General features: G+C 42.8%; 1 long non-coding RNA gene across 1 annotated transcript; it reads left to right on the top strand.

The window, feature by feature from the left end:
- Nucleotides 1–26,708: 26,708 nt before the first annotated feature.
- LOC124711648 lies at nt 26,709–55,169 on the top strand. Its single transcript, XR_007005495.1, has 3 exons — nt 26,709–26,859; nt 47,327–47,478; nt 54,961–55,169. It is a non-coding gene; the product is annotated as an uncharacterized LOC124711648 (long non-coding RNA).
- The last annotated feature ends 16,920 nt before the right edge of the window (nt 55,170–72,089 follow it).

Below are 72,089 nucleotides of genomic sequence, written 5' to 3'. Positions count from 1 at the left end.
AGTTATTTTGCTCCCCAAATAGCAAAACTCCTTTACTGCTTTAAGTGTCTCATTTCCTAATCTAATCCCCTCAGCATCACCCGACTTAATTTGACTACATTCCATTACGATCGTTTTGCTTTTGTTGATGTTCATCTTATACCCTCCCTTCAAGACACTGTCCATTCCGTTCCACTTCTCTTCCAAGTCCTTTGCTATCTCTGACAGAATTACAATGTCATCGGCGAACGTCAAAGTTTTTATTTCTTCTCCATGGATTTGAATACCTACTCCGAACTTTTCTTTTGTTTCCTTTATTGCTTGCTCAATTTACAGACTGAATAACATCGGGAATAGGCAACAACCCTGCCTCATTCCCTTCCCAACCACTGCTTCCCTTTCATACCCCTCGACTCTTATAACTGCCATCTGCTTTCTGTACAAATTGTAAATAGCCTTTCCCTCCCTGTATTTTACCCCTGCCATCTTTAGAATTTGAAAGAGAGTATTCCAGTCAACATTGTCAAAAGCTTTCTCTAAGTCTACAAATGCTAAAAACGTAGGTTTGCCTTTCTTTAATCTATGTTCTAAGGTAAGTCGTAGGGTCAGTATTGTCTCACGTGTTCCAACATTTCTACGGAATCCAAACTGATCTTCCCCGAGGTCGGCTTCTATCAGTTTTTCCAATCCTCTGTAAAGAATTCGCGTTAGTATTTTGCAGCTGTGACTTATTAAACTGATAGTTCGGTAATGTTCGCATCTGTCAACACCTGCTTTCTTTGGTATTGGAATTATCATATTCTTCTCGAAGTCTGAGGGTATTTCGCCTGTCTCATACATCTTGCTCACCAGATCGTAGAGTTTTGTCAGGAGTGGCTCTCCCAAGGCCGTCAGTAGTTCTAATGGAATGTTGTCTACTCCGGGGGCCTTGTTTCGACTCAGGTCTTTCAGTGCTCTGTCAAACTCTTCTCGCAGTATCATATCTCCCATTTCATCTTCATCTACATCCTCTTCCATTTTCATAATATTGTCCTTAAGTACATAGCCCTTGTATAGACCCTCTATATACTCCTTCCACGTTTCTGATTTCCCTTCTTTGCTTAGAACTGGGTTTCCATCTGAGCTCTTGATATTCATACTAGTGGTTCTCTGTTCTCCAAAGGTCTCTTTAACTTTCCTGTAGGCAGTATCTATCTTACCCCTGGTGATATACGCCTCTACATCCTTACATTTGTCCTCTAGCCATCCCTGCTTAGCCATTTTGCAGTGCCTGTCGATCTCATTTTGAGACGTTTGTATTCCTTTTTGCCTCCTTCATTTTCTGCATTTTTATATTTCTCCTTTCATCAATTAAATTCAATATTTATTCTGTTACCCAAGGGTTTCTACTAGCCCTCGTCTTTTTACCTATTTGATCCTCTGCTGCCTTCACTATTTCATCCCTCAAAGCTACCCATTCTTCTTCTGCTGTATTTCTTTCCCCCATTCCTGTCAATTGTTCCCTTATGCTCTCCCCGAAACTCTGTACAACCTCTGGTTCTTTCAGTTTATCCAGGTCCCATCTCCTTAAACTCCCACCTTTTTGCAGTTTCTTCAGTTTTAATCTACAGTTCATAGCCAATAGTTTATGGTCAGAGTCCACATCTGCCCCTGGAAATGTCTTACAATTTAAAACCTGGTTCCTAAATCTCTGTCTTACCATTATATAATTTATCTGATACCTTCTAGTATCTCCAGGGTTCTTCCATGTATACAACCTTCTTTCATGATTCTTAAACCAAGTGTTAGCTATGATTAAGTAATGCTCTGTGCAAAATTCTACCAGGCGGCTTCCTCTTTCATTTCTTAGCCCTAATCCATATTCACCTACGATGTTTCCTTCTCTCCCTTTTCCTACTCTTGAATTCCGGTCTCCCACGACTATTAAATTTTCGTCTCCCTTCACTACCTGAATAATTTCTTTTATCTCATCATACATTTCACCAATTTCTTCGTCATCTGCAGAGCTAGTTGGCATATAAACTTGTACTACTGTAGTAGGCGTGGGCTTCGTGTCTATCTTGGCCACAATAATGCGTTCACTAGGCTGTTTGTAATAGCTTACCCGCTCTCTTATTTTTTTATTCATTATTAAACCTACTCTTGCATTACCCCTATCTGAATTTGTATTTATAACCCTGTAATCACCTGACCAATAGTCTTGTTCCTCCTGCCACCGAACTTCACTCATTCCCATTATACCTGGCTTTAACCTATCCATTTCCCTTTTTAAATTTTCTAGCCTACTACTTAACACTCAAAATGGAGACAGACGAATGTTACGATGAACATTTTTTGTACATGAAATAAAAGGGCACTAATTTTATAGGACAGCAGCAGACGCGGTAACAAATTGTCTACATAAGAGCTTATAAATACAGTTTAAAGGCTGAATACGCCGTTTTAGAATACAAGGGGAGCTGAATAAGTGAACGAGCAGAAAAGAATGGTATAATATGAAATGCAGTTAATATAAACTTTTAAAAAACAAAGAAATTGTGAGTCGACTTAGATAGAAAAAATATTTTGGTAACTGCACGAGGGAACACGAAATCAAATATCAAGTAACAGCTTTATACCACTGAAGAAGCTTTTATTACGTAGTTGTAGCTGCCCATTAAGAATGAGACCATCATTACGAGAAAGATGCTTAAAAATTTGTAATTCTTCGAGATCATCTAATTTACGGCCTTTCTTCTCAGTGTGCAAAAAGTTGATATCGTGAACAGTTTTGGGTGCGGGACTTGTAATCAGACGGTGGTCGCCGAAAGACGAATTCTGGGTGCTAGTGCCATTTTTTCTTAAGAGATGTCCTTTTTGTCTGACTGTAAAGGCACGCCCTGTTTGTCCTATGCAGTAAGAAGAGCAAGTGTCGCAAAAAATCTTATAGACACCAGAATTTAACAAAGTGGAACAGGTCGATTTTAAATTGTGAATAAATTTTTTTCGTACTCTTATTGGTTAAAAAGGCGACATTACAGTTATATTTATTACGAAGAAGGCGTTGAATGTGATAGGAGATGCGCCCCAAGAAAGGAATAGAAAAGAACTTATTTTGGTTGGACTCAACGATAGAGGTGCCGAACGTAGCAACTCTTTTAACAGTTTTCTTTTTAAGGATGTCGACAACAATCATATTCGTCGTAAACTGATATAGTTTTGATCAAATTAATTTCTTCCCTGAATTTTTTTTTCTGTGAACAGCAGAGTGAAAGAAAGCGTTTTTATGTGACTGAGGGTGTATAGAAGAAGCAGGTACGATCTGATCGGTGAATGTTTCTTTACGAAAAACATTAAATGACATTTTATTTTCTTCTACTGTTAGCGTCAAGTCAAGAAACTTCAATTGGCGGGCCTCGTTTTCGGGTTCACAGGTGAAAAATGTTTTCTCGTAAAGTTCATTAAAGAGATTGAAAATACGGTCACTAACATCAACAGGTCCTTTGTAGATGACTAAAATATCATCGAGATATCTGAAATAGGAGCGAATGTACAGTGCTGTAGGTGAGAAACAGTTGAGGAACTTTTCTTCCAGAAAGTTAATGAAAATGCCTGGAAGTAAACCGGCCAACGGATTTCCCATAGCGCGACCATCGTGCTGCTGATACAGTTGTTTATTACATTCAAAGTAGTTATATTTGACTACGACTACGATTAGATTCGTGAAATCAGTGATACGTTCATCTGAAAGTTCTTTTTCGAAATGGCGTAGATTTCTTTCTACGATCCTCAGCTTTCTTGCACGCGAACATTTGTATAAAGATTTTTTATGTCTAGTGAAAATAGCTTGGTATCTGGGCGGCATTCTAAATCTTTCATTTTATGAACTAAGGCGTGACTACTGGGGATGGAATAGCTGCTCTGGAAGACGAAAGATTTTTTTTGGAAATTCATGCAGAAATGTGACTAAATCATGGTACGTGCTGTTCATACTGTTAGAAATCAGGCCCAGTTGCTAACGCGGGCGCCTCAATCTGATGCTACCATAGCTCGACGCAGGTGAGCAGCCCGTAGTGGCTTATCTTTTATGTATTGTGTTTCATAAATTTCGTGACTAAAGTTTATCGATTGGTTTTCAGTTTAATACGTGACATGTAAGTACTGTTCCTTTTTTGTACTGCTACCTAGTACTTACACGTAACATTTTTTTCTTTCTTGTAATTTTGTAATTAAGTTATAGGCCAATTTGAGAGTTTTATTTCTGATGAAGGTACTCATAGTAGTTCCGAAACCTAGGTCAAAATACTGCAATGAGACGCTGGTCTTAGAGATAATCACAAAAAAACTGGACCTTCAGCTTCCCAAAAACACCGCCAACATGACTTTTCCTGCTGATGCTTGGGTTTAAATTTTTGTTTGACAAGTGGTGGTGTGCTTCCACTCCATGCTTTCCATTTTTGATACTACCTCATAGTAGTGAACCCTAGTTTCATCACAAGTTACAATTTTGTTGAGGTAGTGCTCACCTTCTCTTTCACAACGTTCCTTTACCTCTATGCACACACCCAACCTTGTTTCCTTGTGTAGCCGCGCCAACTCCTTTGGTACCCACCTTGCCCATGTTTTGCGGTACTTCAGCTTGTTGCAGATAATGTTATGAACTGCACGAATACTATCTTGAACCATATCAACCATCATTTTCACAGTCACACGGCAGTCGGCACGACTAATGTCACCAATTCAACTTTCAAGTGAGGGAGTTGAAACTGCCACTGGTCGGCCAGAACGGTATTCGTCAGTCACTGTGCGGCGACTATTTTTGAACTGCTCTACCCACCTGTAAAAATTTGCACAATTCATACAACCTTCATCATAAACTTTAGACATTCTACAGTATATATTCACTGGTTTCTCGTCTTCAGCAAATAAAAATCGAATAACAGAACGTTGTTCAGCTAAGGTGAACGTTTCAAGCGGACTTGCCATCTTGAAATTTATTTTTGAGGCTATAAACAAAACAATGTTGATACATCAGCTGGTCTGGGCTCATCCCATTGATGACAACTTAAAACAATAAAAGTATCAAACTTGCCCCATTAACAGTTTTTTCCCCAGACAAATTTGTCTCTTTAACTACTGAATGACCTTCGTACAAGTGCAATCGTGGTTAAACAATAGCTTTCACTTGTGGTGTAATTCAGTGAGACATTAATGTTCGGTGTTTGTTAACAACACTTACTAAGTTGCCAGGAGAGCATTCCATGTCGGCTGCTTCTTCCCGCTAGGGCCTGGCTTGCTTGCGGCCGTGTGGACGGCTCTCGGACGTTTCCTAGCGCTGCTTGCTCTTTGTTTGCAGTCGCGCGTCCTGACTGTCTGTGCTCAAGTCGAGTATCTTACGTTATCTGACTTGCACTGTACATGAAATTTTGCTGTCGGCCAAGAGGCTTTTATCTGATTAATTGGCTTCACACAGAGTGTTTTCCATTTAAAGTTATTGTTCTGTTTAATACATATTGAAATATTGAGCTAAATTTTCTTGTAAATTAGTTGGTGAAATCCTTTTGGGTAGGCCGTAAAGGTAACTGTTGTGGCTTGTTAACTAGTTAATGTTTATCTTTTTGAGGTCTACCTAATATCTTGGCTTTGAGCTCACTTGCAAACAGTTACCTAAATCTCAGTTTCAATTGTTTGTTGGTTTATTTAAATATTTTAAATTTAAATTTTTTAAAGGCCAATATTGTTCAAGTCTTTATCTTCTTGCATCTTGCTTAAAGCCACTAAAAGAGTAACTGTGTTATTCACCATCTGAACGTTTTTCAAGTGTGTAAATTTAACAGCCGGCCGGAGTGGCCGTGTGGTTCTAGGCGCTACAGTCTGGAGCCGAGCGACCGTTACGGTCGCAGGTTCGAATCCTGCCTCGGGCATGGATGTGTGTGATGTCCTTAGGTTAGTTAGGTTTAATTAGTTCTAAGTTCTAGGCGACTGATGACCTCAGAAGTTAAGTCGCATAGTGCTCAGAGCCATTTGAACCATTTTTTTGTAAATTTAACACGGCAAATTAACTTTGAATTTTCCTACGTGTGTTTCTTAAAGGGGACATGTGGTTACTTTGAAAAATAAATACTTGTTGTCGAAAAGATAAATGATGTCAGTTAAATGGGCCTAAACTCCCGATTCACTAGTACTGACATTAAAGATGTAGAGTCATCTGGTAACTAATTGATAAAATGTTCGGAGTTATGGATATAGGAATCCCAAAACCGATGATAACGATGACAATGCAGATATCAAAATTTCCCAAATTCTTTCATAACCTATTCAGATGGTTTTAAAACAGGATGATACATTGAGATATAAATGGTTTTGATCTTTCTTCATAGCAAAACCCTTATTCATAGCTGTGATCGAAATTTTGGACCATTGCCCGAAAGGACTTTGTCAATCAGACCAATTACTCCAGAAAATATTTGATAAAAGCACGAACCCTAGCCCTACTAGTGGCTTTCCTGACAGGTGTCATCGACACTTATTTTGCATTCAGTTCAATCCCTATAAGCCCTTAGCAGTTCTCAGCGGTGGACTGAATAGGTCGACTGTAGCAAGTTCCCGTAACGTTTAGGGCATAACAGCAAACAATGGAGCGGGATGACATACCATCTATAGCTTTGCCATCTGGCAAGGTTTGCATGATGCTATAACTTTACAGGTTCTCTTCCCCTTGTTAATGGAGTACTATGTATCACAAAGTTCGTGATACGACATCTTTGGTCCGAAATGTGGGTAGATCAGAAGAGTTTGCCAAACCAACTTATTAACTTGAACGGCTGCTGTACACACAATCAAATGTGAACTTCCAGTATCCTTCCTCTAAAACAAAATATTCTTAACCACGTAGTACCGCCTAATTGAAACTCTGCAGTGGTCCTCCGTCATGGATCTTTGTCCTCCTCCCTGGTGATATCTGGAACTGAACAGGCTATGAAATTCTCAAAACCAACATCGTTTATGTGTAAAACACTAAAATTATTCTCATTACGATCTTCCTCAGTCCCATTGCTCAGCTCCAGACTGCAAGACTGTGTCTGCCACAATTCTTTTCTTTCCAAGAATGTGAACAACAGTGAGAGCAGATTCTTGTAAATATAAAGCCTTTAAGGCTAAATGCCCATGACTCACCTTAGCACTCATAAAAAGTTCTAAAGCTGTGTAATCCGTCTAGACTTTGGTCACCTGACCAAATAAATAACAATAAAATTTCATCATTCCCCATACAAGAGCCAAAGATTCCAACTCTGTGACAGAAAAATTACGTTCATGTAAGCACTCAGCTCGCAAAAGCAATATCACCATCTACTCCAAATTCTTGAAAGAGCTCTTCTTCAAGACCAGTTTTAGAACCATCAGAGACAAGATAAAATTTCTTATTCAAAACATATAACTTTGACAAATTAAAAAAATGAACAAATCTGCTTTTTTGTTGAAAAGATGGCAAGATCACGAACAGCTTCAATTTTGCCTAGATAATTCCTGATGCAGACACAATGTATCCAACTTAACTCGCCTCCTACAAGTGATACTTCCAAATTAAGTCACTCAAAAGTCCTTGACAACACTCAACAATCTAACATCTCATTATGATTCTCTGAACTGTTCTTTGCAGTCAATAGAACGTTATCCTCCTCCTTAAATCAGCAAGAAAATTCTGCTGAAACCTTTAATAAAAGTAGCTGGTTTCATATTAAGTCCAGAAGGTAACTTATAGAACTGTTAAGAAGAACCATAGCATAAAAATGCTTTATATTTCCGACATGAGGAATGCAATTTGATTTGTCAGCAGCTTTTTATGCTCTCTGACTTTAAAATGGTAAGAAAAACATTTCACTAGCTAGATGCTCTGAAAATAGTAATGAATGATGTTGCAGCAAATTAAATAGATCTCCTTAAAAGGTCTGGAAATGGCTGCGTGCTCAGCGACCGTTCACAAAGTAAAATTAACAGCAATAGCAGCCTTCGGTCGACAGAGGAAGGCGTTTATCCTTTACAGATCGGAGTTCTTGACTTATTTTCTTTGTTGGTCTAAAGACCGGTCTGATGTCATGTTTCTATAAAATCTTACTGGCCTGATCCGTAGCCCTGTGAAGGATAAAAGCCCCCTTCTGTCGACATGTGGTGTATACAAAATTCCGTCTACGTGTGGTAAAGTTTATATTGTAACTACCCAGAGGAGCGTAAATACACGGCTAAAAGAGAACAAAAATCTTTGCCGACTAGGAAAAGTAGAGAAATCAGCTTTGGCAGAGCGTGCCCTTCAGTCAGGAACCCACGAAGTGGGGTTTTCTGAAACCGAAATTTTATCTTCAGCGTCAAATTATTATCCACATCTCTGTAGAGAAGCCATTGAAATTTATAAGCATCAGGATAATTTTAAAAGAAAAGAGGAGGCAATGAAACATAGCGACATATGGACAGTAGCTCTGCAGAATCTCTAGACAATTTTATCTTTGGCTAGACGACAATCGAAAGTTTTATCTTTGACAAGGATTATCTCTGCTCATCAAATGTTACTTCGACCACGCCCCCTTTCCTACAGTATATATGTCTCTCTGGGAAGCCCGACTAGTCAGTCGGCGGAGGAGCACCTCTGAGGATGTCCAGCGCAGTCCTGGACGAAACGTCAGGGACAGAAGAGTTTCTTGGACCACGACCTCACATCCCGAAAGGTTTATCAGCGGTTATGTCATCCGGTCGTGAAATCTTTCATTCTGTGAAGGTGAAACGAGCCGCCACAGCTCAATTAGTACTGAAGAATGAATGTTCATCAGGTAAGATTTGGGAGATTATTCTGTCGCCATCTTTGTCAGTGTCACGACACAATGATGTAGGTAAACATTGAGAGAGCTGCCGCAAAATGAAAAAGTTACAGTTAATTAAGAGGATACTGAGGTCATTTACTGTTGGACAGAGGGTACTACTATCATCCTCAGATACAATGAAGTAGCTTTCCCCTAGACATATGCAGTTACGTTGTATTTGATTAGTAATCAGATTAATTGTATATTTATTAATAAATGCATATTATCGCGTATTTTTTCTTGTCAATTAAAGAATGGATTTATTGATTTGCTGAAGACCTATGTGAAATGACACTATATTTTTGGTCGACAGTGTGTTCACCATAGACTGACTTACTTAATGTAGACTATAGACTGACTGTAATGTAAAGTAATGGCATTGTTAGTGAAACTGGATCCTGCGTTAGTAGTTAGACAGTTGACTGTTGAAGTACAGTCTGTTGGAAATGAGATACACATATAGTAGTAGGGAACACATATGAGCAGAGGGTTATGTGACTAGCAATGTGGATGGGATGTGGTACCATAGTGATAACTGAAAGGTGTGAATAGGATGTAATTTATTATGTGTATAACAATGTAGCCACTGATTGGAATTTAATTACTTGGAGTGTCTGATTTGTTTGCTGCCTACCGTTTATTGCACACGCTAAAGCATCATTTTTTATATGTTGGGGTTATGATGATGTATCAATCACACCATCTCTTATATAATGTTATGTGTTAAGTATAATAATTTTAAATATAATTATTCATAGTGATTATATACTTGTATGAACTGTCTGCTAATTTTCTTTGTAAGTATTTTATGCCCAGGGGGCGAGAGGAAATTAAGACACAAAGGAATTACAGATATTTTCGGTCAATGGGCTATGGTTGAAATCAATGGGGAAAGTTGATAGTTTGTGCCTCATCGAGATTTGAACCTGGCTCTCCTGCTTACTAGGCAGATGCTCTGACCACTTAGCCATCCAGACACAGTGGTCATTGCAGCTGTATGTACTGTCATAAAACAATTCCTGTCAGACCCAAATTGTCAACTTATCCACACTATTAAAAAAAATGCCCCATGCCTATTAGCCTCATTACTCATGGCATTTCGCCGATTTCCGTAAGAATTCGAGCCTGGTGTGTATCTCCATTGACAAGATCGTTGACAATCTCGCCTCGGACATGTCTGAAATAACAGACACTATTTTTGGATCCAGCAGCCATTATGAATTAAGACACATGTAAGAGAGATGGAGACAGTCACTGTGATTCGTCATGAGGACGCACATGATGGTTGGCCACACTATCCCCCTATCCAAGGCAAATATTAGCCACTCACTATGAAAGACGGTTCTACTAAACAAGAAGGAAATAAACCCACTAGTGGAGCTTCCTGAACAATATGATCACTTTGATGTACAACACAATCCGATAACATAGAAATCACATAGGACTAATACTGAATGCCTTCCAGGCAGGATGAAGTACTAGTTGGCATACGGTTGACGGAGTGCTAATGAAGTGGCTTTCTGACAAGTCACAAAGAATCGCAGTGGACCAAGAAGACATGTAATCCTGTATGTGGTCTTCATGTTTAAGCTGTCCTCGCCAACCACTACAAACTTCTGTTCCGCATCTATAATGTCACTTGAAAATCTTACAAGAGCAGAGTCAGTAACAACTTTCATTGTAATAACGCCCTCCTGCATCCCGTCTGTATGTGAGTATCTGTACTAATGTTACTGTCAAACATATGATGAATAGAATATACTTCTTCTCTCTCCCTAGTAAACTGCAAAAAGAAATTTTATATATATTACGGTATTTTGCAGTTAGGCAGCATATCCAGGAGAACAGCTGCACAAATTCTACTTCTTGTAAAATATTTGCTTGTTTGTCCATGCTTGTATTCTCTTTCAGGAAAAGTATGCAATTTTTGATGTATTCATATGCCTTCTTGTATACTAGGGTATGAGACTAGTGTGACTATTCTATGATTGGAACTATGTTCATTTTTATGTAGGTGTTACTTCATGGTAGTCAAGTTACTATTTAGGAAGTCAAAGAATTTGAGTCGTTTAGTAATATGTTTGGAGGACTACAAACTTTTCAGTGGTTGCAGGCTGAATTATGGTTGGTGGAATGAATAAATGTCCTTAACACCGGTACCATTCAGTAACAAAAATGTAACTAATCGGAAAAAGATGCTATGTAACTTTCTGCAGTATCTCAGGAACATTGTTTAGTTACAAAATTTTCATTGATGTGAAGTAATATTACAATATCATATACACTACTGGCCATTAAAATTGCTACACCAAGAAGAAACGCAGATGATAAACGAGTATTCATTGGACAAATACATTATACCACAACTGACATGTGATTACATTTTCACGCAATTTGGTTGCATAGATCCTGAGAAATCAGTACCCAGAACAACCACCTCTCGCCGTAATAACGGCATTGATACGCCTGGGAGTTGAGTCAAACAGAGCTTGGATGGCGTGTATAGGTACAGCTGCCCATGGAGCTTCAACACGATACCACAGTTCATCAAGAGTAGTGACTGGCGAATTGTGACGAGCCATTTGCTCGGCCACCATTGACCAGACGTTTCCAATTGGGGAGAGATCTGGAGAATGTGCTGGCCAGGGCAGCAGTCCAACATTTTCTGTATCCAGAAAGGCTCGTACAGGACCTGCACATGCGGTCGTGCATTATTCTGCTGAAATGTAGGTTTTCGCAAGGATCGAATGAAGGGTAGAGCCACGGGTCGTAACACATCTGAAATGTAACGTGCACTGTTCAAAGTGCCGTCAATGCGAACAAGAGATGACCGAGACGTGTAACCAAAGGCACCCCATACCATCACGCCGGGTGATACGCCAGTATGGCGATGACGAATAGACGCTTCCAATGTGCGTTCACCGCGATGTCGCCAAACACGGATGCGCCCATCATGATGCTGTAAACAGAACCTGGATTCATCCGAAAAAATGACGTTTTGTCATTCGTGCACCAAGGTTCGTCGTTGAGTGCACCGTCGCAGGCTCTCCTGTCTGTGATGCAGCGTCAAGGATAACCGCAGCCATGGTCTCCGAGCTCATAGTCGTTGCGAACACTGTTTTTTTTTTTAATTTTTTTAGCACTGCAGTTTTCAATGGCCACCCAGACATCTTACTTTTCAATCCAGAAAGAAGTCTTCCATAGGTATATTTTGACTTTTGTCTGCGAGCAAAGCAAATGAAACGGAAAATACCTTCGTTCCTTTTTCTGTGCTTTGGACGTCAACTTTTACGTTGTACAGTTGTTTGAACTGTTTCGAAATATTGTCAGTTGTCCCGTCCATAAGAACAGTTCCATTTTGTTACAGGTTTTTCCCTTTCTTCTCAACCGAACATCACCTTCAGGAACAGCCTCACCGTCAGCTTTCAAAAACTATTACCTTCGCATTATTTCAACATGTATTCACGGAATTGAATCTCCAAACTAGTGCCAGGGTTCTCTCGGTCGTCCCAACAGGTCCCCTTCTTGATTTATACAATGCAGTCATAGCGTTTCATAATTTGGCATACTTGCAAAAAAATCTAAACCTCCATCTTTCAGATCTTGAAACTCTTCTTTAAAAATTTACAAAACATGCGCTGTCTTTTCTTCATGGAATCTTATCCTGCAGTTACACATTCGTTTCTTAATCTGCATGTTTGTGCCGTCAGGTGGACAAGAATGTCGCATTTCAGCCATGATTCTGCAGTTTGCTATTCTTGAATGACTTCGGCACTTGTTCCGTTCAGAATGCAAGCACTCTTCGTATTTTCAGTGCACCCTGTAGCGATTAACGTCCTTGAGAAGACACGGCTTTCCTTTCCTTGATGTATTTATTTCCACTACTCACATGTATATCAACAAAAGCAAAACGAGGATAATGGAATGTAGTCGAATTAAGTCGGGTGATGCTGAGGGAATTAGATTAGGAAATGAGCCACTTACAGTAGTAAAGGAGTTTTGCTTTTTGGGGATCAAAATAACTGATGATGGTCGAAGTAGAGAGGATATAAAATGTAGACTGGCAATGGCAAGGAAAGCGTTCTGAAGAAGAGAAATTTGTTAACATCGAGTATATTTAAGTGTCAGGAAGTCGTTTCTGAAAGTATTTGTATGGAGTGTGGCCATGTATGGAAGTGAAACGTGGACGATAAACAGTTTCAACGAGAAGAGAATACAAGCTTTCGAAATGTGGTGCTACAGAAGAATGCTAAGATTAGATTGGTAGATCACATAACTAATGAGGAGGTATTGAATAGGATTAGGGAGAAGAGGAGTTTGTGGCACAACTTGACCAGAAGAAGGGATCGGTTGGTAGGACATGTTCTGAGGCATCAAGGGATCGCCAATTTAGTATTGGAGGGCAGCGTGGAGGATAAAAATCGTAGAAGTAGACCAAGGGATGAATACACCAAGCAGATTCAGAAGGATGTAGGTTGCAGTAGGTACTGGGAGATGAAGAAGCTTGCACAGGATAGAGTAGCATGGAAAGCTGCATCAAACCAGTCTCAGGACTGGTCTGAATCAGCAGTGGGAGAAGCTCTGATCGGAAAACCCACCGCGCAAGTCTGGTTGGTCGAAGTCCCACGGTATCTGCCGCACCTACAAAAGCATCTGAATACCACGATCGAAAAGCCCACGTAGCCACTCGCCCGGCAAAAATCACTCGCAGTAACCCTTTTTACTAGCTGCAGCCCTTATGACAGTCGGTGCACTTCATGCCCTCAGTTTCTGCAGAGGTTGGTGTGCAATCTGCTGGTCATACAGACGCCTCCACACCCTACCTGCTCGTGAGTTAAACTCGCCTGTGAGCCGTGGTAAAATTTGCTGTTTTGAAGAGCGGGCCACAGCGCGTGTTGTGAAGCAGTCGCCCTCCGTTTCTGACGGTGGCGCCACTGTGGCAATCGCAGCTTTGGTGTCTCCCTCTGGTGGGAAAGGGGAAAAGTTGCCTGTTCACGTGCATTTAAGGGGCGCTATCAGCTCGCCAGAGGTGAGTCGGTCAGTCTGGGCGAGTCTGGTCAGTCGGTCAGCCGGGTCAGTGTGGGGCAGTCAGTGTCCGTCTGTCGACAGGAGTGCTAGAATGTGTTAGGCCGTCAGTCTGCTAGAGTTTGTTTCGGCAACCGTCATTGGTGGTTGGATCGATCGGTTGGTCGGTCGCGCACTGGGACACAAGATAACTTGTCCGCCTGGAGCGTCGGTATATGTGAGGTAGCCACGTCAGTCCAGTGGACGCGCCGTATAGCAAGGCTTAGTGGCTTCTCGGCCAACACGAGATCAACAGGAGTCAACCCTCGACGTTGGTCTGGCCGGCGCGAGCTGCGACGCCGTGAGACGGGGTGATCGGCGCGCCTTCCTGCGTCCGTTGAAGCGGCTGGCAGCGGACAGTTCGGGAGAGCGTTTTGGGGGTGCTCCGCCAGGTCTTTGCCAGAAATCGCAGTTATTACAAGTTAAGTGATTCGTGATATGTTGTTTCAGTTACTTGATAAATTCTACTTGTTTTCTTGGTCAGTCTCTCGTCCCCAGCTTGCTCGTTTGTGTCTCGTCTGCATTTTTAGGCAGTTAGTGTCTGTCTGTCGGTCTGCCATACGTTAATAGCTGCCTCTGTCATATTTGTCGGATTCGGTGTTAACGAAATCATTGCTTAAGGTGTAAAGGCCGAATTCCTGAAATATGTTTTCATCTTGCCTATCATCTTGCGAGGTGGTATATGTGTAATGTAGAGCATATTGGTACACTTTATGTAAAACTGCATTTCATGGATTTTATTTAAATGGTCGTTTTAGTATATAAAGTTGCGACCCTTCCACCGTATGAGTTCTTTTAAAAACAAGTTGCACTTTCGGCGGCAAATAATTTTAATGTGAGTGTTTTGTACCATTTCCATGCCTCTTACGGGATGCATGGTTTATGTGTTTGGGTGAGTTGTTAAAATCTTTTAGTAAAAAGTAATGTGGTGTGTTACAGATTTGCACCAGTGTAGTCTTCCAGTGTAGTCTTTCGTAGGTTGTTGTGAGCGGTCGTGACTACGGCCGTGTTAAAAGGCAGCGGCAAGGTTCTCAGCCCGAAAGCTCATACTATCAAAAAAATTTGATATTTCTGCCTATGAATAAATTTAACTTGATATTTACAGGGTGCTTTCTAATTAAAATTTTAAATCTTTAAAAAAAAAGGCTTTTAGGAATAAAATTTCCAATTATTGAAAAAAAAATTTTTATTTGTCTCATCAGTTACCCATTGGCCACTACTCCCACGCCCACATAGTCTGATTAAGTGTGTTAATGTTCTTGATGAATCGCTAATAAATAAAGTAAATTCTTTAAGGAAAGATTTTGAAAGTAAAACCACGGTTCAGCCTGTTTCAGAACTCGCGCTGTGCTGCGTCTCCTGTCAAACCATCGTCTATCCGCGCTTGTATGTCATTTCTCAGTCTACGTACACTGAGCAGACTAAAGGCATGGCATACCGATATGCAAACACGCAGATTGCGGTAGTATCGCTTACATAGAGTATAAAAGGGCAGTGCACTGGCGGAGCAGTCATTTGTACTCAAGTGATACGTATGAAAAAGCTTCCGATGTGATCATGGCCGCACCAAGGCAGTCGAGAGACGTTGAACACGAAATAGTAGTTGGAGCTTGATGCACAGAACATTGCGTTTCGGAAATCGTTAGGGAATTCAATATTCCGATATCTACAGTGTCAAGAGTGTGCCGAGAATACCACATTTCAGGCAGTATCTTTCACCACAAACAGCGCAGTCTCCGACGGCCTTCACTTAACGACCGAGGGCAGTATCGTTTGCGTAGAGTTGTCAGTGCTAACAGACAAGCAACACCAAGCGAAATTATCAAATATGCGGCAACCAATCGCAAAATCATGTTTTATTTATTCACTTTTGCAAATCGATTTCAACTGATTAAAAGTCATCATCGGTGCTTTCAACCAATATGTGCCCTGAGTAGTAATACTGTCTTAAGCAGAGGTCAAACAACCGCGCGAAATACCTGCTGAAATCAATGTGGGACATACGACGGACTTATCCGTTAGGACAGTGCAGCGAAATTTAGTGTTAATGGGCTATGGCAGCAAACGACCGACGCGAGTGCTCTTGTTAACACCACGTCGCCTGCAGCACCTCTCCTGGATTCGTGACTATATCCGTTGGACCCTAGACGCCTGGAAAACCGTGGCCTGCTCAGATGAGTCCCGATTTCAGCTGGTAAGAGCTGATGAAAAGATACGAGTGTGGTGCAGACCCCACGAAGCCGTGGACCCAAGTTGTCAACAAGGCACTTTGAAAGATGGTGGTGGCTATGGAATGGTGTGGGGTGTGTTTTACGTGGAATGGATTGGGTCCTCTAGAACAGCCTTTCGTGGACCTCAAGTTCCTAAACAACGATAGAATATCTTATGAATGATAATGTACCATGTCACCGGACCACAATTGTTCGCGATTGGTTTGAAGGACAATCTTCACAATTTGAGGAATGACTTGGCCACCCAGGTCGCCCGACATGAATCTCATCGAACATTTATGGGTCATAATCGAGACGTAAGTGCGTGCACAAAATTCTGCAGCGGCAACTCTTCCGTAATTATGGACTGCTAGAGAGACAGCGTGACTCAATTTTTCTGCAGGGCTTTGAGTCCACGCCGCGTCGAGTTGAGCACCACGCCCGACAGAAGGAAGTCCGATTTGTCGCCTTAGTTTATAACTCCGCAACGTAGTGTACAGTCCTTGGCGGAGGGTACTGCGTACCACTCTCAGCAATTTCCTTCTCTGTTCCTTTCACTTATGGAGTGAAGGAAAAGTGAATGTCTGTATGCCTCTGTACGCGACCTAATCTCTGTTACCTTACATTTACCATTCCTACTCCAGATATACCATGAAGACAGCAGACGTGTTTCACGGTCTTCCTCAACGCATGGTTTTCCACGAAGTTTCCCAAGTATTTCTGTTTCACTTTCGTATTCACTGTATCGAACTGCTACGAAGTGCATCTCTGAAGTTTTTCGGTATTTCCCATACTTGGTACGCACTACAAACCGTGAATCAGTACTCGATAACTGGTCGCACTAACGTCTTCAAAGAAGTTTCCTTTACAGTTGTACTGGACTCTCTCAGAACTTGTTCCACTGCTTTAGTTAGCCACCTAAATTAAGATGTTCACGTTCACAATATCTCCGACTGATATTAATTGGTTCTCCAGACACATTATAAAAAAATTCCCCCAGTGGAACAAGGGTACTTATCGAGCGAGGTGGAGCAGTGGTTAGCACACTGAACTCCCATTCTGGAGGACGGCTGTTCAAGACCCGCATCCGGCCATCCTGATTTAGCTTTCCCGTGATTTCCCTAAACCGCTTCAGGCAAATGCCGGGATGGTTCCTTTGAAAGGACACGACCGAATTTTCTCCCCCATCCTTCCTTAATCCGTGCTCGTACTCCGTCTCTAATGACCTCGTTGTCGACGGGACGTTAAACACTAATCTCCACCTTCTCCAAGAGCAGTAATCACGGTCGCCTCCGACAGTTAAGTTCAGGAATATCAGAGCCGGAATATTGTCAAGAATAAATTTAATTTAAGTATCACCTTTGCCGTTCAATCTATCACACATAAAGGTAACGGCGCACATTGAAAAACCTGAGGAGAGTTAAGGACAAGAAACTAATTTTAAAAAAAGAGCACGCCGATCCCAATTAAGAGTGTGTTTTATTAATCGCCGTTAATTAACGTCTCCATACTTTCGCACACTTTGAAATGTAAGGTTTAACTTGGCCTCAGTAACACCCTTAGACACTACGAATCCATTCTGAGAGATAGTTTAGTGGAAAACTACGTGTCCTCCGGTCTTTTATCTAACAGAACTCCTGCCTCCCACCAGCAAATAAACTACAGTTCCCTTTGACACTTCATCTTCCGCTGTCCTAGCACCCCGCGCAGCAGTACCTGAACAGATAACTGCCAGATGTCCTCCTTGGTTTGTTTAACAGCGACTGAGTAAGGTCAATGGCTCTAAAAATCTGTTACTAAATATTAGTGAGCGTCTCAGATTCGCAAGAAGTCATAACAACCATCTTGGTAACTGGTACCTGATGTCGTAGAAGTACTACAGTAGTTTTTTCCACATCTTGCGTAAATGAAAAGACTTCAATTCGTGCTATGTTTACTGCTTCTGTACCGCTCTTTCAGCATCACACATGCTGCTTAAGTTTAATCCGCTGTAAATCCTGCTGCCTTATCTTTATGATACACATACGCACGTTCCCGCGAGACGGAAATACTTCTTTGACAACATGTTCTCAAAATCCTTATAAGAGTTACTTATTTGTCAACAGCCCACTTCCTTTGTAATCTGCTGAGTTGCGTATTTTCGTATTTTTGCGTTATACGTGTGGCGCAGGATTTGGCTGGGAGCGGAGTTTGACTGGAGGGGAGAGTGGGGGGGGGGGGGGGGAGGGGGCAGAGGGGGCAGAGGGGAAAGTGGGAAGGGCGGGCTCTTGCCCAACAGCATGAACTATACGATTGTTAAAGTGCATGGAAAGGACAAAACAAACCAGTTCTCGCACAGTTTTGCAAATGAGTCAATAACTGATATTACAACTTAAAATTCAGGAAAATAATTTCTCGTCCCACAGGAACGCCTTAAGAGCCCCAATAAACACAATCAGAAAATCTTAATTCAGAATACATACTTTGATTAAGAAGGAGCGCTACATCTACATCTACATTTATACTCCGCAAGCCACCAAACGGTGTGTGACGGAGGGCACTTTACGTGCCACTGTCATTACCTCCCTTTTCTGTTCCAGTCGCGTATGGTTCGCGGGAAGAAAGACTGTCTGAAAGCCTCCGTGCGCGCTCGAATCTCTCTAATTTTGCATTCGTGATCTCCTCGGGAGGTATAAGTAGGGGGAAGCAATATATTCGATACCTCATCCAGAAACGCACCCTCTCGAAACCTGGACAGCAAGCTACACCGCGATGCAGAGCGCCTCTCTTGCAGAGCCTGCCACTTGAGTTTGCTAAACATCTCCGTAACGCTATCACGGTAACCAAATAACCCTGTCACGAAACGCGCCGCTCTTCTTTGGATCTTCTCTATCTCCTCCGTCAACCCGATCTGGTACGGATCCCACACTGTTGAGCAATACTCAAGTATAGGTCGAACGAGTGTTTTGTAAGCCACCTCCTTTGTTGATGGACTACATTTTCTACGGACTCTCCCAATGAATCTCAACCTGGTACCCGCCTTACCAACAACTAATTTTATATGATCATTCCACTTCAAATCGTTCCGCACGCATACTCCCAGATATTTTACAGAAGTAACTGCTACCAGTGTTTGTTCCGCTATCATATAATCATGCAATAAAGGATCCTTCTTTCTATGTATTCGCAATACATTACATTTGTCTATGTTAAGGGTCAGTTGCCACTCCCTGCACCAAGTGCCTATCCGCTGCAGATCTTCCCGCATTTCGCTACAATTTTCCAATGCTGCAACTTCTCTGTATACTACAGCATCATCCGCGAAAAGCCGCATGGAACTTCCGACACTATCTACTAGGTCATTTATATATATTGTGAAAAGCAATGGTCCCATAACACTCCCCTGTGGCACGCCAGAGGTTACTTTAACGTCTGTAGACGTCTCTCCATTGAGAACAACATGCTGTGTTCTGTTTGCTAAAAACTCTTCAATCCAGCCACACAGCTGGTCTGATATTCCGTAGGCTCTTACTTTGTTTATCAGGCGACAGTGCGGAACTGTATCGAACGCCTTCCGGAAGTCAAGGAAAATAGCATCTACCTGGGAGCCTGTATCTAATATTTTCTGGGCCTCATGAACAAATATAGCGAGTTGGGTCTCACACGATCGCTGTTTCCGGAATCCATGTTGATTCCTACTGAGTAGATTCTCGGTTTCCAAAAACGACATGATACTCGAGCAAAAAACATGTTATAAAATTCTACAACAGATCGACGTCAGAGATATAGGTCTATAGTTTTGCGCATCTGCTCGACGACCCTTCTTGATGACTGGGACTACCTGTGCTCTTTTCCAATCATTTGGAACCTTCCGTGACTGTTTCAGTTCTTTATTCAAAGACACGACTGGTTTCGAAAATTATATTTGCTTCATTAGGTATTTATGGTCAGTCCATAAAAGCGATCTGCTTACAACCCTGAAAAAGCACATTCTCAAAGATTATCATCAAGCTATTTAAAAATTTCTAACTCTGATATGTTCGGACGTCCATAAATAAAAAATGAGGTTTAAGGCCATCCCGTAGCCTCCAATATAGACAGCCTGTGGAGGAAGAATAGTTATTACCAGTATTAAACCACCGTCCCCCCCCCCCCCTCTCTTTCCCCATTCTCCGTTTCATAAGTTCTCTCATTTCGGTTGTTGAAGAAGAATTCCTACACATTCATTCACGTCATTGAAAGTTTCTCCAACAGAAGGATATGAATGCGAAGGCTGTTCTCACCCCAATTTAATGTCCACTATTAGATGTCCGGATACAAGATTAGGCAGTACGTGTACTCAGGCAATAGACGTTTCTCAGCTTTTCTACGAACTTTCATACTGTGCACTCGCTTCGTCACTCTCCACGATGCTTGTAAATTCCCGTGGTTTTCACCACGGCGATACGTGTGTCTCCTTTGAGCAAGTGGCCGCTCTTTTCGGCTGCACTAGCGGTTATTTACGTTCAGCAATTGTGTCAACAGATAAGGTAGCAATGACCATCTCAGTTAACGATCGTCTTTGCACAATGCCAACTTCATCCACATCTTGTTCGTTTTTTCTCTGTATCCCTTTTATGGCCTCTTATAAGTTGGTGATACAGCTCTCTTTTTTTAAATCTAGTCTTCCCTGTACAGTTCCCACACAGCTTGGTCACCTCTTATTTTTCGTGGGTGTTATATTCTCCGTTGTATACAGCTTCTCGTTTTATCTTTACAATCATTTTTTATTTTTGCTGATCCTTAAATCTTCCTTAGGATATATCTTTCTTTCCTAGTGTCCCTACATTCTCTTTCTAGTTCATTGTCAGACATTCTGAACTATAGATGAGGGATGACTAAGGTTTATCGTCCGTTCTACGACAGTCATTAAAAATGGAGCACTAGCTCGTATTAGCCATAGGTGGGGCCATATTCCTTACAAAGGAACCATTCGCTCACCGGCATTGAGTGATTTAGGCAAACCACCTCAATTTCGGTGACGTCGCTCGTTTCGAATAATAGAGGGCTTGTTCCCTCACTGCTGTGCTTGAATGCTTTATTTTTTACTTAAAGAACATTTCCTCCTAGTTTTACTTAGCTTGCATTCACCTAGGTGCTAACCGCCTTAACAGAGCGAAACGAAATATCGACGGAGCTCAGTGATTACGACACAGATCTCGCATTCCATAGGAATCAGGGTTTTACTTCGATCAGGTCATCCAGATTTAAGTTTCCATGGTTTCTTTCAAACGCATAGCGCCATCCCTAAAATGGCTCGTACTGAGGCGTTCAGACAGTCGTTTTTCCCTCGCGCGATTCGCGAGTGGAACAGAGGGGGGGAGGAGGGGGGGAATACGACTATGGCGCGAATTGTGCCCTCCGCCACACACTGGTTGGTGGCTAGTGGCATATATATGTGGATGTAGATGTAGAAAAGGGTACAGTTGATTTCCTTTTCCTTCGCCCCATCCGAAACAGTGCTTCGTCTTTAAGCTACCACACCATTAATGAAACGTTAAATCCTAATATTTCTATTTTCTGAGTGATCGTCCAAACTATAATTTTTGTAATTTCTTCAAGTTCTATTAATATTTTAATTCTGTTTACATTATTGGTTTTTATCAGTCCTCGTTTCCATATTCTTTCCTTAAATGTGCCTGTATTCTATGTACTCTTTCTCTTAGTAGATCTAGAATCCCATCACTTCTGTAATCAGACGCAATATTCCAATAATTTTCTGGGCGTCTTAAGCCTAGTTATGTCACACCTTCTGTGGACATAAGGGATTATTTTGAGCTTTGTCTTTTTCAGACAAAACCAGATATATTCTGTTTCCTTTATTACAATATTCCGTGTTTTAATATCTTCTAAGATAATGTTTTAAAAAAATATTGCTTACGGACCGTCGGCCTGTCTGATCCCTGACAGAAACTACAATGGCTCGGAAATTACTCCATGTTTCTCTCGTTTAATGTCTATTCCAAACTCTTCCATAGTTTTCGATAGTGTCTATCAATAGAGCCACACCATTTCCTGGCGTTAAAGGTCACGAATACAGCATTTCGTCGACTGTTCTTATTCTCAGAATGCTTTTGAGACAAAATATTTATTCTCTACGGCTCTCTCTCTCTCTTCAGGAACTTGTTTATTATTCATCTTTGTTCAGCAAGATCTTGGGATCTGTTTAGTAACAAACAGGTAGTAGTGAAATCCATCGACAGCTGTCAATTTTGTCTCCGCAGCCCCTCCCCTCACACACACACACAGACACACACACACACACACACACACACACACACACACACACACACACACACACACACGGTCTATCTACACTACTGGCCATTAAAATTGCTACACCAAGAAGAAATGCAGATGATAAACGGGTATTCATTGGACAGATATATTATACTACAACTGACATGAGATCACATTTTTATGCAATTTCGTTGCATAGATCCTGAGAAATCAGTACCCAGAACAACCACCTCTCCCCGTAATAACGGCCTTGATACACCTGGGCATTGAGTCAAACAGAGCTTGGATGGCGTGTACAGGTACAGCTGCCCGTGCAGCTTCAACACGATATCACAGTTCATCAAGAATAGTGACTGGCGTATTGTGACGGGCCAGATGCTCGGCCGCCATTGACCTGACGTTTTCAATTGGTGAGAGATCTGGAGAATGTGCTGGCCAGGGCAGCAGTCCAACATTTTCTGTATCCAGAAAGGCCTGTACAGGACCTGCAACATGCGATCCTGCTGAAATGTAGGGTTTCGCAGGGATCGAATGAAGGGCAGAACACGGGTCGTAACACATCTGAAATGTAACGTCCACTGTTCAAAGTGACGTTAGTGTGAACAAGAGGTGACCGAGACGTGTAACCAATGGCACGCCATACCATCACGCTGGGTGATACGCCAGTATGGCGATGACGAATACACGCTTCCAATGTGCCTTCACCGCGATGTCGCCAAACATGCGACCATCCTGGTGCTGTAAACAGAACCTGGATTCATCCAAAAAAATGACGTTTTGCCATTCGTGCACCCAGCTTCGTCGTTGAGTACACCATCACAGGCTCTCCTGTCTGTGATACGGCGTCAAGGGTAACCGCAGCCACGGTCTCCGAGCTGATAGTCCATGCTGCTGCAAACGTCGTCGAACTGTTCGTGCAGATGGTTGTTGTCTTGCAAACGTCCCCATCTGTTGACTCAGGGATCGAGACGGGGCTGCACGATCCGTTACAGCCATGCGGATAAGATGCCTGTCATCTCGACTGCTAGTGATACAAGGCCGTTGGAATCCAGCACTGCGTTCCGTATTACCCTCCTGAACCCACCGATTCCATATTCTGCTAACAGTCATTGGATCTCGACCAACGCGAGCAGCAATGTCGCGATACGATAAACAGCAATCCGACCTTTATCAAAGTCGGAAACGTGATGGTACGCATTTCTCCTCCTTACACGAGGCATCACAACAACGTTTCACCAGGCAACGCCGGTCAACTGCTGTTTGTGTATGAGAAATCGGCCGGAAACTTTCCTCATGTCAGCAGGTTGTAGGTGTCGCCACCGGCGCCAGCCTTGTGTGAATGCTCTGAAAAGCTAATCACTTGCGTATCACAGCATCTTCTTCCTGTTCGTTACATTTCGCGTCTGTAGCACGTCATCTTCGTGGTGCAGCAATTTTAATGGCCAGTAGTGTACTTTATCAGCAGCCATACTGCTATCCCAGGATCTCTTTCGGTTCTTGCTATTCTTTTTTTCCTTTCCATAAGACTAGGTAGTTCCGACTCTTCATGGACTCCTGTAAGTTCCTTGAATTTCATTCTTGTCTGTGTTTCCTCGTAGTTTATTTTCCACATGTCGTTACACTATGATGCTAGAGCTGTTCTGTGTCTCTAACGAAAAGCGTAATTAATAGAAATATCAAAGTAATATACGCCCAAATCCATTTCTGAGGCTGATCTCTATTCACATTAGTGTAGTTAAACGTCTTGTTGTCATCATGATCTTTACAGGCGCAGAACGACATATGTGGGGAAGTCATAGTGCAATTTGGCCACGCAGTCACATAGATCGTGTTCCTTCCCCAAACAAACTGATATTGGACGTTCAGACTGTCAAAATATCTTAGCTACTATCACCACGCCAGCAAGTTATTCTATTGGGAATCAATTATCCCTTGTTGTTGAAGTTGTGGTCTTCAGTCCTGAGACTGGATTGATGCAGCTCTCCATGCTACTCTATCCTGTGCAAGCTTTTTCATCTCCCAGTACCTACTGCAACCTACATCCTTCTGAATCTGCTTAGTGTATTCATCTCTTGGCCTCGCTCTACGATTTTTGCCCTCGACGCTGCCCTCCAACGCTAAATTTGTGATCCCTTGATGCCTCAGGAGATGTCTTACCAACCGGTCCCTTCTTCTTGTCAAGCTCTGCCACAAACTCCTCCCCAATTCTATTCAATACCTCCTCATTAGTTATGTGATCTACCCATCTTATCTTCAGCACTCTTCTGTAGCACTACATTTCGAAAGCTTCTATTCTCTTCTTGTCCAAACTATTTATCGTCCATGTTTCACTTCCATACATGGCTACACTCCATACAAATACTTTCAGAAATGACTTTCTGACACTTAAATCTATACTCGATGTTAACAAATTTCTCTTCTTCAGAAACGCTTTCCTTGCCATTGCCAGTCTACATTTTATATCTTCTCTACTTCGGCCATCATCAGTTATTTTGATCCCCAAATAGCAAAACTCCTTTACTACTTTAAGTGCCTCATTTCCTAATCTAATTCCCTCAGCATCACCCGACTTAATTCGACTATATTCCATTATCCTCGTTTTGCTTTTGTTGATGTTCATCTTAAATCCTCCTTTTAATACCCTGTCAATTCCGTTCAACTGCTCTTCCAAGTCCTTTGCTGTCTCTGACAGAATTACAATGTCATCAGCGAACCTCAAAGTTTTTATTTCTTCTCCATGGATTTTAATATCTACTCCGAATTTTTCTTTTGTTTCCTTTACTGCTTGTTCAATATACAGATTGATTAACATCGGGGATGGGCTACAACCCTGTCTCACTCCCTTCCCGACCACTGCTTCCTTTTCATGCCCTTCGACTCTTGTAACTGGGATCTGGTTTCTGTACCAATTGTAAATAGCCTTTCGCTCACTATATTTTACCCCTGCCATCTTTAGAATTTGAAAGAGAGTATTCCAGTCAACATTGTCAAAAGCTTTCTCTAAGTCTACAAATGCTAGAAACGTAGGTTTGCCTTTCCTTAATCTATGTTCTAAGGTAAGTCGTAGGGTCAGTATTGCCTCACGTGTTCTAACATTTGTACGGAATCCAAACTGATCTTCCCAGAGGTCGGCTTCTATCAGTTATTCCATTCGTCTGTAAGGAATTCGCGTTAGTATTTTGCAGCTGTGACTTATTAAACTGATAGTTCGGTAATTTCCACATCTGTCAACACCTGTTTTCTTTGGGATTGGAATTATTATATTCTTCTTGAAGTCTGAGGGTATTTCGCCTGTCTCATACATCTTGCTCACCAGATAGTAGAGTTTTGTCAGGACTGGCTCTCCTAAGGCTGTCAGTAGTTCTAAAGGAATGTTGTCTACTCCTGGGGCCTTGTTTCGACTCAGGTCTTTCAGTGCTCCGTCAAACTCTTCACGCAGTATCGTATCTCCCATTTCATATTCATCTACATCCTCTTCCATTTCCATAATATTGTCCTCAAGTACATCGCCCTTGTATAGACCCTCTATATGGGGAATATCTGTTGAGAGGTCAGACGAACGTGTGGTTCCTGAAGAGGGGCAGCAGCCTTTTCAGTAGTTGCAGGGGCAGCAGTCTGGATGATTGACTGATCTGGCCTTGTAACATTAACTAAAACGGTCTTGCTGTGCTGGTACTGCGAACGGCTGATGGCATGCAGCTTTACTGTATGGTTAAATGATGATGGCGTCCTCTTGGGTAAAATATTCCGGAGGTAAAACAGTCCCCCATTCGGATCTTCGGGCGGGACTACTCAAGAGGACGTCGTTATCAGGAGAAAGAAAACTGGCATTCTACGGATGGGAGGTTTATAAATACAAAATCAAATAGGGGTAATGCAGGAGTAGGTTTAATAATGAATAAAAAAAATAGGAGTGCGGGTAAGCTACTACAAACAACATAGTGAACGCATTATTGTGGCCAAGATAGACACGAAGCCCATGCCTACTACAATAGTACAATTATCCGTACGGGATGACAAAACAGGTTGTGGATAAGTGCGGTGTCTTTTGCTATGGCCGACAAATGCAAGGTGGAAGTACAAATACTCCAGCGTTCCTCCAGGAAGTATTTTGTAGAAGCACAGCAGCCGACGTCAAAAGCCTCGCACTCGCTACTCGCCCTGGCCTCGAGTCACGAGCAGCGGAATCTGACTAGATCGGCAGGCAACAGACAGCTCTGACGTCAGAGACCTGCAGCCTCCGAGAAGGATGACAAGCCGGCAAAACGTGCGCGGCCAGAGCGGCGTATCAAACGCGAGCACAATGGGCGCAACCTCTCGAAGGCCGCAACAGATCTGTCGAGTGTGGGGGGAGGGGAGTGGAGGAGAAGCCCTCAGCGGCCCTTCATAAGGCGGCGTCCGGCGGACCAGACAGCACCCACCTGCTGCATCCACCATGGCTCGCTCCGCCACGCTCACCGCCCTCTGTCTGGTGATGCTCGTTCTGGCCGCCATTACCACCCAGCACGCAGTCGAGGGTAAGCCAACAGTCTCATTCAGTTATGTGAAACATCAATATTTTTTTGTGTTCAAACATGTTCCGACACATTCGTGCCATCATCAGGGAGTGTTTTATTCAGTTCTGTAAAATGTAAACATGTTTTAAGTATTAACTGCTGGGACCAAAGTTAGGCGTAAGACGATTTGCCCCAACACAAAAGAAGACAGATGTCACGAAAACGTAATCCCAAAATTTAACTGCGAAATATTTTCGCGCAACAAGATTACGTTTATACAGGGAGCATCAGCTGCTCCTACCGATTTCGTTTTCACGCAACCCGCGTTTTTATCTTGAACGGTATCCAGACAGGCGGCAGCCACATAACCGATATAAGTTCCCCTTCAGAGTTTTGGGCTAGTGTTAGCAAACGGGGTCATATTGAAAAAAATACAAGAGAGGATAGGCCATGAGTTACAAAGCATGTATCTTTCTTCAGCCATACTTATGCAAAGTGTCTCCAATCTTTTTTTGTGTAATTAGCGGTGCAGTAGACAGGTTTCGGATGTCTCTGTAAGTTTATTCCGTTTTTGGTACTTAATCTTTCGTAAATGGTGGAGAAACGTTGCCCTACAAAGCGTGTTTCACCAACGGAAACAACGAACTTGACAGAAGATATCAAAATGGGAAGCATGGAAGTGCCAGGTTTCTGGTATATAACACAGCAAAATGATTAATATTCAGAGTAATTCAGCTGCCCGTACCGATGTCGCTTTCGGCTACCCTACACGACACAGCTATGTTGTCGGACAGTTCACTCTGGAGATGGCAAGCACATTGTCAAAATGTTGTACAATGACTGGCAAAGTATACAATGACATCTTAGACCTACGTACAAATTTTGCCTATTAAACTACTTTAGAATACTAAGGTGGCGAGTCATATATTAATCCTTTTATTGAGTTATACACGGAAATTTGTTACTTCCACACTATCCATTTAGATCTGTTAATTTCGTTGTTTTCGGTAGTGAAATACAAAGGCAACGTTTCTCAACCTTTCATGAAATATTAAGTACTACAAACGGAATAAACTTACAGAGACATCAAAAATCTGTTGCTACACCGCAAACTACGCAAAGAAAGACTGGGGACACTTGGACAAGTATGACACAAGTAAAGCTTATCTTAGTCCAAAAAACCGTGTAATTCATGGTCAACCCGCTCTTGTGGCTGGTCATAAATGATACTGCCTATTACCTGTCCGGAAAATTGCTTTTAAAATGTTTTACAGCTCTAGGTAGTATCGTACAAAGTATTGTAAGTCAAAAGCATCACTACACTTTACTAAACATCTAATAACTTCATCTTGAGTGGTTCTGGAAAGAACGGATTGGCCGTCCCTCTTCCTGAAGTTGATTCCACCTTGGTGTCCAGAACATTTTTTTCCTCGTAGCCATGAAGCGCTGATTTAGATATTTGGTGCAGTTGTCCAGCTTTTCTTACGATCGTTCCTCCACACACAGCATCAACTGCCTTCTTCACGGGGACTTCATCATCAGAGCGATGAAAATCTGAGATGCGCTGTTTTCTAAATGACATAAAAAATAGACGAACAGGTTCTTATAGCATTGCGATAATAGCTTTTGCTTTATCTAGTGATGTAAACGTTGTTAAAATTGCTTTGAAACTAAGAGAAACTTTTTCTCGGCATATGTCCCTAATCCGATATCCCAAGTAGCACGCTAATTTGCAAAATTCTGTACTCACTCTCGTGTTTAGTGTAAAGGTTCCACAGTCAATGACTGACGACGGAATATTCAGCTCAAGAATAACAATGTGTTTTATTAGTTAGGAAGTTGTCCAGTCATTCCAAGCCTCCAGAATGTTCGAGTGTAGTAACGTTTGAAGCGTTACCGTTTCCTCATTTGCCACAACGTCCATGATATAGTTGGGTTTAATAAAATGATTTTACACCCATTAATTCGTATGGATTGAACATCTTTCTTGAACAGTTTTCTCTCCTCCTCCTTACGAATACAATGACAGTTGTAAGGAAATCTCCACAGCACTTCTCTTCAAACTGTCCTCTTACATCCCAGATATGTGATGTCAGTAGCCATCAGTTAACAGAAATATACAGTACAGAGAGAAAGACATTCACTAGTATCCAGCTGTTAACCGCCCTGAAAACGACCGCTACAGAGTTGGTCGAAACATCGGCAATTCCGCAGCTTTAGTGTTTTATAATGACGCGGTCTAATACCCTAAATTATTTTATTCAAAACTTTCGCGTTTGACTGGATTAGCATAATAAGTTTTAGCCTTACATGTTAACAGGTCAGCATAAATCTGTTTTCTTCTTTCGCAAGCTACGTTGCGTATAAACGTGGGGTGATTTCACACGTTAACTGTCCCTCTTTTAGCTGTCCATCCCCAAAAGCCTTCTCCAAAAACAGTCGTAAGTGGCTTGGCTGAGAAATTGTCTCCTCGTCTAATATCTATCTATTTGGTAACGGTACTCTTTTTTTTTCTTTACAGATGTTCCGATGCTGCTAAGGAAATCAAGACAAATTTTTAATATCGATAATGTAGTCTTCAATTACTAACTTTACTTCCAGATCTGAACGCCACAAAGTTCAGTACGGTGTGTGGCAGTACATTGTGTACCAGTATCATTCTCCCCGCCTACCTGTTTCATTCGCGGATGTCGCGCCGGCCGACAGATTGTCGCTTCCCTTTGTCCCATTTTGAACCCTGACTCTGAATGTTAAGAGTCTGTTGAGCAGTTCTGCGACGCTCTCAGGCCAGCTAAACAAATTCTTTACGCACCGTGCAGCTCTTTCCAAGTCCTTTCTATCTCTTTCGTTAACTTCGTAATGACTCTATAACGTCGAATCAGCGTCATCGTAATAATCATCATCATCATAATCATCATCAGCCCATCCAGTTACTTGGTGATGTGGTCTCTTTGAGTCGGCACGCAACAAAGGATCCCAGCAAGTTCTACCATTTCTGCCGATAATGAGCTTCCCGTTGCAAATTTATTGCATCCAGCTGTCTTTCATAGGCCTCCGGTCCATCTGCAAAGTGTCTTTCCTTCGGTCTTTTTTGGTAAATCGAGCTCCAGTCTAGTATTTGTTTTGGCCATCTGTCATCGTTTCTTCGAGCGATATGACCGTCCACACCCATTTCTAGGTATTCTACATCTACATCTACATACATACTCCGCAATCCACCATACGGTGCGTGGTGGAGGGTACCTCGTACCACAACTAGCATCTTCTCTCCCTGTTCCACTCCCAAACAGAGCGAGGGAAAAATGACTGCCTATATGCCTCTGTACGAGCCCTAATCTCTCTTACCTTATCTTTGTGGTCTTTCCGCGAAATGTAATTTCGCCAGTAGCGATTCACGAAAAGAACGCCTCCTTTCCTCTAGAGACTCCCACCCGAGTTCCTGAAGCATTTCCGTAACACTCGCGTGACGATCAAACCTACCAGTAACAAATCTAGCAGCCCGCCTCTGAATTGCTTCTATGTCCTCCCTCAATCCAATCTGGTAGGGATCCCAAACACTCGAGCAGTACTCAAGAATAGGTCGTATTAGTGTTTTATAAGCGGTCTCCTTTACAGATGAACCACATCTTCCCAAAATTCTACCAATGAACCGAAGACGACTATCCGCCTTCCCCACAACTGCCATTACATGCTTGTCCCACTTCATATCGCTCTGCAATGTTACGCCCAAATATTTAATCGACGTGACTGTGTCAAGCGCTACACTACTAATGGAGTATTCAAACATTACATGATTCTTTTTCCTATTTATCTGCATTAATTTATATTTATCTATATTTAGAGTTAGCTGCCATTCTTTACACTAATCACAAATCATGTTCAAGTCATCTTGTATCTTCCTACAGTCACTCAACGACGGCACCTTCCCGTACACCACAGCATCATCAGCAAACAGCCGCACATTGCTATACACCCTATCCAAAAGATCATTTATGTAGATAGAAAACAACAACGGACTTACCACACTTCCCTGAGGCACTCCAGATGATACCCTCACCTCCGATGAACATTCGCCATCGAGGACAACGCTCTTAGCGTCATGTCATTGAACGTTATTGTACGTCTGATATTTACTGTTTTCTTTCAGTCGTTCTTTGTGCTTCTCAGCACTGATCTTTCCATTCCTCTTTGAACTACTATGAATTTTATAGCAATGAACTCAATTAGTGTCCATATCTCACAGCCGTAAATCGTTATTGGTAGTATACATCGATCAAAAACTGTTTTCGTCTGCTCAGCTGACATCTCAGATTACTTTTGAATGCATTATGGGAACAGCAGTGATCAATAAAATTGTAAATAATTACTATTAAAAACAGTCTTGATCACAATTTATTTTATAAGGTGACCGGTTTCGACCACTGCTGTGGTCATCTTCAGACCATTGAGTGGAAACCCCTTTCTGTTGGAGAATCACAACTCTGTTGTGATTCTCCAACAGAAAGGGGTTTCCACTCAATGGTCTGAAGATGACCACAGCAGTGGTCGAAACCGGTCACCTTATAAAATAAATTGTGATCAAGACTGTTTTTAATAGTAATTATTGACATCTCAGATTTGAAAACTGAAGAGAATCTTCCATGAGTTTGCCAGCTCAATTTAATAAGCCAAAATAGTTCTGGTTTTAAGTCTCTTTTTAAAATTACAAGTTCGAAGAGATAGACATAATACTGCGACCCTTTGCAGTTGTGTACTTCCAACGCATATATTTCCTTCTAATGTCCATTCATTCATCGTGATCTTGGTTTTGTGATAGTTCATTTTTATACTAACGTGAGAGAAGACCAAAACAATTTCGTTGGCTAATATTTGGAAGTTCTATACTACTTTAAATAAAACGATGTCATCAGCAAGTTTTAGATTATTTCATTTCTTTCCCAGAAATTAGATTCCCTTCGTTTCCCAATTTAGTATAGATATTGCTTTTTCCAGGACTGCTGAAAATAGCCTTGAAGATACACCTTGTTTTACTCACTTTTCATTGGGAAATTCACTGGTTTTCTTCAACAACACTCACGAACGCTGTGGAAGTTTGGTGCCTCTTTTGGAAATCTGCTGACAAATCTCTCTGGCATCTACCTTCCCCACGACTAGATTTGAGTAGTGTTCCATCTCCGACATTTTTAACCAATCTCTGACCTCCAGCATCTTTCCAACAGCCTGGAAGCAGGGACTCATAAAGAGCTATGAATAAACAAGCGACACTTATGTTGCTTTTTGGATCTCAGCAAAGCTTTTGACACTGCCGATTTTGACATTCTACTTGCTGAACTCAAAAGTCAAAATTTTTCTTCGAGTGCTGCGCAATGGTTCCACTCCTACCTTACATCCTACCACAATGTGTAATGATTGGAAGAAAAATGTTACGGTGGAAGGATGTAGTATCAGGGTTTCCACAAGGATCAGTATTGGGCTAATTCTGATGATGTGTCAACTACTCTCGAAGACTATAGGTATCACTTACACGCTGACGACATTGTTACATTTAAGTACAAGTCCAACAAACTCGTGCACAGTCATCTGGTATGTAAATGTCGATTTACTTGCCATATCAGTATGAGCGCAGAGCACAGTTTGAAACTTAACCCATCTAAAACGCAAGCAGTCTTAGTAGCTTGCAAAATACATATTACCCTTCAGTTCAGAGAATCTCTTCCACTAATAACCCTAAACGGCGCAAAAATAACCTTTCCTTCCTCTGCAAAGAACTTGAAGATAATTCTGAAACATCATTTAGACTGGACTGAACACGTAACTGCAGTCGGCAAAAAGGCGTCAGCGTCACTTCATTCAAGCCAGAAATATAAACAAGTATTTCCTTTCAGAGACATTAATACTTCACTATGAGGTTGTCATTTACCAAGGACTTTCGTACGAAAGTTCTTGCAGACTGCAACTGGCGATGAATTCTGTGTACGACACAATTGGGACATACGCTCTTTAGGCCATATCAACCAGCCTACGAACAGTTATCATGGCTACGTACCGATAAGCGTAGAGAGTATCATACTGTGTTAGCTCCCTTGTCTTCTCAGTCATTGCACTCCTTATTTGTCTTTATTTCTCACTCTCTGTGAACAGAACAGCACAAATACTCACTCTCAACAAAGTAAAATTTTGTCACGTCGCAATGCCATGTTTTCTAAATCATTTCCTGCATCAGGAATCAGACTTTGGTACAATCTTCCTCAGAATATCAGAGAAATTAAATTCCTGTCAAACATCAAAAGGCAGCTAATGGTCCATCTTCTATCACAACTGCCATGTCTCGTACATACTGTGCGGTTCATTCGCGTCAGACCCTTCCCTCACGACTTTTCCCAACCCTGGTCGGCAGAGTTTTCTGTTTATATAATGTTCTTTCCTAACAGCCACTTGTCACTGTTATTTCTATTTTCTCCTCTTCCTTCCATCTGATAATGATAAACATGGCTTTAAATGAGCTAAGCGATATCATTTAAGTGCCATCTACTATTATTATCACGTTGTTGCTGTATTGTCGGTTATTATTATTATTGTTATTATTGGAAAAGTTTTGTAATATCTTCGGTTTGTGTTATTCCTGATCAGATGTAATAGTAGCAATAAATAAGCAACAAACAAATAAGTAAATTCCTAATTTTCAACGGCTATGACTGATTCCAGTGACTAACCTCCGATCATGCAGAAAAATAGTATCAGGTTTCGCTCTAATTCTATTGCGTCAGAGGTTTCTTTGCAAATCAACGTCTACAGTAGATCAACTACAATTCTCAATTTCTGTTTTTGCTTTACTTTGTTTTTAAATGCTGTAGGTCTCCTGTCTTTACACAGATTGATAAATTCCAACTGCTTTCTAAACTGATTCTTACTATTTTTTCGTGAACAGCTTGAATAAATAGTCCAGTATTATGTTTGTTCTGAAACAATATATTGATAATTCCTGCATTCATGTGGATGGTGATGTTTTATGATGTAAATACTTTTGAAAATAGTCGCAAAATCGTCGGAATAGATCGGTGAGATCCTTCGTATGCTGATGGGAGCATTGCACCAAACACTCAGCCTGTCTCTTGCAAACAACACAAAGTTTCCGTGACAATGCTTTACGTAATTGTTTTTTAATACGCCTCACAGCGGCAGCGGCGCTTTGAAGGCCATGACCTCGAAGTACTGTCTTCCCAATCTATCGGCGGCCCTGAGAGGAAGATCGCACGGCGCTAAGCACTTCGCACGAAAGTATGCCTGGTCTTTGCTTTCGAAGAACGACATGTTTACCAGACAAAACTATTTTTATACATGTTTGTAATCCACTATTTAACTCGCAACGCACTGTCTCGTGTGCGTGTGGTATGTACGAATGTGAAGAGCAGACTTTCTCCTATCACCACCCAACAAAACTCGTACAATTAATGACAAATTCTTCTGAATAGTGCACTGCGAGAGGCAACAATAATACTCATTTACCCTTGCGGTTTTGTTAATGTAATGTATGAACGCGAAACAGATAAAAGCACAGATTTCCATAAATGAAATAAAAAACACAGAAATTATTTACTTGGCGATGTAGATGTTTTTGTCCGTGGATTTTTCTACTTCGACACTATTGACGCTAGGTTATTATTATTATTATTATTATTATTACTGACGTTGGGTCCTACTGAACCACGCGATGTACAACAAGGGGTATTTTAAGCACTTCGTTTCAGCTTTAGTTTGTGTCCACATTACTGTTATTCTTTCAGAATGGGCTCTCCTCTGCTCGTCAGGTTAAGTTGTTCCGTTTCTTGTATTTTCCTTTCTGACCAATTGTCCACTCGTGAATTTTCCGCCTAAATATTTTCCTGTCTTGCATAGCAAGTTGTGTTATGCCTGATTCGTCTTCTTTTACTGCACCGACCCAACTTACTGTTCCAATTTTTGCTTTTCTCCGTGTTTAGCAGAATTCTACAATCAATCTACTTAACATGGATCGTAACGTTCTAATAATATTGCCATAGAATTGTAGCTTGTGTTTTGTGCTATCTGAATACATGTCGAAATACTTTTCACTTTCGTTATTTGCTCTTAGTATGTATTGTGATGCTGTGTGGATTTTGTAAATGGTTGGAACTGAAAGCAAAATGTTAGCGAAATATAGCCGCATCACATTGACGACAGCGAGAGAATATTATAGCAATCAAAAATTGAGTTATGGAATTAATGATCTAAAACCCTGCGTCGTCTAATATTTTTAAAGATTAAGTAAATGTTATCTTCTTTGAAATCAGTGGTAGGATCCTGAAGTCGTTGTTGAAGAGGGGAGAAGTCTTGTGACACAATGTTTAGTTTCATTGTAGCAAAACGATTTGTATGATAATATACAGCGATAGTCGGACTTCGTAAAGAAGATTAGATCGCAGGTTCGACTTGTGGATATGAAAATCGATAAAGGTTAGCGCGCTAATGGCCCGTGATAGATACGTTACCAAACTAACCGCTTCCAACAAATCTGACAGGCTTAAACATTAATAAATTTTTATATAATATTAGTGAAACGGGTCAAGTACATGGCTAAAGAATGAATACGTAGTTAAGTTTTTATCAATTATTACTCGAGCAAGAGTACAGAAATGACGGTTACATGGCCTTACAAATTGGCGGTCGGAACAAGAGAAAGTAGATAAGGAGAAGAAGGCTTTTCGTGCTACGCTTTTCTCAACACAAAACAGATAAGATCGTAAATCGGAAAAAAAGACATTAGTCAGTTAATTCGAGATAAATTCGTTTTTAAGCATACGGTTCTACCCCTGACACAGTTAAAAACATTGATTCTCTACTGTACGATCCTTCTACAGTATAATCTGGACTTACAGTTTTCCTTAATACTTTTCGTTTACTCTTTCGGATTTCTTCAGAGTCTGTCTTTCTGTTTAAAACGAATGTCATAGGCTCATAATGACACTGCGTTGATGACTGTGCTGTAGTGCCAGAGTTTGATGTCCTCTGAGACGCATTTTTTTGTTGTAGACATCTCTTCTAAGCCTCAAAACTGATTATTTAATGGTCTCAGCTAAATATCTTAAATGCTCAACTCTCTCGATTTACACGCATTTAGTTTTTAGAATTTTCGGCTCCAAATTGTTGCTGGATATATATATATATATGTATATATTTCAAAATATGTTTCGAACCCTCCTCTTTCTGCCGGTTATTTAATAATTTCTATTTGTTTCGAGCTGTTTGAAAGTGCTGGCATTGAACTACCAGGTCGTCTGCAAAAGATAACCAGTCCACAGTAATAATGGTTCTTCCCAATTTTATGAGTCCGTGAATTTTTAGCTCTGATTTTAGTTTCCGCCACTCATGAATTCCTTTTTTCTAAGACAGAGTTGAAAAGCAATGGAGACAGTCCATCATCTTCTCTCACTCCTGTTTTAATTTCAAAATGTTCCGAAATATCTCCTGTGAAGTTTACCTTAGTTTTTGTATCGTTTAGTATTTTACTAATAATGAGAGTGGTTCTTGTTTTCAGACCTTATTGTTTCAAAATTTGGAAGAGAGACTTCTATTAACAGTTATCACTAAAACGTAAATGAATATCAACAAATTCATCCATTTAAACGTTTAATTACTTACAGATCTAGTTCCACGACGAGTGCCTTCTATTTTTTATTTATTAATTTATTCTGAGTCATCAGTCTTCTGACTCGTTTGATGCGGCCCGCCACGAATTCTTCTCCTGTGCCGACTTCTTCATCACAGAGTAGCACTTGTAACATATATCCTCAGTTCTTTGCTGGATGTATTCCGATCTCTGTCTTCCTCTACAGTTTTTGCCCTCTATAGCTCCCTCTAGCAGCACGGAAGTCATTCCTCGATGTCTTAACAGATGGCCTATCATTCTCTCTCTTTTCCTTGTCAGTGTTTTCCACATTTTCTCCGATTCTGCTCAGAATCTCCTTATTCCTTACCTTATCGGTCCACGTTCGTTTGTAGCAACACATCTCACAAATACTCCAATTCTCTTCTGTTCCAGTTTTGCCATAGTCCATGCTCTGCTTCAGACGTATATTTCTCAGAAATTTCTTCCTCAAATTAAGGCCAGAAATATCATTTTTGCCAGTGTTAGTCTGCTTTTGATGTCCTCTTTGCTCCGTCCGTCGTGGGTAATCTTGCTGCCTAGGTATCAGAATTCCTTAACTTCATCTACCTCGCTACCATTAATCCTAATGTTAATGTTCTCGTTTTTCTAATAGATACTACATTACACATTATGCTTTCCCATTTCTGAGTTTGAGAAACTGATTCAGCAACCTCCCTCCCCCCCCCCCCCCCTTCCCATCTCCCCGTATTGAGGGAGATATTGAGGTGAGAGAAATGAAGTAGTCAGCATTTTCCATCGCAGAACTCGCGAATACAGTTTTGCAGTAGTACGCATTAAGGAATGAAACTAAGCGTACTAGACAACAAATGGATGACTCCCGCGAGACATCACACGGTTACCGTGTAACGCTCCCGCAAGTCCTGCGAAAAGCCACAATTCTGCGAAGAAGAGTGAGACGTCCTGCTAAGCCCGCAGAACAGGACAGGTAGTTGGAATTGTGGAAAGTGGCCAAAATGAGCGGCTGTCAGTTACACTCGAACACATATAACTTTATTTATTTGACCAAACATTGCAGTACAAATTCTTGAACTTAGTTACCGACTGAATACACCACACTATCTTATGGCTTAAGGGCACAACCACTTTAATTTAAAAACAAAACGGCTAAAAGCCCTTAACTCAAAATTCAGACGCCCAAAAGAATATTTAGAAGGCAGAAGGCCTTACGTTAAGTAAGTTCTATAATTTCCCTGAAGGCCCAAAAATCTAACACTTGAAAAGCAACAACCGTAATTTAAAGACGGCTCAAGGCTCAAGGTAAAATTAAATAAAAAAAAACACAAGGCAAAAGGCCTTAACTTCAATTAGGCTGAAGGCCCGAAACAGTCTGATGCTCGAAAGACAAAGATCCTTAATTTTAAAACGGCTGAAGGCCCATGATTTACAAGACAACTAAAATAATTTTTATTAGGCAGAAGGCCCAAGGCTTTATCTTCAAACTATGTATTAATCAGGCTGAAGGCCCAAACAATCTAACACTTGAAAAGCAAGAAACTTTAATTTTAAAGCTGCTGAAGGCCCATGACTTAAAACACCACTAAAAACAATTCAACTTTGATTCAAAACCTTCGGCTATGAGCCATACAAATACACACAATAGAAAATAAGAAAAGGCAGTGTAGCTAACGGCGCTCAGAAGTTTCGGGGGTCGGCCAGTACTTGAAATACTAACGTTCACTTAGGTGGGACAGACAGTCGGCCCAGTCATTCTCGATCCGACGACAACCCAACCAACAGACAGTCAACGGACCCACCGACAAGGTAACTTGCACTCCACTCGACCAGCACACAACCGAGAGTTCAATGCGAAACGTAAAAGGCATGGACGCCCAGAACCAAGCATACATTAAGCTGTCAGACTACACACTGTGCTGGACAGCGACAACATGGTGAGGAAAGGACACTGCCTGAATTTACGTCAATGGCCAGGGCAGGTAGCCGGAACGTTAACGGCCACAAGGCAGAAAATTCCGCTGGTGCACTTCAATTGCAAATAACCAAATACAGTTAAACTTCACCGGACGGTGGATAAACCTTGGCCAACTCGAACACACACGTTGTTGCTCGCGGGAATGTCCCAACAGCCAACAACGAGAACCAAACGGCACAATCTGAACAGTCTTGACTTGCTGATAAATAATCCAAACTCAACTTTCATGTCCAGAGCCAGTGAGCCACGGACCTCGTAGCAATGGGGACGGCCCCGCACACTCCTCCACTACGTAGAAACCGGCAGCGGGCCTGGCCAAACTACGCCCCGCGGAGATTTCCTCGCTGCTCCATGCCTACCGACTGACTGCTCGCACACAGCCCATCTGGAAGCTATAAGCACCGGACCAAAGATAGTGCGAATATCGATACACACCGCTGCTGCCTCTCACGGAGAGAGCGAACAACAGCATAATCGCAATAACCGCGGGACACCAAACACAGAATAGGAACCAAGGTTTAAACCAACGCACAACATGAGCCCAACATGGCTCGAAGAGAGTCTACGGGTTTCCTTAGGTGACCCAAACCCAGCTGCAGCCATTCATTCATTATTTGATCCCGTAGAGTTGCCGCATTCTGGAGAAGTACACTGCCACATTTCAACCTCTGTTCTAAGAAGTCTTCATTATTTTCTATGGAATTAAGACAGTGTGATTCAGCGGAACGATAAACGTGTGATAAGGTACCTACAGCTGTTCCAAATACACTAACGGAAAAAAGATCGCAACACCAAAAAATAAGTAATGTGTGGTAATGAAATTTCGGGAATACATTCGTCTAGGTAATATATTTAAGTGATTAATATTGCAAGATCACGGGTTAATGTAAGCGCGAGGTAAGTCATTGCAAGCGTGAAATGCTGTTACATTAATAACCGGTGTAACCGCTAGAATGTTGAATGTAAGCACGCAGACATGCATGCAATGTGTGAAACAGATGTCGGATGTCAGTTTGTGGGATGGAGTTCATGCCTGCTGCACTTGGCCTGTCAATGAAAGGACCGTAAATGCTGATTGCGGATGACGCTGGAGTTGTCGTCGATGATGTCCCATATGAGGTCTGGAGACAGATCTGCTGATCCAACAGGCCGAGGTAACATGTGCAGACGCTGTAGAGCATGTTGGGTCACAACAGGGATTTGTGGGCTGCTGGAAAACACCCCCTGAAATTCTGTTCATCAATAGCAGCACAACAGGTCGAAGCACCAGACTGACTTTCACTTTTGGAGTCAGGGTGAGCAGGAAAACTACGAGAGTGTTGCTGCGGTCACACGAAATCGCACCCCAGCAGGTGTACGTCCAATGCTTCTAGAACACAGACAGGTTGTCTGCAGCCGTTCAGCTGTCCACTTTCTAACCATCACGGCCATCACTGGCACCGTGACAGAATCAGCTTTCATCAGAAAACACAACAGAGCACGACCCTGCCCTCCAATTAGCTCTCGCTTGACACTACTGAAGGGATGGTTTGATGTAGTGGAATGCATGCAACATGGGGACTGGTTCTAGGCCGTCCATGAAGTAACCTTTTTGAAACAATTCGCTGTGTCACTGTGTTGGTGGTGGGTGGTAACCGATGCTCAAATGACTGCTGCTGGTGTAGTACGATGGGCCAGAGCCGTACGCCGAATGCGATGTTTTTCCCCTTCCGTGGCGTCAAGTGGTTGTCCGGGGCCGAGTTTTCTTGCGACCGTACTTTCTCGTGTCCACCGCTGACAGCAGTCATTTATAGTGGCTACACACCTGCCAAGCCTTTCTGCAGTATCGCAGAAGGAACATCCAGCTTCTCGTAGCTCTATTACACGCCCTCGTTGAGACTCAGGTGTTGATAATGGCGCCTTTGTCTTGACTAACGTCAGCCCACCACGTCCATTCTCAAAAGTAACTAACACTCACGATTGTTACAGTGGGTATTTAAAAGGAAACTGATCTGCATCCTCATAGTGTTGCTACTATCGTCCAATTTATGGGATTGGTGCGAAATTAGAATAGACATCATCTTTGATGTAGAAACACGCCGACCAATTTTCGTTTATGTTGCAAAACTCCTTCTTGGTGTCACGTTTTTTTTTTTCGGTCTAAGTAGTCGCAGATGATATGTTCCACACCGCTGGAGATGCAATAAGAACACAGCCCAGGTAAACGATGCAGAACAAGTTTATTAGTAAACACATGAACTCAAGTCTCCTCTAAAGAGTAGGTTTTTACATTGACAGTATATTATTAAGTCAGAGTTGGACTTGAATGGCATAGTTACTATTTGTTGGGCTGACAGCCTCAAGAAATATCAAGGTTACATGCTGAGTACGCCTTGGAAGGAGACAGTTAATAACACGGAGCACCACGACGCCCGCGGTGCAGAGGTCACATGTGGGGAAACCCTGGTGGCGGCGCTTGCTGCTCCATGCAGAGTTTGTTGCTGTTTGAGATAAGGCGTCGAAGGCCCTGCTGGTTCCTTACCGAGACTGTGACTGACGAATTGCTATTGGAGTCAGCATCTGGCCTAGCACAGCTCTGGCGCCAGTAGTGGTGCATGGTACCCTCCACCACGCACCTACGGTGGCTTGCGGAGTACCTATGTAGATATAGATGTGGATACCGTGAAGGCGCGAGGATACAGTCCGTTCTGTTTGTGAGGACGTGAGCCTCCAGAGGCCAAGCAACACGTCCGGGGGGTCAGCGACCTCTTGTGGCGATTGGGCTGCCGCCAGCTGGGCGGTTGGTCGGACGAAACCGCCTGGCTGTCGTCTGCTGGAGTGGCCCACGTAGCTTTACTGTGTCGGCCACCCAGTTAGCACTGATGCAGTGGATGCTACGTGAGAGGTGGACGGCCCCGAAATAGCACCAGATACACTCTAAGATAAAAAATAAATAAATAAATAAAAACGCAACACAATGGAGCAGTACAAATTGCTCACAAAAACTTTGGCGGCTAGTGGATGACTGTGTGACGCTGCAACGCAATTTCTACATCTACATCTACATTTATACTCCGCAAGCCACCCAACGGTGTGTGGCGGTGGTCACTTTATGTGCCACTGTCATTACCTCCCTTTCCTGTTCCAGTCGCGTATGGTTCGCGGGAAGAACGAGTGCCGGAAAGCCTCCGTGCGCGCTCGAATCTCTCTAATTTTACATTCGTGATCTCCTCGGGAGGTATAAGTAGGGGGAAGTAATATATTCGATACCTCATCCAGAAACGCACCCTCTCGAAACGTGGACAGCAAGCTGCACCGCGATGCAGAGCGCCTCTCTTGCAGAGTCTGCCACTTGAGTTTGCTAAACACCTCCGTAGCGCTATCACGCTTACCAAATAACCCTGTGACGAAACGCGCCGCTCTTCTTTGGATCTTCTCTTTCTCCTTCGTCAAACCGATCTGGTACGGATCCCACACTGATGAGCAATACTCAAGTATAGGTCGAACGAGTGTTTTGTAAGCCACCTCCTTTGTTGATGGACTACATTTTCTAAGGTTCTCCCAATGAATCTCAACCTGGTACCCGCCTTACCAACAATTAATTTTATATGATCATTCCACTTCAAATCGTTCCGCACGCATACTCCCAGATATTTTACAGAAGTAACTGCTACCAGTGTTTGTTCCGCTATCATATAATCATACAATACAGGATCCTTCTTTCTATGTATTCGCAATACATTACATTTGTCTATGTTAAGGGTCAGTTGCCACTCCCTGCACCAAGTGCCTATCCGCTGCAGATCTTCCTGCATTTCGCTACAATTTTCTAATGCTGCAACTTCTCTGTATACTACAGCATCATCCGCGAAAAGACGCATGGAACTTCCGACACTATCTACTAGGTCATTTATATACACTCCTGGAAATGGAAAAAAGAACACATTGACACCGGTGTGTCAGACCCACCATACTTGCTCCGGACACTGCGAGAGGGCTGTACAAGCAATGATCACACGCACGGCACAGCGGACACACCAGGAACCGCGGTGTTGGCCGTCGAATGGCGCTAGCTGCGCAGCATTTGTGCACCGCCGCCGTCAGTGTCAGCCAGTTTGCCGTGGCATACGGAGCTCCATCGCAATCTTTAACACTGGTAGCATGCCGCGACAGCGTGGACGTGAACCGTATGTGCAGTTGACGGACTTTGAGCGAGGGCGTATAGTGGGCATGCGGGAGGCCGGGTGGACGTACCGCCGAATTGCTCAACACGTGGGGCGTGAGGTCTCCACAGTACATCGATGTTGTCGCCAGTGGTCGGCGGGAGGTGCACGTGCCCGTCGACCTGGGACCGGACCGCAGCGACGCACGGATGCACGCCAAGACCGTAGGATCCTACGCAGTGCCGTAGGGGACCGCACCGTCACTTCCCAGCAAATTAGGGACACTGTTGCTCCTGGGGTATCGGCGAGGACCATTCGCAACCGTCTCCATGAAGCTGGGCTACGGTCCCGCACACCGTTAGGCCGTCTTCCGCTCACGCCCCAACATCGTGCAGCCCACCTCCAGTGGTGTCGCGACAGGCGTGAATGGAGGGACGAATGGAGACGTGTCGTCTTCAGCGATGAGAGTCGCTTCTGCCTTGGTGCCAATGATGGTCGTATGCGTGTTTGGCGCCGTGCAGGTGAGCGCCACAATCAGGACTGCATACGACCGAGACACACAGGGCCAACACCCGGCATCATGGTGTGGGGAGCGATCTCCTACACTGGCCGTACACCACTGGTGATCGTCGAGGGGACACTGAATAGTGCACGGTACATCCAAACCGTCATCGAACCCATCGTTCTACCATTCCTAGACCGGCAAGGGAACTTGCTGTTCCAACAGGACAATGCACGTCCGCATGTATCCTGTGCCACCCAACGTGCTCTAGAAGGTGTAAGTCAATTACCCTGGCCAGCAAGATCTCCGGACCTGTCCCCCATTGAGCATGTTTGGGACTGGATGAAGCGTCGTCTCACGCGGTCTGCACGTCCAGCACAAACGCTGGTCCAACTGAGGCGCCAGGTGGAAATGGCATGGCAAGCCGTTCCATAGGACTACATCCAGCATCTCTACGATCGTCTCCATGGGAGAATAGCAGCCTGCATTGCTGCGAAAGGTGGATATACACTGTACTAGTGCCGACATTGTGCATGCTCTGTTGCCTGTGTCTATGTGCCTGTGGTTCTGTCAGTGTGAACATGTGATGTATCTGACCCCAGGAATGTGTCAATAAAGTTTCCCCTTCCTGGGACAATGAATTCACGGTGTTCTTATTTCAATTTCCAGGAGTGTATATTGTGAAAAGCAATGGTCCCATAACACTCCCCTGTGGCACACCAGAGGTTACTTTAAAGTCTGTAGACGTCCCTCCATTGAGAACAACATACTGTGTTCTGTTTGCTAAAAACTCTTCAATGCAGCCACACAGCTGGTCTGATATTCCACAGGCTCTTACTTTGTTTATCAGGCGACAGTGCGGAACTGTATCGAACGCCTTCCGAAAGTCAAGGAAAATAGCATCTGCCTGGGAGCCTGTATCTAATATTTTCTGGGTCTCATGAACAAATAAAGCGAGTTGGGTCTCACACGATCGCTGTTTCCGGAATCCATGTTGATTCCTACAGAGTAGATTCTGGATCTCCAGAAACGACATGATACGCGATCAAAAAACATGTTATAAAATTCTACAACAGATCGACGTCAGAGATATAGGTCTATAGTTTTGCGCATCTGCTCGACGACCCTTCTTGTAGACTGGCACTACCTGTGCTCTTTTCCAAACATTTGGAACCTTCCGTTCCTCTAGAGACTTGCGGTACACGGCTGTTAGAAGGGGCGCAAGTTCTTTCGCGTAGTCTGTGTAGAATCGAATTGGTATCCCGTCAGGTCCAGTGGACACCACGCAGCCGGGAAAGATAGTAAACAGGGGACATGTAGATACTGGCACATAAAGTCTTTTCAGATTACGCTCCGTGTACTCAGTTGGACAGCAACTATTCCTCGCAGATAGACGCGTAAACAGCACACGCAAACGTCATAACTTGAGAGAGGACGTGTAGTTGAGCTCAAAGAAGCCGGTTGGAGTACTTGACGTTTGAGCAGGAGTGATAGCACTATCAGACGATGTTACAACGAATGGCTGCAGCCTGGTCGAACCTAGGGAGTCGACGGAACGTGAGTACCGATCAATCGTCAGAGAGGCACTCAGAGCTCCGGGTTCATCATTATCGTCCATCCGACGTGCAACTGGTGCTTCAGTGATCGCACGAACCATTTGTAGGCGGTTAACGGAAAGGTGGGCGGGCTGTGCTCACTAGCATTGACATTAGCACATCATAAAACCCGTCCGCAGTGGTGTCGGGCGCATTCGGCCAGGAACGTCATTGACTGGAGTAGAATTGTCTTCAGCGGTGAGTGCCGCTACGAACTGAGCCCCGACGGCCAGCGAAGACGTGTCTGGAGAAGCAGCGGAGAGCAGTTGGGTACCAACCTCACTGTCGCCCGACGTGCAGGCTGCCAACCAGGAGTCATGGTCTGAGGTGCCATTCCGTAAGAGGACCCCTTTGGTCGTCATCCGTGGTACGCTTACAGCACGGCGTTACGTAGACGATATTCTGCGCCCCGTTTTGTTACTCTTCACGGCAAGCCATCGTCGGCTTATGTTTCAGCAAGATAACGCCCGCCCGCACATGGCGAGAGTATTTAGTGTTTGTCTTCGTGCTTGCTAAATCTTACGTGAACAGCAACACCTTCGGACCTCTCCCCAACTGAGAACGTTAGGGGCATTACACACAGGGCTCTCCAACCAGCTCGTTCTGACGATGTAACGCGCCAGATGGACAAAATGTGGCAAAATATCCCTCAGGAGGACATCCAACAAATCTGTGAATCAGTGTCAAGCCGAAGCTCTTCCTCTTGAACAAATCCTCTATTTTTTCTGAAATTTTAATCGTTTGTTTGCCTGTACACGTGCAGCACATCTACTGATTTCCGTCCCACAGTTCCGTTCGGATAATTCCTTTGTGGAGCGTTGCTTTTTACTTAGAGCGTTTTTTCTATAGCATTATGATGGAGTGATTTAGCAGAACAGTCAAGGTGCGATGGAGAACCCGAGTGTTTATCAAATCAGGAACGTGGGGACACGGCTGTTTCCATATTGGGAGACAGAAGTGTCCAGAACAAAACTGCCATGAAGATGTAGAAGAAAGAGTAACCCTTCGCCACCAGTAATATTGAAATAAACATACTGATTCATATCCACAGTAACCTGAATGAGAGGGCCCAAGTCGTTGCATGTAAAACACCCTCGAAACATCACAGAACCACCGACAGCTTGAACTACACTCTTCGCACACTACAGGCTAACTCCCTCACTGGCCTGTCGTTTTGTATCGTTCGAAAAGCGCAAAAATAGCCTCCAGTTACTGTCCAGATACTGCGATGTTTGTGAAAGATTACCGTCAAACCTCCTTGCCTAGGGACGCCAGATGAAAGTTGATGTCGTCAAGCCCTGAATGAAAATTGCGCAACTAATAACAGGGGAGGGGAGCTTGAGAGCGCTACCTAGAGAGCGTGCCCTTTCTGTACGATACTAGGCAAGGGGCTGGAGGACTCACACGCTGATGTGTGGGTCCCTGCATTCTATCTTTTTTTTTTAATGAATTCCTGTAACTTGACTCTTTTATGATTTTTTGGGTATGTTAAAGATTGATGACAATTGATTATCTATTTATTTTAAACATTATCACTCGACTTTACAGCGATTGCAGCAATTGTTCCAGTTTACAGATATTACAGTTTTACAACTTATAGCTCGGGTATGTTATAAACTAATCTGTACGCACATTTCTACGGGCAAGAGGGAATTGCGTAGGCCAAATGTATACCACCAAAGACTCCCAATATTTTACATGGGACATCCACTATGTGAGGAGGATAATGGGCAAACTGGGGACCAGATACATTTCCGAAATTAAACGAGAACATTCATTTCCTTAAACAGTCCGAAGCTGGAAATAAAAGAATTAGTGCAAATATTCAGATACCTCTCTTCCACGCGTGAACATCGAGACAGACGCACTGACGACACGTCTGCTCTCTTACCCGTCTTCTGTAACACTCCCACAATATCGCGGGCATCCAGAGGTCTTCCTGGGCCCCGGTGGAGGGGGTGGTCGAACCACTTGGCCGTGACCAACCTCTCCACTACAAATCTTGTGACACTGGAACGTCTTTGACTTTTACCTGCCTGTGCCGTCTCTCTGATCCCCTACCCAGGAGTAAGGTTGGCACTACTATACTGCAGAACTACTTCCCAACTAAGATTTCGCCACGCTTTATGGAAAGGTGTGAGGAGGATTAGGAAAGTTCATGTGCAGATTCACATTCACGTACAAGAAATTCATAATACACGACATATATAAATACGTATTATGAAGCCTGACACATTTCTTTCCACCCGTCCACATGGGTTCTGTTGCACCCGCGGCCGGCCGCGTCGTGCAATAAAATTGGCGGCGGAGCCGCCTCCGTTTGTATTTCCCGGTGCGAGCGAGCAGCGAAACCTGCTGCTTATGGAGCGGAAATTACTGTACCGTTTCATCTGGTCCATTTAAGACGCGAGGTTTCGTACACTGGTGTCATTCATTGCTGTCGTGATGTTGAATATGTCCCGTTGTAAATGTTTCCAGTCATTTAGTTTCTGATTTAACTTTCTTACACTGTCGTTCTCAAGACCAATATTAAGCAATTTCAGTTTTTCGCTAGACGTTACAAAACTTGCAGCTGGCTCTCTTTTGCTACTGCCGTCACCGCAGCACTCACCCGCCCTGTGTGCATTGTTGCAGGAGCAAGTAGAGCGGTGCGAGCCTCCACGTGTACGCCGGGCAGCACCTTCATGCAGGACTGCAACACGTGTCGCTGCAACGACAAGGGCACCGCCGCCTCCTGCACCACCAAGATCTGCGCCGGGTAGCCGGGCAGCCGCCCACTCTGCTCCGTAAGTCTGCCCACACACTCGCCTGCCGCAGGCGTTAAACAACGTAAAAAACTCACCTGGCGTGTCGAAACTAATACACTGCGACACCTGAAAGAATAGCAAATAACTGTTGGGTTACTTCTGTAGTTAGTGGCAGTTTCCCATAATAACTGTTAAACACAACAGGTACACGTAACAGAAACTTCAGTCATCAGTAATATATTCTCCTTCACTATTTACAACACTCTGCCAATGCTGGGGGAACTTTTCGATTACGCGACTGTAGGAAACGTGCTTGAGGCACTGAACTCGTCGATCCATGTTCGGAGGGCGTTTTCATCCGGAAAGGGAGTACCTTGAAGGCTGTTCGGTACAGAGCGGAAAAGGGGAAAATCTGAGGGAGCAAGATCAGAAGAGTGAGGTGGGTGAAAAGTGACTTCGCACCCTAACTCTTTTATAGTGTTCTTTGTCAGGCTAGCAGAATGTGGGAAGGCGTTATCGTAGAATACCATCACTTCATGCAGACTTCCTGGTCGTTGTTCTCGGACTGCGTCTGCAAGACATCTCAGTTGCTGACAATAAATGTCAGCAGTGATGGTTACAATTCGGGGAAGCAGTTCCTAGTACACCAAACCGTCGCTGTTCCACCGGATACATAACGTTATCTTTTGAGGACGTGCGCAGGTCTCTGTACGGGGAACTTCTCCTTTTTTGGCGTCAACCATTCCTTTCTTTTTCATGCATTAACATACTCTCTTTCACATTCTGATGGTGGTAGGGGTAAAACACAGAGAGCGGAAGGCTATTTGCAATTTGTACGGAAACCAGATGGCAGTTAAAAGAGTCGAGGGGCGTGAAAGGGAAGCAGGGGTTGGGAAGGGAGTGAGACAGGGTTGTAGCCTATCTCCGATGTTATTCAATCTGTATATTGAGCAAGCAGTAAAGGAAACAAAAGAAAAATTCGGAGTAGGAATTAAAATGCATGGAGACGAAATAAAAACTTCGAGGTTTACCGATGACATTGTAATTCTGTTAGAAACAGCAAAGGATATGGAAGAGCAGATGAACGGAATGGACAGTGTCTTGAAAGGAGGATATGAGATGAACATCAACAAAAACAAAACGAGGCGAGTTAATTCGGGTGATGTAGAGGGAATTAGATTAGGAAATGAGGCACTTAAAGCAGTAAATGATTTGCTATTTGGGGAGCAAAATAACTAATGATGGTCGAAGTAGAGAGGATATAAAATGTAGATTGGCAATGGCAAGGAAAGCGTTTCTAAAGAAGAGAAATTTGTTAACACCGAGTATACACTTAAATGTCAGGAAGTCGTTTCTGAAAGTATTTGTATGGAGTGTAGCCATGTATGGAAGTGGAACACGAACGATAAATAGTTTGGACAAGAAGAGAATAGAAGCTTTCGAAATGTAGTGCTACAGAAGAATGCTGAAGCTTAGATGGCTGGATCACATAACTGATGGAAAGGTATTGAATAGAATTGGGGAGAAGAGAAATTTGTGGCACAACTTGACTAGAAGAAGGGATCCTTTGGTAGGACATATTCTGAGGCATCAAGGGATCACCAATTTAGTATTGGAGGGCAACGTTGAGGGTAAAAATTGTAGAGGGAGACCAAGAGAGGAATACACTAAACAAATTCAGAATGATGTAGGTTGCAGTAGGTACTGGGAGATGAAGAAGCTTGCACAGGATAGATTAGCATGGAGAGCTGCATCAAACCAATCTCTGGACTGAAGACCATAACAGGAACATCAAGAAACCATTTCTCGTCACCAGTAACGATATAGGATAGGAATGCTTGGTGTTGTTCACGAGCCAATTGGCGTCGAGCAAGCAGAGATGCACATACGGCCACCAGCTGATTTTTGTGATTTTGGCTTAGAGCATTGCGGTAGATATAAAGCCGAGTTTTGAACCTTCTCCCATTGCATGCAAATGTCGCACGATGGTGGGTAGATCACAGTTCGCCACATTTGTCAATTCTCGAGTTCAATGACATGGGTCATTGTGGATTAATGTGTTTAAACGATCTTGATCAAACTCCGAACGTCTTCTTGAACGTGGAGACTCATTAGTGCCAAAGCCATCCTCCTTAAAACGAGAAAACCATTTCCTTCCCGTGCTCTGTCCAGTTTCATTGTCCTCATACATGGCGCTAAAGCGTATTGCTGCCTCCGTTGCTGCAACCCGTCTATTGAACTCTAACAGAAGAATATGTCGGAAATGTACCGATTTCTCAACTTGGTACTTCATTTCTACCGTCCATTGACGGTTGGGGGAGACCGGGGGGGGGGGGGGGGGGAGGGGGGGCGGGGTTCAAATGGTTCAAATGGCTCTGAGCACTATGGGACTTAACATCTGTCGTCGTCAGTCCCCTAGAACTTAGAACTACTTACACATAACTAACCTAAGGACATCACACACATCCATGCCCGAGGCAGGATTCTAACCTGCGACCGTAGCGGTCACGCGGTTCCAGAATGAAGCGCCTAGCGCCTAGAACCGCACGGCCACACCGGCCGGCGCAAGGTGGGGAGTGGGGGGTGGGGGGGGAGGGGTGGGGGGGGATGGAACTGCACCGAAATGGAAGCGTGACAAGGCGCCTCAGACCGCGCAGCGCCGCCCTGGCACAGTAAATTTGCACAGCAGCACTAACTACCCTAGTAAGTCTCGCTCCTCAATGCAAATTCCGTTCCACATCCCAGTCCATATGGAATTCCCAAAGTGCAGTTCTGCTGTACAGACTCGATAACAAGCATCGGCGCATCTCTGTCATCTTAGACATGAAATTAGCCGGCCGGTGTGGCCGAGCGGTTCTAGGCGCTACAGTCTGGAACTGCGCCCCAGCTACGGTCGCAGGTTCAAATCCTTCCTCGGGCAAAGATCTGTGTGATGTCCTTAGGTTAGTTAGGTTTAAGTAGTTCTAAGTTCTAGGGGACTGATGACCTCAGACGTTAAGTCCCATAGTGCTCAGAGCCATTTGAGCCATTTTTTGAGACATGAAATTAAAAAGTTGATAAAATCTGCATTTTAAGCAGAAGCCATCAGGCTAATAATGTACAACTGTCTCTCCAGATTTGATCATGGCCCCGTATCTGGCTGAAACCACTCACTGAAAATTGGATCCTACAGAGCTCCTCAGTTCTGGGATTGTTGATTGCTAAGTTTCATCCACTGTCCCAAATAGTCCAGACTTTTGCTCTATGGTATAGACTAGGTAATCTTTTTGGGGCAGTTGAGATGCGACAGTGTGGTCAAGTGTTTGGGGAAACAGGTATCTAAGTGCACAGCTTTGTGGATATGCGAATGTCACCTTTGAAAGCGGAAGTGCCTACCACATAGCTATCACGATGGAAAATGGCCACCGAGAATGTCGAAATAAATACCCTGATTCATCTCCATGGTAATCTGAATGAATGGGCTAAAGTCATCGTACGAGAAACCCCCCTAAACATCACAGCACCACCTCCGGCTTGGATTACACCCTCTACACATTGCGGTTGAACGCCTCATTGTACTGTCGGCCTTCCACCATCTAAAAAAAGGCAAAATCGCTACTCATCGGACCACACTAAACGCCTCCAGTGTCCCGTTTCTGTGATGTTTGTGATGTGTCCTCGTCGACACTGTAGTGTCTTTTACTATAGGGAGAGGATGTTGTTAGGTGGCCGGTATCCTATTTCTACAACACAGCTGCACACGTGTATTAACAAGGTTCTTTATTTACATTAACAGGAAGCTACTTATCTTTAAGAGAGTCCATGTGTTGTGGTACATGCTGTTCTGTAATAGTCCGCACGACCGCTACGGCCGCAGTTTCGAATCCTGCCTCGGGCATGGATGTGTGTGATGTCCTTAGGGTAGTTAGGTTCAAGTAGTTCTAAGTTCTAGGGGACTGATGACCTCAGAAGTTAAGTCCCATAGTGCTCAGAGCCATTTGTAATAGTCCTGTTGCAGACAATATCGGTATTCTAGCTATTGCAAACTGTAGTATCGCTATGGGTCAAGTACAAGTCCCGCTGTGTACACTAATCTGTCGCAATGTACTGACAGACACCAACTTGGAGTGCGAGTTGGTGCGCCAGAGACTGAGCGGCTGAGCTAGTGACTGAGACTGAGGGCCTCCGGTCAGCGGCGGCGATCTAAATACTTGAGGCTGAGAGGGCGTTGGCAGCGTGTTGCTTGCGAGTCTCTCTTTGGCCTCTTCCTGATACACGCGCTTGATCCAACGCCTACTGCCGGTCTTCTTGCTACATCTTTGCCGACCTGTGTGCCAGCGACGGTATGGCCCACTGAAGACGTGCTACTTCACGTACCGCTGTGATCAATGGCCTTTTGTGAGGTAAACGACTCCAAATGTCCATCGCATATAGTTCATTTCGCAATTTTCACTAGGAAAGTGGTTGAGATTGACCAGTATGACAGCAGCAACTCGTGTCGGGTCTGGAACTGGCTGTCATTGGCAAGACATGACACTGGACTGTGGTCCCTGTCTGTCAGGACTTTTTTTCCAGTCACTTTTGTCATGCTGTGTTACATGGTTGCGAATGATAAGCCATACATTGGACAATCCTCCTCGACAAAATGGTTCAAATGGTTCTGAGCACTACGGGACTTAACATCTGTGGTCATCAGTCCCCTAGAACTTAGAACTACTTAAACTTAACTAACCTAAGGACGTCACACACATCCATGCCCGAGGCAGGATTCGAACCTGCGACCTCGACACCAAGAAATCGCGCAACTTGATTCGTGCTGTGATCATGTGCCATGGTTCCACGTGGAGCCATCTTAAGACCTGACCAGACAGAAGGCGGCCAGGCAATGTGGTCCTTGCAGCCGTATTCGGCCGCTGCTGTCAGCGCTGAGGCAGGCCATGCCAGCTGTCCGTAGCGGCTGCTGGGCTGCTGTCGCTACGTCAGCTACCACACTGTGCAATCGCATTAGCTGCCTGCACACACACACACACACACACACACACACACACGCACACACGCGCACACACACACACACACACACACACACACACACACACACACACATACCATTTGACCGCTGTGACCTATATCAGCAGTGGAGGTTGACATCAGTTCTATACCATCTGCACTATAGGGATGGGAAAGACCAACCCATTAATATGGAAATCGGTATTTTAGTTCTAAATAACCGGTATTTTTCAGCGTTTCTTTGGTCTCGGTTAGAGAAGGTGTTTTTCTTTATTGTTTACTATTAACCAAATAATAAACCTAAATATCAATTAACCATAGCAGCAGTGCTGAAATGTTTCGTTTCCAAATAAATCGTTCTTTAAAAAAAAAGGAGTAATTTTTATTCGTAAAACTTGCATTGGTTTGAAACACTGAGTTGCTATAGAAAATGGAGAAAGCGCTCAGCACTTAATAACAATGCCGACAGAAACGAGCGACAAACACATAGCATAAGAGGTGGTGCAGCATTGCTGTGACAATAATGTCCCTGTTGCCGTGTGTCGTGGCCTAAGGCAGGCGTGAACGCGTGCAAGACTCGTCCCCACACTTCCTATACGGTAGTTTCCCGCTGACGTCGCCATATATCCGTTGTATTGTAGAACGGCGAGAGCCCTAGTCTGGAAACGTTTTACGAAGTCACGTACCAATGAAGTACAATTTGCGTAAAAGGCTAGAGATTTATCAGCCGTTTCTATGAAATAAAAATGAAGAAGGAATTATGTAAGGCCGAGCGGTTCTAGGCGCTTCAGTCTGGAACCGCACAACCGCTACGGTCGCAGGTTCGAATCCTGCCTCGGGCATGGACGTGTGTGATGTCCTTAGGTTAGTTCGGTTTAAGTAGTTCAAAGTTCTAGGGGACTGATGACCTCAAATGTTAAGTCCCATAGTGCTCAGAGCCATTTGAACCATTTTTTTAATTATGTTAACAGTAATAAATTTAAAACTTCACAACAATTCATTAGAAAATAGTTGACCTGTTGATTATGTCTGCGTTCGGCTGCTTACACCCTTGAAAACGGACAAATTAACATCAAAAACAGAGTTCTTTGACCTAAGTTTTCATCTTTTAACACTGACTATTCACGATGCCCAAACAGTGGTTTGACCTCCGATTACAAGAAGATTTTGGAGTAAGGTTTCAAAAAACTGGTGGCTTTTTCTAGTATACTATAACTTATCATTTTTAGTGAAAACCAGCAAACGGTGGACGGACTAAGTTTTTCTGTTATTCGCCTATTTAATGCAAACTGTTCGGTGTCTATGGTTTTTGCAGGAAATAACGGTAATAAAAAAGCGTAAATCGGCTATTTCAGAAACCGGTTGTTTTGTGCAGTTTTAACACTCAGGTTAACCGAAAACCAATTGTTTCAGCGATAACCGCTATCCCTACTACAGTGCTCCAAAACTAAGGCTATGATTTACGAGGTGTCCCAGAAATGTTGCGACAGACTTTTTAAGGAAAAAATCGAAGAATCAGTGTACGGAAACGTCATCCAACGACGATGCAGAGCGTGGGAGCTACAGACGCCGACGCCTGCCGCTAGGCATAAAAAGTGACTTGTATGCCGACGAACCGTAGGCGTAACATCTGGCAGTGTTATTTGTTATTTATGGATCGCGACTGATTGCTACAGTGGCCAATGGAGAAGATAGAGCTAGTTACTGCGTAGACAGGCCTTGTCTCCTATGAATGCTACATCCACAGTTCATATTTCTCCTGGAGCCCTCTGAAATCTACAACGTTTTTCTGCGTAGAGGAAAAAACAAACTACAGATGGAAACACGAGTGTGTTATCCACCAAGATAACAGATCAAGGCATTCATAGGAGACAAGGCCCTTCTGCATTGGCGATCGTGGGAGTCACTCTCGATCAGCGAATAAGAAACAACGTTGCGAGACGTTCCGCCTACGGTCCGTCAGCGTACAAAGTCACCTTTCCTGCCAAAGGGCTTGCCTAGTGGCAGGCGCCGGCTCCTGTAACTTCGACGTTCTGTGACGTCATTGGGTGACGTTTCAGGACACAGGTTCCTATTCTCAATTTGCTCCTCAAGACACCCCTCTGCAACCACTGTTTGTCGAAACATTTCAGGGACATCCTGTATATTTTGACCAGAGAGCTTATGCTTTGCAGATGTACTCTGAAGCAAATACAGTGCAAGTGCAGCGTAACACGTTGCGACCCTGCAGATGCTCTTCTGGGCAATGACTGAAGGTTAAAGATATGCAGCTGATTCTGGAAGAAGATTATTTTGCGTCGTAACTTTCTCATTGTTTAACTCATGATAATCTTGCGATAACTGCACCTAACACGATGTGTACTTTTATCTACTAATTAAAACTACCACCACCATTTTTTAATTTCCTGCAACTTCTTACGCTGGTGTAAAAGATCAAAAGCAATGCCCTAGTAATATTGTTACATCTAGAGTGATACTAGTAGAGCTTCATGAAAACGGCTCCATGGTAACCGAGAATCGTTTTTCTCTTTTCAGAGCAGGCACCGGTCCTCCACATCCAGGATGCTGGGAGCCGGGATGTGTAGTTCTCTGTCTCCTTCAGTGCCTCGCTGCTGATCTTGCTGCACGTGCTCTTCATGCTTGAATCCTCTGTAATTCTCTGCTATAGTCTTAAAACTCTACTCACGAGTGGTCCACAAAAACCTGTGCATTCGTTATGAAATAAATTTAGAGTGAATAATAAATACCAATTTGTCTTTCATTACCAAAGAACTTTAACGCTAGATACCTGACAGTGGAATACGGACATGCTTTTTACTCTTTCTACAGCAATGAAATACACCAGGACTGAGGTTACACAATTGTAAATGTGAACATAACTGAAACTTTATGAGAATCACAACACTTATCAATTAAAAGTAAGTACCTGTGAGAAAGCAAATTGAAAATGAAAACATAACTGAAACTTTACGAGAATCGCAATACTTATTAATTAAAAGTGATGAAGCAAAATTTATAGTAATGAACAGAGTAAATAATAACAATACCAAAGAGACATATACAAATCTGCTGTAAAATTTGACAAATGAGACTAAAATTGTAAAATACTTCTTCGATGTACCACGTCCCAATACCCTCTAAACAACAAACTGGGTAATACTTTGACTCTTTTCCCTCAAATCTGGCAAAATACCAGAATGCCCAGGCGAACTTGGGGGCCAACGTTCAGGTCCACCTCAAATTATCGGTTGTTGTCCATATCGCCCTGTTAGATGTAGCCCCACAACAACAGGAAAGTGGACTTGCTCAAAAGTAACATCCCAGGCAACCCCGACAGGCTTCTACGTTGATCTTCGAGACCTCGTGACCTTCATCATTCAGATTTGTGACTCTGACACTGGCACTAAATGACGGGACTAATTAGCCTTGGCTCGAGTCATAGGAGTTTAAGCTGTTGGAAGCTGTTCCTCCTCTATTCCTGCCTGGTCGGATTGTTGGTACCTCTGAGTCTAGAAGGACCTCTGGGTTATCTGGACTAAAGGAAACTATCTGCCAGAAGTCTCTGGCGGCTTCTTATTGTTCATCTTCTTGTTGTTTCCTGGCTGCCCGAACTCGTGTGTCTGGGCGTCATCTTAAAAGGATCCTGTGCAGAAATGTCGTTAGCAAGGGAGAACTAGAGAAAACGACAGCTTAGAAATGACCCAGAGTTGTTTAAAACAATTTGAAACTCTATATGGAGAGATTAATTCACCCAGTTCGAAGAACGACGGTTTGAATAACTGCTTTAACAGGCACGAGGGTGCAGTAACTATATTGTAATATGTAACTGTTATTTTTGAAAGTGAACTGTATCAATTGTTCATTAAAAACAAGTATTCAGTAACTTTTATTACCGTTCAACGTTCCTCACTAAGGTAACGTTAACAATCAGGTTGTAACAACAAATTCAGTTTTATTACACACGTGGTTAACTTTCAAGTTTCTTCACAGAAAAATTCGAAGTACAACCACGGAGAACCGCAACCAAACAGTTGGACATCTGGTTCCGTTATGTGTGTTGTGGAGACATCACAAAGGCCGTGTTAATGAACAGCCCAGTGAGACTCATCCGGAAATTAATTTACCTACGGAGGAGGAATTAAATGATAATTACATTTTCTGGGCGCTCTAGTCTGCAAGAAAAAGGATGGTACCTTAGGTCACATGGAGTATCAGGAAACCTACACACACATGGACCGCAACCTACGCAGGGATTCAAAACACCATATACGGTAAAAGTGGCATGTATAGCTAGGAGTATATCTGTACCAGAGTTGCTCGATACACAATTGAATATTTCACTAATGTGTTGATAAAGAATAAATATTCATCCAAAACACTAATGTGTTGGCGACTGACATAAAAAACCTTAAAGCGGCGATGCAAAGACCGTAGAGATGTTCAGACGTCTGTTAACTACAAGGATACCCCATCACTTATTAAAGATGTTAATAACAGCATAGGACAGATCTTGAAGAAACGGAATATCGCCGTAGTCTATAAACCCACCCAAATTTTACAATAAGGCTTAAGATCGGCCAAGGGCCCTGGCAGTTTACTGGAAAAATATGCATTTAAAGGACGGTAAATGTAGTTGTAGGTATGCTTACTTGGGTATTGTGAAAATAACTGTGGAAAAACAATTAGAAGAACACAAGGACAGCTGTGGAAGGAGAGAAACAGAGAGGTAGCTGCTGGGGATCATCCTCTGCATCCAGGCGCAGTCGGCGCGAGAGCGTTACGGATATACGTAACGAACGTAAGTTACAGACGCTAAAAAATAGGCGTTGAGCTTCAGAGAGAGATTTGCTATTGAAATTCCGAAAGAGTCGAGCAACATTTTATTTGCTCCCACTTAAGTCCAGCGAAACGAGAACAAGAAAATCGATAAAGTAAAGCTATTGTCATAGCCTAACACACAGTTGCGATATTCACTGCTGTGAAAATTATTATCGTTTGGTAATTAAACGATACTAGCGCCTCTAGCGGCGAGAAAGCGAATCGTAAGAATAATATTGATTTTAATTCTTTTTCTGCATAATTAACTACACAGTTATTACATTTTGCTTCAAGCATTAGTAAATTATAAGCAGACATGAATGATCGTAAAATACATATAAAAACAGCCGCATCTCACTCATTCAGTGACGTAAGCTACAGTTTATTCATCAAGAAATACTTTCGAATATGTGTGTAATTGCAACTTAACTCCGGTGAAACGAAGAGAATATAAATACATATTTCATGCAGAAGTAGTACTTCTCTTGTTGTCTGTTCTTGTTATGAAAGACACTTTCATTGTCGCTTAACTATTTTGGATGTACTCCAGTAGTATGCACATTCTTATATTTCACTCGACTTTCTAATGCACGAGTATTTTTGTAAATGTAGTTGCTATTGCTTCAAAAGCGAATGTTTTGAAGATTCTTGCCGCTGTGTCTCAAAGGTGGCAACAATTGTAGGACTAGTTTTTCTGCGTTAAAACAGTTCTATTGCTTTTGGCGTTTTATTATCACGGCTGTGTGGTTTTGCTCTCAGCTACTTGTGGTCGCTTATTTGGTGCTTTCATTAATGCAGCTGTTGTGTTTCGCAAAAGTTTCCTACGTTCCACGTTCAAGATCTGACTGGAAAGCAAAGAATAGAGCTTCACATTGTTGAGTAGATACTAGCCGTATTTCTGCAAAAGGTCAGGGCTTCTACTGTTTGCTAGCCCCTTTTTATTCTTAAAAGAATACAACATTCTTCAGTAAATGTCTGTATGTTACAACAGAGTCGTTGATAAACTGTCCTGTAGTGTACCGTTTCATACCTCCCAGGGCCCTTGGGAAACTAAAGAAAAACAAATGTGGTAATATTTTTAGTTAGTGCCCATTTTTATGGCACTACATGTGACCTCTAAACTAAAAACTACGTCACAAATCAATATGAACTATAGACATACTATTCCCACTCATTTGATGTCGTATTTAGAAATGTACACTACTGGCCATTAAAATTGCTACACCACGAAGATGACGTGCTACAGACGCGAAATTTAACCGACAGGAAGAAGATGCTGTGATATACAAATCATTAGCTTTTCTTGGCGCCGGTGGCGACACCTACAACGTGCTGACACGAGGAAAGCTTCCAACCAATTTCTCATACACAAACAGCAGTTGACCGACGTTGCCTGGTGAAACGTTGTTGTGATGCATCGTGTAAGAAGATGAAATGCGTACCATCACGTTTCCGACTTTTATAAAGGTCGGATAGTAGCCTATCGCGATTGCGGTTTATCGTATAGCGACATTGCTGCTCGCGTTGGCCGAGATCCAATGACTCTTAGCAGAAAATGGAATCGGTGGGTTCAGGAGGGTAATACGGAACGCCGTGCTGGATCCCAACGGGCTCGTATCACTAGCAGTCGAGATGACAGGCATCTTACTCGCATGGCTGTAACGGATCGTGCAGCCACGTCTCGATCCCTGAGTCAACAGATGGGGACGTTTGCAAGACAACAATCATCTGCACGAACAGTTCGACGACGTTTGCAGCAGCATAGACTATCAGCTCGGAGAGCATCGCTGCGGTTACCCTTGACACTGCATCACAGAGAGGAGCACCTGCGATGGTGTACTCAACGACGAACCTCGGTGCACGAATGGCAAAACGTCATTGTTTCGGATGAATCCAGGTTCTGTTTACAGCATCATGATGGTTGCATCCGTGTTTGGTGACATCGCGGTGTAGGCACATTGGAAGCGTGTATTCGTCATCGCCATACTGGCGTATCACCCGGCGTGATGGTTTGGGGTGCCTTTGGTTACACGTCTCGGTCACCTCTTGTTCGCATTTACGACACTTTGAACAGTGGACGTTACATTTCAGATGTGTTATGAGCCGTGGCTCTACCCTTCATACGATCCCTGCGAAACCCTATGTTTCAGCAGGATAATGCACGACCGCATGTTGCAGGTCCTGTACGGGCCTTTCCGGATACAGAAAATGTTGGACTGTTGCCCTGGCCAGCACGTTCTCCAGATCTCTCACCAACTGAAAATGTCTGGTCAATGGTGGCTGAGCAACTGGCTAGTCACAATACGCCAGTGTCTACTCTTGATTAACTGTGGTATCGTGTTGAAGCTGCATGGGCAGCTGTACCTGTACACGCCATCCAAGCTCTGTTTGACTCAATGTCCAGGCGTATCAAGGCCGTTATTACGACCAGAGGTGGTTGTTCTGGGTACTGATTTCTCAGGATCTATGCACCGAAATTGCATGAAAATGTAATTACATGTCAGTTCTAGTACAATATATTTGTCCAATGAATACCCATCTATGATCTGCATTTCTTCTTGGTGCAACAATTTTAATGGCCAGCAGTGTAGCATTCTCTCTGCTTGGTACGCTGCTGCCACAGTGTACTCTGAGGGGACAAAAGTCATGCGATAGCGATATGAACATACGCAGGTACCGATAGCATTACATTTTTTTTTTTTTTTTTTTTTTTTTTTTTTTGTCGTCGGTCTACTGGCTGGTTTGATGCGGCCCGCCACGAATTCCTTTCCTGTGCTAACCTCTTCATATCAGAGTAGGGCTTGCAACCTACGTCCTCAGTTATTTGCTTGACGTATTCCAATCTCTGTCTTCCTCTACAGTTTTTGCCCTCTACAGCTCCCTCTAGTACCATGGAAGTCATTCCCTCATGTCTTAGCAGATGTCCTATCATCCTGTCCCTTCTCCTTATCAGTGTTTTCCACATATTCCTTTCCTCTCCGACTCTGCGTAGAACCTCCTCATTCCTTACCTTATCAGTCCACCTAATTTTCAACATTCGTCTATAGCACCACATCTCAAATGCTTCGATTCTCTTCTGTTCCGGTTTTCCCACAGTCCATGTTTCACTACCATACAATGCTGTGCTCCAGACGTACATCCTCAGAAATTTCTTCCTCAAATTAAGACCGGTATTTGATATTAGTAGACTCCTCTTGGCTAGATGTGCCTTTTTTGCCATAGCGAGTCTGCTTTTGATGTCCTCCTTGCTCCGTCCGTCATTGGTTATTTTACTGCCTAGGTAGCAGAATTCCTTAACTTCATTGACTTCGTGACCATCAATCCTGATGTTAAGTTTCTTGCTGTTCTCATTCCTACTACTTCTCATTACCTTCGTCTTTCTCCGATTTACTCTCAAACCATACTGTGTACTCATTAGACTGTTCATTCCGTTCAGCAGATCATTTAATTCTTCTTCACTTTCACTCAGGATAGCAATGTCATCAGCGAATCGTATCATTGATATTCTTTCACCTTGTATTTTAATTCCACTCCTGAACCTTTCTTTTATTTCCATCATTGCTTCCTCGATGTACAGATTGAAGAGTAGGGGCGAAAGGCTACAGCCTTGTTTTACACCCTTCTTAATGAGAGCACTTCGTTCTTGATCGTCCACTCTTATTATTTCCTCTTGGTTGTTGTACATATTGTATATGACCCGTCTCTCCCTATAGCTTACCCCTACTTTTTTCAGAATCCCGAACAGCTTGCATCATTTTATATTGTCGAACGCTTTTTCCAGGTCGACAAATCCAATGAAAGTGTCTTGATTTTTCTTTAGCCTTGCTTCCATTATTAGCCGTAACGTCAGAATTGCCTCTCTCGTCCCTTTACTTTTCCTAAAGCCAAACTGATCGTCACCTAGCGCATTCTCAATTTTCTTTTCCATTCTTCTGTATATTATTCTTGTAAGCAACATCGATGCATGAGCTGTTAAGGTGATTGTGCTATAATTCTCGCACTTGTCAGCTCTTGCCGTCTTCGGAATTGTGTGGATGATGCTTTTCCGAAAGTCAGATGGTATATCGCCAGACTCATATATTCTACACACCAACGTGAATAGTCGTTTTGTTGCCACTTCCCCCAATGATTTTAGAAATTCTGATGGAATGTTATCTATCCCTTCTGCCTTATTTGACCGTAAGTCCTCCAAAGCTCTTTTAAATTCCGATTCTAATACTGGATCCCCTATCTCTTCTAAATCGACTCCTGTTTCTTCTTCTATCACATCAGGCAAATCTTCACCCTCATAGAGGCTTTCAATGTATCCTTTCCACCTATCTGTTCTCTCCTCTGCATTTAACAGTGGAATTCCCGTTGCACTCTTAATGTTACCACCGTTGCTTTTAATGTCACCAAAGGTTGTTTTGACTTTCCTGTATGCTGAGCCTGTCCTTCCGACAATCATATCTTTTTCGATGTGTTCACATTTTTCCTGCAGCCATTTCGTCTTAGCTTCCCTGCACTTCCTATTTATTTCATTCCTCAGCGACTTGTATTTCTGTATTCCTGATTTCCCGGAACATATTTGTACTTCCTCCTTTGATCAATCAACTGAAGTATTTCTTCTGTTACCCATGGTTTCTTCGCAGCTACCTTATTTGTACCTATGTTTTCCTTCCCAACTTCTGTGATGGCCCTTTTTAGAGATGTCCATTCCTTTTCAACTGTACTGCCTACTGTGCTATTCCTTATTGCTGTATCTATAGCGTTAGAGAACTTCAAACGTATCTCGTCATTCCTTAGTACTTCCGTATCCCACTACTTTGCGTATTGATTCTTCCTGACTAATGTCTTGAACTTCAGCCTACTCTTCATCACTACTATATTGTGATCTGAGTCTATATCTGCTCCTGGGTACGCCTTACAATCCAGTATCTGATTTCGGAATCTCTGTCTGACCATGATGTAATCTAATTGAAATCTTCTCGTATCTCCCGACCTTTTCCAAGTATACCTTCTCCTCTTGTGATTCTTGAACAGGGTATTCGCTATTACTAGCTGAAACTTGTTACAGAACTCAATTAGTCTTTCTCCTCTTTCATTCCTTGTCCCAAGCCCGTATTCTCCTGCATTCCAGTCGCCCATGACTATTAGATTTTCGTCCCCCTCTACATACTGCATTATCCTTTCAATATCCTCATACATTCTCTCTATCTTCAGCTTGCGACGTCGGCATGTATATCTGAACTATCGTAGTCGGTGTTGGTCCGCTGTCGATTCTGATTAGAACAACTCGGTCACTGAACTGTTCACAGTAACACACCCTCGGCCCTACCTTCCTATTCATAACGAATCCTACACCTGTTATACCATTTTCTGCTGCTGTTGATATTACCCGATACTCATCTGACCAGAAATCCTTGTCTTCCTTCCACTTCACTTCACTGACCCCTACTATATCTGGATTGAGCCTTTGCATTTCCCTTTTCAGATTTTCTAGTTTCACTACCACGTTCAAGCTTCTGACATTCCACGCCCCGACGCGTAGAACGTTATCCTTTCGTAGATTATTCAATCTTTTTCTCATGATAACCTCCCCCTTGGCAGTCCCCTCCCGGACATACAGAAGGTATAAAAGGGCAGTGCATTGGTGGAGCTATCAACTGAACGCAGGTGATTTATGGGAATAGTTTTCCGACGTGACTATGGCTGCACGACATCGATTAACAGATTTTGAACGTGGAATGGTAGTTGGAGCTAGATGCATGGGACATTCTATTTCGGAAATCGTTAGGGAATTCAATATTCCTGGATCCACTATGTCGAGTGTGAGCCGAGGATACCGAATTTCAAGCATTACATGTCACCACGGACAACGCAAATAGTGGGACAAAGACAACACGACCCCACTCTGCATTGTTGCTGAATGTATTCAAGATAGCGGATCCAAGATTGCGGCCATAGATGTGCCAATATCGCAGTGATCCCATGACAGAAAGTTCAAATTTCCATCCCCTCTCCCATCTGGACATTGATGGGAAGAGGACTCAGTCTGTAATGGGTTGCTGGATAGGATGGACATAAGTCTTTATTTTGTGTGCATTGTTTATTTAAACAATTTGAGTTGTTATAGACAGAAGCCCCATCCTGTGTTGACCTTGAAGTCCGAAGTCCAACTGATCTAGTTCACAACATCACCACGAGGAATCCCGTGACTTTCGTCACCTCATCATGTAACAGAAATGAGCAGGAGTGTGGTAACTGAAGATGTTAGGTAGTGCTAATATGGAGGTTCACCGATATTTTTACTATGTGTCATTTGTGAGTGGTAAAGGGGATCAGAAAGTGGTACTAGAAATATCCTTCACCACGCACTGTAAAGTGGTTTGAACAGTATAGATGTAGACCAGATTCGATTTGATTCAGGTCCTGGCTGCCACGAGTGGCTATTGCGACAGGCTGCCTGGAGAGGAGCTGATAAAGGTTCTTAAACACGCTAAGTTTAATCGTGTGGGAAAGGGTGTGCAATGAGTGCTATCTTAGATTCCGGTGCCGAAAAAGATGTGCACCAGTCTTCCATAGTGGGGCGATAGCACTAGCGAACGAAACCCACATTTGAAAGCCAGAGTTCATCAAGAACGGCAGTGCTGTCTATAGTTTTTTTATCAATACAAGTGGGTGCCCAGGTCGTTTCATTTATGAGAATAGAGATAGCAATTCTCTCGGTCGGAAATGAAGAACGAACTTCGTACGCCGCTATCGCACTATGGGAACTTCCACTGTTCTGAGGTGACAGGTTTCAAAGGTCTTATGGCGCTATCATCCGATCTAAGGAAAGAACGTGAAGATAATGAGGAGTGGAGTGGAGAGACTACAATTAATTTCACCTATTATGTAAAATACAGTATTTCACGTATCTTATGGAGCTTGTCATAAAAGTACCACGTTACATTACATGAAGTCAATTCACGAAAGGCACTCCACACATATATGCACCTACATATATACTTTCGTGCCTACTCTGCAAATCAAACTTAAATACCTGGCAGAGGGTTCATCGACCCAACTTCACAATAATTCTCTATTACTCCAATCTCGAACACTTCGCGAACAAAAACGGACTTCTATATATTTTCGGTGGGAGCTCTGATTTCCCTTATTTTATTATCATAACCATTTCTCCCCATGTAGGTCGGCGTCAACAAAAACGTTTCGCGCTCAGAGGAGAAAGTTGGTGATTGAAATTTCGTGAGAAGATTCCGCCCGCAACGGAAACGCCTTTGTTTTAATGATGTCCACCCCAGATCCTGTTTTGTGTCCGTGCCTGTCTCTCCGTTAACCCTATCTGGCAAGTACTCCAAAAGAGGACGGTCAAGCGCAGTGTAGGTAGTCTCCTTAGTAGATCTCTTGCATCTTCGAAGGGTGGTGCCAGTAAAACGCAGTCTTTGGCTCGCCTTCCCTACAACATTTTCTATGTAGTCTTTCCAATTTAATTTGTTCGTAATTGTAATTCCTAGCTATTTACAGGAATTTACCACCCTTAGATTTGATAGATTTATCGTGTAACAGAAGTTTAACGGATTCCTTTTAGTACTCACCTGGATGACCTCACACTTTTCTTCATTTGGGGGCAATCGTCAATTTTTGTTCCATAAAGATACCTTATCTAAATCGTTTTGCCATTGCTTTTGATCTTCAGGTGACTTAACTAGACGATAAACGACAACATAATGTGCAAAAAACCTAAGACGGCTGCTCAGATAGTCTCCTAAATCGTTTATGTAGATAAGGAACAGAGGGCTTGTAACACTACCTTGGGGAACCCCAGAAATCACTTCTATTTTACTCGATGATTTTTCGTAAATTACTGCCGGCCGCTGTGGCAGAGCGGTTCTAGGCGCTCCAGTCCGGAACAACGCTGCTGCTGCGGTCGCAAGTTCGAATCCTGCCTCGGGCATGGATGTATGTGATGTCCTTAGGTTAGTTAGGTTTAAGTAGTTCTAAGTCTAGGGGACTGATGACCTCCGATGTTAATCCCCATAGTACTTAGAGCCATTTGAATCTGTAAATTACCACGAATTATGATCTCTCTGACAGGTAATCACGAATCCAGTCCGATAACTAAGGTGATACTCCATAGGTGCGCAATTTGATTACAAGCTGCTTGTGAGGTACTGTGTCAAAAGCCATCTGGAAATCTGGAAATACGGAATCAATCTGAAATCACTTGTCGATAGCACTCAACATTTCACAAGAACGATGTTTTATAAATCCGTGTTGACTGTGTGTGAAGAGACATTCTCTTCGAGGTATATTCAAATACAATATATTTTCCAAAATCCTGGTGTATATCGACGTTAGTGATATGAATCTGTAATTTAGTGAATTATTTCTTTTGTCTTTCTTGAATATTGGTGCGACCCGTGCAACTTTCCAGTCTGGGTACGGATCTTTTGTCGAGCGAGCGGCTGTATATGATTGTTAAATATGAAGCTATTGCATCAGCATACTTCAATGGCACCTTATTGGTATACAGTCTTTACTGGAAGACTTGCTTTTATTGAGCGATTCAAATTGCTTCACGCCTCCGAGGATACCGACGTCTAAGTTACTCATATTAGCAACTGTTCTTGATTTCTTGATTCTAATTCTGGAATATTTACTTCGTCTTCTTTGGTGAAGGAATTTCGGAAGGCTGTGCTTATTAACTCTGCTTTAGCAGCACTTCCATCGATAATATTTCCATTGCTATCGCAGCATACAACTGGATAGAGGGATTCACTGGTTCTGTTAAAAAAATGGCTCTGAGCACTATGGGACTTAACATCTATGGTCATCAGTCCCCTAGAACTTAGAACTACTTAAACCTAACTAACCTAAGGACATCACACAACACCCAGTCATCACGAGACAGAGAAAATCCCTGACCCCACTGGTTCTGTAATGTTGTAAGCAATGTTTTAATGAGTCCCCAGTTAAGTGGATAACACAAACAAACGCTGAAAACCTGGATTAGAGCACATCTGTGAGCGTTATGTGAGCATAAAACCTCATCGCCAACTAATATGTCCTCCAACAGAATTGTGCGCATTGTGTGGAGTGCAATGCTTCCAATAAGCACAAAAAACATCCAGGTAGTAATGATTAAAGAAGTTTATTTATCAAAGATTAATAGCCTATCTACTCCGATGTGGACTGAAGCAAAATATAAGTGACTTCTTAAAATATAGCAGTAATACTTCTGGTGGCTGAAGTTCGATTACATTGTCATTAAATTCCTTAAATACACTCTTTATAAAAGTCTAAGTCCCACAGGACGCTCAAAGTTAAAGTGCAAACTGAATGAACAAAATTTAAGTGCCATAGGGAGCAAAACCGTCTAAGTCTGACATGTAGCCATTTGTAAGTTGGAATAGACTGACAAGTCCAAAAGTCTGCCATGACGACATAGTCCCCATCTTATTCAACAAGAAGGCCACAAACACTCTAAGTCTACAGCTAGCAGCTCCTGGCTTTGCAAAGCTAGACTTGAATGGCAGTGACATCACGGAGGTGGCTCTCGAATGAGAATCCTGATTGATGGACTCCTTGCAGAATGCAGAATAGGTTCCTGGCCAAGGAAAATTCACTAAGAGTGAACTGGTCTGGTATGGTCCAAGAGATGCCCTAGATACTACTCAGTATTAGGATACAGCTGGGTTTATTTTCGATCACATGTCTTGCAGACGAGAATAGGTCTGTGTGGTCCGTGGCCTCTAGCAGTGCTTGGGCCACCTCCTGGTGGGCGGTCGAGCATGACACACTGTCTTTCGCAGAATTGCCCCCTATGTTTTAGGCACCTTCATAGCACTGAAGTGATGTTGGCTGCTGACACTGCAAGTGTTAAGCATCGGTACAGCAGCTTCTACACAACTATCTACCAGCCTTAAAATAATGGGGTGATTGAAAGGTGGCACCAAACCCTGAAAACCGTGTTGATGTGTCACGATTTGCAGCGGACCAAAGCATTAACATGGGTTCTAGTAGGTGTATGGAGAGTTTGTAAGGATGATCTGACAACCTCTCTCGCCGATCTTTTGTGTGGTGAATGTCTGACACTGCTGTGGCCTTCCTCTTGCCTTCTCCACCGGCTTAACCTCAGAATTGCCGACCTTGGTAAATAAAATAGACATCACATAGCTCACACCCGTACACCATCTCATCAAACTCACACTGTGCGGCAAGTTTTCGTGTCTAACGCATTAAGCGATTGCACATATGTGACTCTCTGAGACCAAACAGTTCATGCTGCACTCAAGGAGCCATATTCCGGCCCCAGAAAGAACTCCAACAATGGTAACAAATGTTTACCATATTACCTAATGGTAATCCGTCTCCATTCTGTGCCTCAAGTCAGCCTGAATGTTGAGGAACCATGTGGAAGAAGACAACTAACCATAGTTATTAGTGGTTCCTTCAGCCACACCATCCTCTAGTGACACAGACTGTCGGGCCAGTCATCCTACCTTCTCTGCGAACTTCGACATCCAGTCAACTGCTTCAAGTATTGCCTTCACCCCGCTCTCGCTACAGTAGGCCGCTTCAGTGTCCCACATTTCTGTAAGATTAAGCTCTGGAGTAGGGTCCCATTCCTATCCCCTCCACGGTGTTCTGCGCTGGACCGCCAAAACGGTGTAGACATACAAAATCGACATTAAGAACAATGAACGAGTATATCTCATTATGTTGATTATTGTCTTTGTCTCGCTGTTTCGTTATTGGGTCGTACGAAGAGCAAAAAGGACATTCTCCAGAGGAGATTCTCAAAGCAAAAGAATATTCTCTGAGAAACTTCTCAATTTCGCATTAACAAAAAGTTCTAAACATATTCTCTGACGAGACATTTCTTTCTAATTACTTCCCGTCCTTCTTGAGAAGATTCTCGGTATGCGTTGTGTGACTCGTCTCGCACAGAATACGTGCATAATCTTCCAGTTTATTCAACTCGCCCACTCGGACAAACTATTCACTGTACAAATATGGAACTGCCATCAATGTGTGCTGGAAGAATTGGATTATGTTCCGATTCATGTTTTATGTGCAGCAACAAATTATTAAGACGATTACAGACAGTTTACGAAAATGCATTTTGACGATACTACCGAATTTTCGACATGCGGGAAACTTTTTTGTTATTGATGTTATGTGAGCACATAATGTTAACGAACTCTTACGAATATGTCACTTTTTCATCACTGAAACTCTGTCAGAGTTTTCTAACACGAGTTAATTTTGGTTAAGTAAGACACACAATGGTCGTGCGTTAAGAATAGAATGATTCTAAAGGTACTTTAGAACTTCACATTCATATAGAATTTTACTGAGACGACTTAGACGTACGGTTAAGGTGCCATCTTCTAACAAAATACTTCAAGTTTCATTCACTTATGGTTGCAGTACCGAATAACGTCTCTAGCAACGACTATGAAATTGAAAATCTAGTGCATAAAGTGCGATATTGTAGTAAAAGTTTCATTCGCCTATTGTTCTAGTACCGAATTCCGCTACTAGCAACGACACAAAACTGAAAACCGGAACAGTAGACTTCTCAGGATCAGAATATGCTCGTTGCGCGTTTTGGACGAAAAAAAAAAGAGTCAGCAACAGGGGTATAACAATTTCGTACGGAGTACCGTGAGGAAGTTGCTAGTAGGCCTACGATTTATTCCTCCTGAATTTCGTTCTAACTGGCTGCAGCATTCATCACAACAAATCTCCAGGTCGCCTACAAGATTCTGAGGTTGTTGTCGAGCGAGTGAGAGTTTTGTTCGAGGTCTAAGGAAATCAAAGCATCATGAGTCACGAGAGCTTGGATTTCTAAGGAAATCAAAGCATCATGAGTCACGAGAGCTTGGATTCCCTCAGTCTACACTCTGTAGAGTGTTACGAAAAGGATACCACCTAAGCTGTAAAGACTGAAATTGCGGAAGTGGCGCCTGATATGCTGAATAAAGAGTGGCAAGATTTTATGTCAGATGGGACGTTTGCAGTTTGGCCAATGACAGACACATTCATTCAGATTGGAAGTTAAAGTGAAAGTGAATGTATAGAACGGAACTTGCAGTATTTTGCTACAAGATGACACCTGTAACACTTGTATAGGTCTTCTCAGTAAAATTATGTATGTAGTTCAAGTTGCAAAGTCACTTTAGAATACTCTGTACTAAGACGGTCGTCCGTGCCGTTTCGTTATGAGAAACAGATCACTAGATTTGTAATTAACCAGTTATTAATTTATCTGATCATCCTATTTATTTCCAACATAACAAAACTTAAGACTGATGCTGTGAGAAAACGTATCTTCAATAGGACAATTGACTGTGAGAATGAACAAAAGCGATACAAAACACATCACATTAATATTGCAGCAACATTTATTTTGTGCGGTACAGACTGAATTCCTGAAATGAACTTCATATGGAATTAGTTACTGCTAAGGCCTTCTTATTAAAATTTCAAAACTTATAGCAATACAATTCTGTTATGTAGCTACTTTCAGTTACAAACTATGCACTCCAAACAGGCTGCTGAATCCATCTGTGTTTCATTTCTATGGTGATAATGGAAAAACTCCATTGACATCACTCCCGTCATTATGACAGATGTTTGAAGTGTCACTGTTGCTGTAGTTACCTAGTGAAATAATCATCTCTTCTCCTGAATTTTCCAAAACAGCTTCGTTCTGCTATGCTGAAGACTTGCAGGCCCTTTAATCAGGTGTCTGAGGATTCTGGAATGGTGTCATTAAACATCATGCAACGCCATATCTTTCATCTCTTAAAATTTAAGCATTACACAAGTTGTCTCTTAGTACATGGCACACATCAAGGTTTTTCCATATCTTAGTCTCATGTACGGCTCTGAGCACTATGGTACTTAACTTCCAAGGTCATCAGTCCCTCATGTACGGAGCCAGATCATGAAGCATTGCCATTAGTATATAGTTCACTATAATCACACATCGCCTGCACACTGATATCAGAAAAGCTTTCAGTTCATGTATTCGTCTCCATGTACGGTAGCTTTCATGATTAGCATGTACGTGCAATCGAGGGTCCCTACTGTGCATGAAAACTGATAACGTGGTTGCTGCTTAACTGCTATTGTTTCTAGTTCTACGTTTCTAGAAAATAGGACCCACAAAGGTGATTTTTGAGTAATATGATGAAGAACATATAAGAATCTCAGCGCCACGGTCTTGTGTATAACTTAGTCTTCTCCTACACCAGACTGAAAACCTGGGTCTTCCAAATAACACAAAAAGTTTTCATTTTTACTTTGCTTGAAAGGTCGTCCCCTTCTATCACGATTATCGGGAAGGAAGTGATTCGTTCGCTAAATTGTGGATTGTTGCGTCATTCATCGACAAAATAATATTTTTATCGTTAAACCTGTATAATCTACCACAATTTCTCTCTTCAGTATATCATTGGACTAAATATATCGTTTTTTGCTTCCAAGCAATACAAATTCTGCAACTTTACTTTTAAAAAAAACTCGATAAATCGAACTTCAACTGACCGTTCTCAACTAGGCGCATGTTACGTACCTCTCTTCAAAAAATCAGAGAATGTTGTGAAAATCTTGTCTAGTTTTATTCATACGAAACTGGAAAATGTTCTCAGCGTTGAGCAACTTCCTTCACCCTTATGCTCAAGCTGATAACATTCTCAGGTGAAAAATGTTCTCCGAATTGCTTTATTCATGCAACCCTGAGAATGTTCTCCGAAATTACAAGAATTAAGCACACTCTCGCATACGACTTTCTGTGTACTTTTGTGACTGCATTGTTCGTTTCTTACTATGTGTGGATTTGTGTTCATAAAGTGGCACCATTCGTGGCAACATTTCCGCATGTCATTCTGCATCCCGCAAGTGCCAGGGCACTTGGAGCATTGCTGTCGTTCTTTGTTTCCGTATCGTAACACGAGTCTTGCACTACTTTTATTTTGGCATTCCGTGCCCGTAACAGTGGACAGACAACAGTGCTAATAAGTGGTACATTGGGAAGTACCCTATGCCACAAACTTCACAATGGTTTGCAGGGTATTTATAGCTAACTGTAGATGAAGATTTAGATGTAGTATTTTCCCCAGCTTAAGATATTTCATTTTAACGGAGGAAAAAATAAAAAGTTAAACCAGCGTGTTTCTCTCTAACACAGCTGTGCTAAACGACCGCATTTAAGTCAGATTAACTCACTACAAGGCACAGAGGATATATTATTATACTTAATTGGTCAACAGCGCCCTAGAACTTATAGAATCAAAGTTATATTTTATGTTACTTAACTCATTTTACTCTACCCTCTGGAGCAGTGTAGAGACATATTTGAAATCGGAGTGGTGTATGTAAAAATTTTTAATTTCTACGCTCTTCTATAGTTTATTTTAAAGTTACTCTAACGGGTACTGGCAATTTCAATGCACTACAAAAATCTACTTCAATTTATTTGCATAATGTAGTCGCATCTACAGAATTCTCCATCTAATGCATCACGAACTTAAAGAACTACTATTTAAGCTATGGCTGGCTTTGAAATATCGAATAAATTCAGTTCAGTTTATTAGGTCCTTGTAGTACATCATCAAGTTGAGAGGAATCTCCTTTTGCCCAAGACAGAAGACTAACATTAAGTCTGCGTTTCTAATTTTCTTATGTGATGTTATTTTTCAATGGTCCCATAAGTTCTTGTGTTTTGTTACACATGGGTAAGTCACAATTACAAGTTGTACATTCTGTGAAACAAATGGCTGTAACGTGTTCGTTAGAACTGAAAAGTGAGACATACTAGCGAAGGTATGGAAAGCAGATGAACGATATTT

This window comes from Schistocerca piceifrons, chromosome 8 (assembly GCF_021461385.2).
Source record: "Schistocerca piceifrons isolate TAMUIC-IGC-003096 chromosome 8, iqSchPice1.1, whole genome shotgun sequence".
NCBI classification, from domain to species: Eukaryota; Metazoa; Arthropoda; class Insecta; order Orthoptera; family Acrididae; genus Schistocerca; species Schistocerca piceifrons.
This window is presented reverse-complemented; position numbering and strand designations above follow the sequence as displayed.